This window comes from Peromyscus eremicus, chromosome 19 (genome assembly GCF_949786415.1).
Source record: "Peromyscus eremicus chromosome 19, PerEre_H2_v1, whole genome shotgun sequence".
Classification (NCBI taxonomy): domain Eukaryota; kingdom Metazoa; phylum Chordata; class Mammalia; order Rodentia; family Cricetidae; genus Peromyscus; species Peromyscus eremicus.
The window spans coordinates 47923220-47985120 of record NC_081435.1 but is presented as its reverse complement, the minus strand read 5'-3'; the positions used below and the strand labels follow the sequence as shown (position 1 = coordinate 47985120).

Genomic DNA, 61901 nt, shown 5'->3' with positions numbered 1-61901 from the left:
GCACAGTGATCACACTTCACATGCATGGCATTTGTGGGTGTGACAATCCAAAGTGAGGTCCTCATGCTTTACACTGAGTCATCAAGTGCTTTACCACTGAGCCGACACTCCAACCCTCAATATTTCACTTTTAGAGATAATTAGTCCTTCAAAGTAGCACATGCCTGTATAACCACCATATCTAAATAAATAAATAAATAAATAAATAAATAAACATAATTTAAAAAATTTTTTGAAAAGAAGCAAAGGGTAAGACTAGGGATGTAGTTCAGTTGGTAGAGTTCAGAAAGTCCTGGATTTATCCCTCATTACCAAATCATACCAGTGATGCCAGCCCTGGGGAGTTGGAGATGAAACAAACAGAAATTCAAGCTCATCAACTGTTCCACTGAAATACAAGGGCAGCCTGGCTGCATAAGAACATGTTGAAAAATACAAAACGTGGGGGTGAATGTAGTGTGGTGGGGCTGAAGGACGGTGTGCTGGTGAGAAAGGGACAGACAGGGAGAAGGAAGAGTGAAGGGTCTCCATGGAGCAGGGAGGCTCAACCACAGCTTCCCCTCTCTTGCTTCCACTTCTTCCCACATTCCCTGTGTGCACCGTTTCTGACGAGCAAGCAGCATAGAGAAGTATTTTCAGTTTCACATTCCTGGCAATGACTGGAAATGCAGCTATCCTTGTTATTTTGGCAGAGTCCACTGGGAGTCCTGCATTCCTTCTACTGTCAGAACAGCTCTCACTTTTCCCTAAGAACTGTGAGCAGACAATGCTCCAGGTTCTGACCCAGCCCGAGGGAAAGGGACATCATCATCAACACCTAACCAAATTACAACTCTGGAAATGAGCTCTAGTGGCTCAGATGACAAAATTAACCATGGCAGGTGTCTTCATTGGTGTTGGCTGATCTCTGCCACTCGTGACCAGATTCTACTCAATGTTCACCCAGAAGAGATGCTTAGAATGAACTGGAGTTCCTAATAACAGCTGCTATACGTGAGCTCTGTATGATTTCTCATGGGAACTCAAAGAAATTGAAATGAGTTAGACTAGACACTTTACACCCTCTCAATTTCCACCCACAGGGGACTGTTTAATGTACACACAATGCCAATAAGCTGTAGATTTGCTCACAAGATCAAAAAGTATGTTTCTGAGTCAGTCAAGGCATGGTGATTCACAACTGTAATCTCAACAGTCAGGAGGCTGAGGCAGGAGAATCACTCGGAGCTCAAGGCCAGTGTGGACTACATAGTACTACAGGGATACTGGACCTACATGAGATACAAAGGAAGATGCTGTCTCATAATATTTTTAAAAGTCACTATCACTTGAGTGAGGAGGAAATCTTATAGAATGGGAAAAATGTTTACCAGCTATGTTCTGGATGAGGGCTTAGTATTTGGAATCTGTAAATAAATACTAAACATCAAGAAAACAAACAACACAATCTAAAAATGGAGCATAATCTAAACAGAAAGTTCTCAAAAGATGACATGCAAATGCCTGAAAAATAAACATTCTTTTTTTTTGAGACAGGGTTTCTCTCTGTAACAGTTTTAGTTCTCCTGGAACTTGCTTTGTAGATCAGGCTGGCCTCGAACTCACAGAGATCTACCTGCATCTGTCTGGCAAGTGCTGGGATTAAAGGGAGTTCCATCATTGCCCCGCAATGTTCAACATTTTTATCCATCAAGGACACACAAGTCAAAACTACTTTGAGATTTCGCCTCACCCCAGTCAGAGTGGCTAGAAACAAAAATACAAGTAGCAGCAAATGCTGCTGTGGATGTGGGGAGAGGAGAACACTCAGTCCCTGATGGTGGGAGGGTCAACTGGGGCAGTTACTAAGATAAATTGTATGGAAGCTCCACAAAAAAGGGAACATAGATTTACTACATGATCCAGCAGTACTACTCCTGGGAATATTCCCAAATGCCTTTATTCCTACTTTTGAGCTACTTGCTCTTCAATCATTCCTGCTCTATTCACAATGGCCAAGAAATGGAAACAATCTAGATGCCCATCAACTGATGAATGGATAAGGAAAATGTGCAGCTTTACAGAATAGAATATTGTTCATCTGTTAAGCAAAATGGAAACTATGAAACTTATGGGGATTTGGCTGGAGATGAATACAATCATTCTGAGTGAGGTAAGAAAGACTCAGAAAGACAAACATCATTTAATCCCTCTCATGTGTAGACCTTAGCTTCAACCTTTCAGATATGTGTGTTTCATTTGGAATACCCACAGGGGTTTTGAAACACTATGGTGCCATGGAGTGAGACTTGCAAGAGAGGGAAAATGAGATTTAAAAGAGAAATATGGACAAAGACGGGTTAAATTGAGCTGGGAGGTGAGAATAGGGGAGGGGAGTGAAAGTAGAAGGGATAAATAACACTAAAGTGTAGCATGATTCTTAAAAGTTCTTATTAATAAAATCAAACCTGTGAGCCAGCTATTAGGGTGAAGCTGGAAGATCAGAGATACAGAACAAGCCACAGCTAACCTCACCTGGCCAACTTGTTGGCCTCAGCTGGTCTTGTTTGCTCAGACTGGAAGCTTCTGTGTCCTCATCCCAATGGGTCTCAGCTGAACTGCTGCTCGAAAGCCTGAAGCTTAACCAAGCCAAATGCTTAACCATCCAAATGCTTCTAGTTTCTGGTACTCACGCCTTATATACCTTTCTGCTTTCTACCACCACTCCCTGGGATTAAAGGCTTGCTTTCTGGGATTAAAGGCGTGATGAGTCACCATGCCTGTCTGTATCCTTGAACACATGGATTTCTGCCTCTGGAATGCTAGGATTAAAGGCGTGTGCTACCACTGCCTATCCTTTATGTTTAATATTGTGGCTGCTCTGTCTTTGACCCCAGATAAGTTTATTAGCATGCACAATATTTGGGGGAATACAATACCACACTAAAGGATTTTCAAAATATCATATGTAACCTCCAAATGTAGAGGCTTCCTAAATTATATCTATACACATATAAAAAAGAAGATGGAGTTGCCATCTACTGGGGCAACAGTGTCCCTGCTAGGCACCACAAGGTAACAAATCAAAAGCCCAGACTTGTGGGAGGCCTGTTCCCACCTTTTTAAAGAGTTCCTGTGAGGAAGAGATAGGAATAAGGAACTTGTAGATAGAATGATAGGCCTAGCAAAGAAGAAGAGAGACAGAAACACAGGATAGCTTTGGGAGGACCTTGGTCAATACACAATGGCCCAGAACTTTACTCAAAAGGGCTTTTTATAACAATGCCAAGGGATGAGGTGAAAAACCTTCCCTTTGCTAGATACAACCAAGTGTAGACCTTTCCAAACACCTGGTACCCAGTCCCATGGTCCAATCATCCTCTTATGCAGCTCTGTTGGTAAAGCAAGCTCAGATCTCACTAGGAAACCTCTGCAGGCTCCCAGACAGACACAAGAATTACTTAGATTTTTTGACTTGTTGGCCAGTGATGACCCTGGTAATTACAGGCCATTGTCAGTGCCCTTGGTTACCTTCCAGATATTGATAGTGGGATCCTGTTAGTGAAAACACCACATTCCTGAGTTATAGAACATGGAAAAATCAAACTAATACAGATGCAGAAGATCCATCCATAGTGGTTATCTTTCATAGTGCTAGAATGTTCTAGCCACACTAGCAGAGGAGAAAATGAAACATTTATCAAATCCAGGTGTGAACTCTGTGAGTTATAATAATGACTGACCAGATAAGATATATCCACCAATGTTACAGTGAGAAGAATGTCATGGTAGTAATGAACTACTTCCTGATTGGATTTAATATTACTCCACAATATGAAACCCATATTTGGTACCATATCTAGACAATAGCCTAAGGCTATATGGGTCATACACCCTAGTGAGAACCTACTACCATGGTTATGCTAAATGGACATAATATTTAATGATTTTCCATTACACCCATAGGTTAGGCTATTGCTTAACCCCTATCATTGAAGCTCATATTTGCAGTAGATGAAAATCAGTACGGATATCCACAACTGGCCAAGATGCATAGAATAAGACACTGATAAATATCCAGAACTAAATGGAATATACATATTTCTACTTCCAAAGGCACAGGGATGGCTGTGGAAGAAAGGGTGACAAGACTGTAGGGGCCAGAGCTGGTGGATGATCACAAGGAATCAGTGTCTTCTGGACACCGCAGGACAGCTCCACATAAACTCACAGTGGTTAGGACAGCATGTGTAAGACCTGTCAATCCCAAGCCAGACCAAATCCCTGCATTAAGAGGGGAGTTGAGAAGGACAAGAATTAAGGAACATGAATCCACAATTGTGAAGAAATAAGGTTGTAGTCAGAGGGGGTCAAATGGGTTGTGTCTTGGGTGAGACTAAAACTGGCATCTGCACAGGACCCCAGACGATGTGTTGTGTGACTTCAGTTCACGCTGCATTTGTGGAGTCAGGGACCAGGAAAATTGTCTTTCAAGGGTTGTATTCGAGTCTAGCCAGTAAGCTCCTTCTCTGTGTTCCCCTTCATTTTCCAAGCCCTGTTCCTAAAATAACATTGTTATTTTAGGACCGCCCAGCTTTTTATGCCAAGAAACGAAGTGTTGATAGAATGAAGAACAGCTGTTCATTCTATTTCACTTTCCTCTTCTTGGAAATGCAGGTGATTCTGAAAAGCAACTAGATGGTCCTCCATGATTGGCAAAAACACACTGAGAAGGGAGGGGGCAGAGCCCGGAAGAATGTGTTAAGTTTTGCTGAACTGACATGAACCTGCTCCTTTCCACAGAGGAAGCAGGGGTGGGTTCATGTGAAGAGCCTGGAGCGCAGTGGACAGTAGTTCCTACAGCTGAACTGCAGTGAGTGCATACACTGGACACAGAATTTTCTGGTAAGTAGACCAGAGCATTCATATTTAACTTTAACCCTCACCATCTCTTTTCTCTGAAGAGCTGATAGGTAACAAGTCACTTAGGAAGGTGCTCTGAGAGAGGGATCCTCAGCTTGGATGCTGGAGTGTTTTGGTGGGAGCTGGACTGCGCAGGCTTACCGATGGTCTTTGCCAGTCCTTCAAGCTGAGATAGACCTAAAGGAAATGATCTGAATATTGTTTTTGGTAAACGTATCCAATTGTTTTGGCTTGCCTCTTATTCCTCTTCCTAAAATGGCTGTCAATGGAGGCTTCAGGTAATGGAATATCTCTGCAGTGTGCATGAGGTTGCTGTATCTCACTCTCATCTTGCCGTCTAGTTCAGGGTCAGTTATTTAATTCCTGCATCCCAAGGCCTCTGGTCTGTGGAGAAGAGGTCTCTCTGCAGGCTGTTTCTGCTGTAGGTGGCTGTGGAAATCTGTGCCTGAAGAATCTTCTTCACTTTGGTTTTCTTTATTGTAAAGCAGGAGTGCTAAGAATCTTCTCTCCATCTGTGAGAACATGAGCTATGTCAGGATGTGGTGACAGCTGTCACTTAGGCAGGCTTCCTTTTGTAACAATGGCTGTGTTACACCCTACTCATTTCCTATGTTCACATTCAGTGAGCAGACCTTGCAAAGAACTATCACACTGGAGTCTGCGCCACAAATCCAGGAGCTAGAACTGAAAGAATGAGAGGGAACCGAAAAGACAGAAGAGCCTGTGTGCTGCAGGGATGTCTGTCTGTGCCCTGCGGGTGACTGTCCCTTCAATCTGACTATGGTGTTTATTTAAGCAGGTCTAGCTTCCCTTTTAGGACATTCTCTTTCCCCACCCCTTCCTGGCCTGTGTCTACAGTCAAGTTAAACAGTGTTCTGCAGCTCTGGTTTCCTGCACAGCTGTCCCCATTTGTCCTGTGGATTGGACAGGGGCTGCATGTTCAGTGCGTCTGTGCGTGCTTGTGCTCATCACAGTATGATTCTAGGATATTTCTGTTTTGTATTGGACTGTTATTGTGCTCTTGTCCGACTCTTAGCATCAACTATTAATTTAGTAGGATTTCAATTTCATACACACCAGTTAGAACTACAGAACAGGCTCAAATGTTCAGAAGAAACATCTAGTGTTTCCTCATAGCCTTCATTCATTGCCTGATGGTAACCCACCGTACACCCGTGTGCTGGTGATGAAGAACTGAGCAAGACAAAGGCACATTCTGCTGCCTGAGGTTCATTATACTGTGTGAGGCGGACAGCAAATGACCCTAGACAGATCACACATTATGTGGCAGCAAGTGCTGTGAAGAAACTGATGCATAATGAAAGAACGGTCAGTGGTAGAGGCAGAAACAAATTTACATCCCAATGGGAGTATAAATCCTGAATCCTGCCTACCTGAAGCAGAACCTAGAGAAAGGTGATTAAGTTAATTACCAATTGGCTGTTGGGGGAGAGTAACAAGGAAAGGAAGCAGTCACTAAGTACAAAGTCCTGAGATGAGAAGACAACCAGGGTGACTGGGATTCAGACACGAGAGAGCCCAGAAGTGAAAAAACTATATTCAAAGCTATGTTGTATGGAGCATGTACACTGTGTTTGTAATGAACTTTCTCTGGGGGAACTGGGGATCCTATTGGTGCCTCTCAGAGTTGACTTGACATGACATGGCTTCAGTGTCAATAGGACAACTCTGGCTGATCATTCATTGCAGTCGAAAGTTTTCTCCGGTCCCATCTGGCCCCACAGTCCTACAGCCACTTATAAAATAATTATTCAGAGGTTTAATACTATTTGCAAACTGTATGGCCTATGGCAGGCTTCTTGCTAGCTGGCTCTTATAACTTAAATTAACCCATAACTATTAATCTATGTATTGCCACATGCTCAGTGGCTTTATCTGTGTCCCATTACATGTTGCTCCTTTGGCAGCTGGCTGGCATCTCTCCAGACTCTGCCTTTCTCTTTCCTGTCTCTCTCCTTGGATTTCCTGCCTGCCTCTAAGCTGCTTTACCATAGGCCAAAGCAGCTTATTTATTAACTAATGGGAACAACACATATTCACAGTGTACAGAAAGATATCCCCCTTTTCTATCTAATCAAAAAGAAAGAAAAAAGAAAGGTTTTAGCTTTTTTTTTTTTTGGTTTTTCAAGACAGGGTTTCTCTGTGTAGCTTTGTGCCTTTCCTGGAGCTCACTCTGTAGCCCAGGTTGGCCTCGAACTCACAGAGATCCACCTGGCTCTGCCTCCCAAGTGCGGGGATTAAAGACATGTGCCACCACCGCCTGGCAGTTTTAGCTTTAATATAGTAAAATTATATATAACAAACACTTATCAAGCACGAATTATAGTTACAATATTTAGTCTATTTTTATTTGGCAAAATTAAAGAAAATATTCTATCATATATCCTATATTTGTGTGTCTAAAGTTTCATATCTATTTTTTTTTTATCATATAGCCCAAAGGAGGAGTTGCTTCCTGACATTGTGTGTGACCTCTTATAAGGAGTTGGAGAAGGGTCACATGCTCCTTCTCCCTGTTCCTGCCTGCCAGGTGGATTCACTCCTGGTCAGATCAGAGGACAACTTCAGCTGTTTACTCCATTCTGTTCTGTGAGTGTATTTCCTCAATTTATATCTTAATAAATTCTGTTACCCATTTTTTTTTTAAAAGGGAAAGGCAGGAAGTACCACCTCCTTTGGGCTGTATAGCCCAAGGTCATGGGCAGAGCAAATACCACTACAATTTATATTGTTGCAAGAACAATCATAGGAAATATAGTAATGTTGATGACATAATCTAAGTTGCAATTGAGGAGGTCTTGAGGAAGATAATATATGAAGAATGATAATTGTGATTGGATTTGGAAACAGAGATTAAGTCTGTCAATTGATTTGATATGGGTGAGACAGGAAGAGGAGGCTCCAGAGTTGACAGTGGGGATTTGCTGTTGATACTCTTTTTTTTTTTTTTTTGAAACAGGGTCTCAAGTAGCGTAGGCTAGCCTCTAACTCACTATGTGCCAAGGATGACCTGGAAGTAATTGTCCCTTTTACCTCTACTCCCTGAAAACCAGAACTACAGGGATCCACAAGCACCTGCATGTGGTGAGGTGCTGGGGATTGAACCCAAGACCTTGTTCATGATGGGAAAGCTCTCTCTACCAACTGACCTACATCTCTAGTGCACAGTTAGATTGCTTTCATAAAGTAAAAGATTTAAAAGAAAACAGTGAATCTAAATGATGGCTTGTGGACACAAAGATATTGTAGTGAATCAATGGATTTTTAACACAGACTTTAAGAGTAAAAAGTTTTGGATTATTGCAAGTTCATATTCCTATGGAGATTAGTTCCAAGTAATGAAAAAGACAGAAGGAAAGTAAACCTAAGCAAATTAAGAATTATTTCAACAAAATACAATAGCTGGACTTACTGACATCTTTTGGAAACAAAAATAAAACAGACAAAGGGTAGTGGTTGTCACACGCCTTTATTCCCAGCATTTGGCCTGGTCTACAAAATAAGTTCCAGGAGAGCTAGGACTGTTACACAGAGCAACTATGTCTTGAAGAACAAAAAAACTAACTAACTAAGTAAGTAAGTAAACAGACAAAAAAGATTTGTATAATCATTAGAGATTTGGTATTGATTAAACACTGATGTCAATTATCATTCATTATTATTTATTTTTCAGCTTGAGAAACTAGATATCTTGGATTTAACATAGAATACTCCAGTCAGGCTAGAAGCAACACAGTTGCTCATATTTTTATAGTTGTTAATGCTGGCTAAAGGACTCAGGCAGATTTTTATATTATTTTCCCTTACTTACATTTTAATTTTTCCATAATTAAAGCTTTAATTGAGAGCTAGTAGAAATTTGTTCTAGTTTGCTTTCTATTGCTTTTATAAACACCATGACCAAAGGCTTTTTGAAAAGAAAACAAGTGTTTTTTTTTTTTTTTTTTTTTTGACTTACACATTGTGCTCAGAGTCCATCACTGAGGGAAGTCAGGGCAGAAACTCTACAGGAGTAGAGGCAGGAACAATGGGAGAATGCTGCTCACTGGCTTGCTCCCCATAGTTTGAGCATGCTTTCTTAACTACCCAGAACCAACTCCTACATCAATCCTCAATCAAGAAAATGTCCCATAAGCATTCCCCAGTATAATCTGATGGGGGCAATTCCTCAACTGAGATTTTCTTCTCCAAAAGGACTCTAGTTCATCTCTTGTTGACCAAATGTAATCAGCACAACACATATGGGAACTAGTTAACATCAAAACATAACTGAGGCTGCGGCACAGAGAACACAGTGCTAAGCACAGAGGCCTCTTCAGTCTCATGCAACTCACTCTCCCTTCCTTCTTTCAGGGCCCTTTCTTCAACACAGCCATGGGTCAGTTCTTCTCTAATACATCCAAGGATGAAGACAGTGGAGATTTGGAGTCCAGCTTCACTAAATATTTTAAGAAGATTAAGACAGAAAACAAAATTATTTCTCAGGAAACCATTCATTTAATAGAATTTCATCTGAAAAGAGGAAACATTCAGGGGGCACACTCTGTAGTCAGTGATGCATTAAAAAATATTGATAACACCCCAATAAACATTGCTGTGACAGGAGAGTCTGGAGCAGGGAAGTCCAGCTTCATCAATGCCCTGAGGGGGGTTAGAGATGATGAGAAAGGTTCAGCTAAAGTTGGGGTAGTAGAGACAACTATGAAGAGAATGCCATACAAACACCCCAAAATTAAAAATATGACTTTATGGGACCTGCCTGGCATTGGAACTATGAAATTTCCACCAAAAGATTATCTGGAGAAAGTGAAATTCCAAGAATATGACTTCTTTGTTATTGTTTCTGCCACACGTTTTACAAAACTTGAACTAGACCTTGCCAAAGCAATCAGATTTATGGGAAAGAATTACTACTTTGTGAGAACCAAGGTGGACATGGATTTACAAAATGAAAAGAAATGTAAACCATGTGCCTTTGACAGAGACAATATCCTGCAGCAGATCCGAAGCTCCTATGTGAATTCTTTTTGTGACAATAACAGGGATGCACCACAGATTTTCTTGATTTCCAACCACAATTTATCTGACTATGATTTTCCAGTTCTGATGGGTACCCTGATTCAGGATCTTCCTAATCAAAAGCGTCACAATTTTATACTTTCCTTGCCTAATATCACGGAGGCAGCCATTGACAGAAAGCACAAGTCTATGCAGCAGATTATCTATTTACAAACCTCCTTACTTGAATTGTTCACTGTTCTTCATATACCAGGCAAGGAGTGTAACAAGGAGAAGCTGGCAGCAAGTTTAAACAACTATCGAGTCCTCTTTGGAGTGGATGATACATCCTTGGAATCCATTGCTAAGGATTCCCAAGTGCCTGTTGAACAACTGAAAAAAATCATTAAATCTCCTTATTTGTTTGAAACTAAGAATAGGGAAACACTAGAAGAAAAGTTTGTCCAATATTTAGAGAAACTGTATAATGATAAGCTCCTTGTTATAGATCCTGACATTGAGAAAATCTTTTACTTTCAACGGGTTTTCCTTGACACAGTGACTGAAGATGCCAAAGTTCTCCTTAGAGAGACATTGAAAAAACTAGTTCAAACTCAACCTATCCACAGCCACTGACTGTGGCAATATGATATGGTTATTACCAGGTAGTCATCAGATAAATTCCTCCTCTAATATATTTTCTTTACACTGGCCAATCCATTACCACCATGAGAAAACCTAAGCATAAGGGTCATGTATATTAATATGTCAGAACATGACAATCATCAGTACCTCTTCAACTCTCTACTTTCTCTCATTCTTTCCTCTCTGTTTTTCAACTTCACATGCACACTTGAATACACACACACACAAACAGACACACATGTACAAGCACACACACACACACACACACACACACACACACACACACAAGATATGAATAGATGTTTTGTAGCTACTTCCTCCTAATCAAAACATCCTAACAAAGACTCTGGAAGCTGGGCACTTTATACTCAGTGCACAAAGCACTTGGTATGTACATTTGAGGACCAGAGCTCAATTTCCAGAACCCACATAAGTGTTGAGTGGGTGTGGCAGCTATCTTGTAATTCTACACTCAGAAGGCAGAGACAGTGGAACCATGGACCAAGCTGGCTAGCTAGAGTGTGTATACCTGCAAGTTTTAGGTTCAGTTGAGAGACCCCGCCTTAATGACAAAGGTAGAAAGCTAATGAGAAGGAGGCCCAACATTAGTCTGAAATACCCACACATGTAAACATGCACACCACAAACAAGATGCATTTTAAATATAAACTAAAATAAGACTCAGAAAGAAAATCACAGATCTCAGAAATTCAAAGGGTTTATGAAGCTATTCTCAAGGTTATATAAGTAGTATGCATTTTTGAGGGTGGGTGGGAATGCAGTTCATACCAGCTGAGGTGCTTGCACATCCTGCAGGGGCCTGCATGGCTGCAGCTGTGGTGAATCATTGCCACGCTGGGGTGGGCTTTTCAGTGATGCAGCTGTCATTGGATCAATGCTCCTGTAAGTAACCTTCACCCTGATAACCTCACTTATTCATGAGCTAGACATGGAAGACATTGTTTCTTTGGTCTGTCATGGTTGTTCAGATGGGGTGAGTAGACATTTGTTTTTATCTCCCCTCAAAATCATGTAACACAATAGATGCTTTGAATAGGGATCTGAAGAACCAAAAATGAGTTGACGAAGACTGGTCTTATCCTTACAATGGGTGCTGACATATGGAAGTGAGGCTGACCACATGATCAGTCTCCTCAATCTTACACCCAGACATATCTAAGTAGAAACTGGACATAAAAGGTTAGATAATGGTGGGTTGTTGGTACAGAGAATCCTGTCCATTGTCTGTAGTAGGTGTACATTCAGCACAACTAGGGGTAGGTAATGTCCTAGGATGGTAGGTGCAGTCTTAAAATGGGGATTTACATGCATAATACCTGCAGTTGAAGGTCCTAGATTGCCCAGTGCACCATCAGAAGAGGAGTGTATGTAAAACTCAAACCAAGAAGAGCCCAGGTTGCTAAGCTATCCTCATGTGCTTGTCTACTTAAGGGGAGGACAGAGGGCAATAAAAAGTTCTAATAAAACCCTAATAAACTCACTGACTCATTAAACCAGACATGGGTGGAATCTCTTCTTTAATTTGTCATTGGCTTCCTCTCTGGGGTAAATAGACTTTTCTTCATCTCTTCCCAGGAAAAGTTATACAATAGCAGAGGTGTTTTAGCATAAGTAGCCATTGTCAAGATACTTAGGCCCTAAGGAGTAATTTGTACATTGTCTTAGTCTGTTTCTGTTTATGTGATTAAATGCTAACCAAATCAACTCGAGAGAGGAAAGGATTTAATTGGCTGGCAGGTTACAGTCCACCATCAAGGGAAGTGAAGGTAGGAACTGAAGTAGAGACTGCTTACTGACTTGCTCTCCAGGACTTTTTCCAATCTGCTTTCTCACACAACCCAGGACCACATTCCTAGGGATGGCACTCACCACAGTGGGCTGGGTCCTCCTACACATTTATCAATAAAATGCCCCATGCACATTTGAATAGGCCAATATGATGGACGCAATTCTTCAGCTGAGAGTTCCTCTTCCACATGAGGCAATGTGGTTCATGCCTCTCATTACAGCGCTCTGGTGATTCCTTATTCCCAAATAACGTAACCTGAGAGAACAGCTCTCGAGGTTATATCCATGGTTGGAGGAAGAAGTCCACAGCATAGTGAAACTGAGCTTAAGGGTTTTCTATCTGAGGGGTACAGAATAAACTTACACATGTGCTGTTCTGGTCATGCTCTTTATTATTTTGCTCTAGTTTCAAATGTCTACCAATTATATACATATACTACAGCAGCTCTCTGGCAATAGAAAGGTTACAAGGTTATTTATTTCTCAGGGTTACAAAACCGTCTTTGTACATACCATAAGAGACACATGTAGCAAGATCTTGTTAGTTTTTTTTTTATGGTCAGGGATGCAGCTCTGGTTGTAAAGTTTTGGCTTATCTCTTAAAGAGAGAGAGGTCACAAAGAGGAGAAACTAAACCAAAGAGAAATCTTAGGAGGAAGCAAAGAATTCATGTACTATTCTATATTTCTTAAGTGTAACTAAATTTATAAGCTAAAAGTTTGTGATCAGTAAAAATGGAAAGGCAAAACACCATTTTCTTGTTTTCTTCTGACTCAGATAGTGCGGTACCACTTCGGAAGTGGCATCAGTCAGTAACCATGGCAACCTGTGTAAGGCGACGGGGAAGTCTACAGTGTTGATTCACATCAGCATATTCGCCAAATGTTAGCTGACATAAAAAATCAAGAAATATGTCTTCTACCCTATCTGTGGTTTCAGAACAAAGAGGGGGCCTAGTAACTATTTTTTTCAAGGCTGAGGCCGGGCACTTCCCTGCTGCTCTGGCCATCTGCAGGGTCTGCTTCCCACGGTAACTGGGTGAGAAAGCTTTTTCTTTCCAGACATGGTTAGTCAGCTAACAGCTTGTTCCTGTTACTCACACAAATCTTAGGGCTTAAACATAAACAGTTAGTAACTGAGTCTAAAACTTTGCATCAATAAACTGAGGTGAAAGTATATACAAAATATTAATAGGTTTTGGGGTCAAAGCAGGGATGCATGGCCTGTTATTGGCTGGCAGGATGAGCTCAGGGCAATTTTGTTCTCTTTAACCTCTGAAGAGCTTTAATTCAACAAACCCAGATGTAGTGTAATTCCACCTTTGAGTATTATCTGTGGAAGTCCCACTTGTGATTTAAATACATTGATACCTTGTCTGGCCAAATTGTCCTGTCAGTAAGTAATTATAGAACAGGCTTCTAAGTTTTTTATTGTAATATGGAACAAAGACTTGACTATGAGACCTATTTTATTCATGAAAATTACCCAGCATAGGGAGAAGCAATCCTTCTATCAGTACATAGGAGTAATGGTGCCTGATAAATGAGGAATACACTGCTAAGGTTGTAGGACAAGTCCCATAGGTGTTTTAGAGGGGACCATGGCATCACACAAGAGAATTACAGGTAGAAGCAGCCAGCTATTCAAAAGGCAGTATTTCTCATAGACCCTACCTCGTGAATTTCTCCTCCCTCAGAGATATATATCTCTGGTGGGTTGGCCTTCTAAATATCAGCTGTAATCTACTGCATAATCTTGCGGACTCTGTTACCCAGGTCTAATTATGGTCATGTCAAACCTCCCTGGCCAAAGCTACCATCGTATTGACTAGATTATTCCAATTACCCATATATCTACCACATTTTGCTCTTCCCATTTTCATTTTTTTTTTCAAGACAGGGTTTCTCTGTGTAGCTTTGCGCCTTTCCTGGAACTCACTTGGTAGCCCAGGCTGGCCTCGAACTCACAGAGATCCGCCTGGCTCTGCCTCCCGAGTGCTGGGATTAAAGGCGTGTGCCACCACCGCCTGGCCCATTTTCATTTTCAATTGTTCATCTAGTATTATAAATCCCAGATCAATTAGGAAGGCTTTGCCCTTCATTTGGGATTGTTGGTTTCTTCAGTCTTGCTTTTAATAAAGAACATGGATAGTACATTTCAGACAAAGAGGAAAAGGATTTTAAGTACAACGTAATTGAGCCTTTGAAGACTCAGTTCAAGTCAGGGCTATTTGGAAAGCATCCAGGTATATAGTCCTCAGGAAACCACAGCATCACTCCAGCTAGGGAAGATGTGGTTGGAGTTTCTGTGAAGTGAGGAAGTCTTGGGCTCAGGGTCCATGGCCTCTAATACTTAGGCTCATATTCACTCTTAAGGCTCAGGATAGCACATATCACACATACATACACACACACACACACACACACACACACACACACACACACACGTTTGTGATACTTCAGAGACCCACAGTTGGTAAAACAGGACTCTATTATAACATCAGTCTTAGTTGCCGACAAGATAAGGTTTCAGACCCACAGTGATGAGGGAATAAAGGGACAAGGCAGTAACTAAGCTCTTTAAAGCTCATTGATAAGGTAGAAGAAAATAAGCTGGAAATGGTAGGGTATAGCTAGGCCTTGGGTCTTGAAATCTTGTGGCAGTGGCCAACTTAGATGCCAAGATTTCTGCAGCAGAGGAAGGTAAGTGTGGAAAGACTCAGCCCTAACAGGCCTGAGGGCCAGCTGGCTGAAACCTGGTAATAAGATACTTCCTGAAAGCCAACCTGGGTCTACCTAAGAGCCTTAGCAACAGCAACTGAGACATGATTGGAAATGACCTGGACCAATGAGAGGCAGCCATGTCACAACCAGCAGATGCATGTTCATCAAACCTTCCCCTGGCATGGGGTGCAGGGTATATAAGTCTTGGCTCTTCCTGAATAAACTGAGTTTGTTGTTTCAACATCCTCCCAGAGTCTGCATCATTGACTCTGTGCATACTTGCTCCCTCTCCCAACAGCACAGGACCCTGCCACTTCTGGTTGTCTTCCTTTCCTCATGTGTGGCACTAGTTGAGTGCCCCCCTTGAGTGTTGTATTTTGGTAACTAGGCCTCTTTACATTGTGTGCTTTTGGTCCCTTTGGCAGGTAAGTACTGGGACCCCCCTTTCTTCTTGTTTGTCTTGTTTGTGAGTCTGTCTGTACAGTAGGGTGGCACATACTTTTGTTCAGGCTTGCCTGGTGTTTCCATATAAGGGCTGGACCCTCAGGAAACAGAGCCATGGTCTCTGTTGTCTATCACATCTTCTACCACTATGGAAAACTTCCTTCCTCACCATAAAGAAGACCGTATTGGAGCCCTCAAGTCCCTCCTAACCAGCCAGGGGCTCTGGGCTACAACGTCAGAACCAGAAAGGTTTTGGTTGGAGGCTGTGGAGCTTGCTCCATGGATCTCTTCAGAGAACATGTGGGAACCTGATCTTTGGATGAGACTTTTGTTCCTGGACAGAAAAAGGGAAGTGGCCTCAGGAATAACCCTCCAATTGTTTTTCATGCCCGTTTTATTAACTATGATTGCTGGCTTAAAGTCCTCCTCTACTGAGAAGGTAATTAAGGCCTACAATAAGCACTGCCAGGAACAATGTAACACCAACTTATCTATCACCTTCATTCCATCCATGACTTATATTTCCTCTACCTCTGCTGACAAGGAGACAAATGAGAATAGGTGCAAAGTAAAGGAAAAGGATGGAAAGACAGAGGAAATGATTGTGGCAATGCCAAAGCCTATATTGGCAGCCCGTCTCTCTGCTCCCTCCATGTCTCAAGTGGCTACCCTCATCACTGTAGCATCCATGGAGTGATTTGCCTCAATTTTTACCTGCTGAGCCAGCTGATACCTCCCAGCCTATTCCACCTATGGTGCCATATATGCCCACCATGGTGTTTCCAGTTAATGTTGGCCACAATGTAGCCAACCAGCCATGGATACCTACCCCTCTTACAGACTTGTCCTTGGTCCATAAGGCCACTTATGAATCAGGTTCTGACTCACCATATTTTGAACAAATCCTATGGCAATGAGCAATGCACTTACGGACTTACTATGACTGGCACCATTTGATGAAGGCTGTGTTGGAGCCTTCAGTTTTCCTTAACTGGTGCGCTGCCTGTGATGACCAGGCTGAGGCTCAGGCTTGTCTTAATATACAGTACAACATTGCTGTTTCTCTTGAGGTTCTCATGAGCCAAAAACCATATGTTAACACTGTCACACAAGCCTAAATTGGACAACATGCTTATTTCCAATAGGTCTTGTAACTGGCCTTCCAGGCACTTAAGTCTTACACTCCTTGTGACCCATCTGCATACTTTCACAACCTCTTCCAGCAGCCAGGGGAGTTGTTTACTGATTTCCTCATGCAGGATAATAAAATGGTGGAGTGGAACATGGATCTTGGTGTGGGGCATACAGGATGACATGGGCCGAAAAGATGGTGCTGAGAGGAAGTTAAACAGATGCAACCCAAGTTGTTTATGCTGAGATTAGATACAAAAATCAGACAGGATGATGTCAGTACATAAACAGCTCATAGACAAAGGAATGAATATTGGGTGAACTTTGAAATGATTGGTTGGTTCCTTCCACCCCTCCTAGGGTTCTGAGGCTTTCTGCTATAAAAGATGCTTACTGCCTAATAATAAATGAGTTCCTGCTTGACATGACTCCCTGCTGTGTTTGATTGTCTCCAGGTAAGAGGAAGGCTGGGGAATGGGTGAGTGGCACACTTACCTTTCCTTGGTTCCAGATCACCTCAGAGGTGATCTAAGTTCCCAGTGGGGAAAGACCCCACATCTTGGCCCTACTCAGGAGATGATGACTAAACAATTGACATAGGAAGGGCTTAATGCCCCTACCCTCAATGCAGTAGCTGCCATCCTCAATGAGGATATTCACAGATGGGTAATAGCTACTACAGATCTTGATCCCAACAGTGGCCCAATTGCTGCCCTCACAGGCTCCCTTAATAGCCCTTTTGCTGGTAAACAGAATAGGGAAGAGACCCAAGCTGCCTCCACTGATAGAACATGCTGAGGATGTGGCAGACCTCGTCATCTTAAGAGGGACTGCCCCCAGGCCAGCCCTAAGACTAGATGCCCTGTAGAGAGCTGTGTACGGCCGTGCCACAAAGATGGCGCCGGCGTCCGGCTTCCGCCTTCCCGATGGCAGGTGCTCCTTATTTGGCTAAGGCTAGGATCTGGCTTGCTTCCACACACCTGGACCTAATCTGGCTTGCTTGCGTATGTCTGACCCTATCGGCATTGTCCACGTGGCACTACGGGGTTGATTGCCCAGTGGCTATAAAGGGCATGGGCTGGCTTTCCCATGAGAGTGAGGGTGAGAGAGAGAGTGAGAGGATAGGAGGAGAAGATGGCTTTCCCCGGGATCAGAAGATTGTCTCAAGGTTCCTGAATAAACTGCTTGGAGAAGAGCCTGGGGTTGCGTCTTCCTTGCTGGTCGAGGCGGATGCGACAATGCCCAAAATGTAACAAAGGGTTGGGCCAAGAACTGCCACTCCCAACTGGAGGGGGCCAAGGTTTCTTTAAACTCCAGGCAGGGCATTCTCAACCCTGAAAGTAAGAGGAGGCTCTACAAACCTGAAGATCTTTTGGACACTTCCCATCTTTCCTTGCTCTTCTATGCTGACCATCATCCTAGATGGGTAGCCTGTTAAAGGGCTGGTGGATATGGGTATGGATGCCACCATTTTAACTGAGGCAGAAGCACTTCATTTCCCACAGTGGACATTTAAGCTTGTCCCCCCAATTAGTGGAGTTGGAAGTCAACAAAATTCCAAGATAACCACCTGCCTGGTCCATTGGAAGGACCTTGATGGCACTGAGGAGCCATTTATCATATCATCTCTATTGTGCCTAGAAACTTGTAGGGCAGAGATATCTTGGAGGATATGGGGGCTGTCCTTACAACAGATTATAGAGCCTTATTTGATGATATTGTTGTCCATGAAAAAATGGGCCTTACTGGCTGATACCTGAAGCAGCACCTCCAATTCTAAGGGCCACTGTCCCCAAAGTCCAGTGCTACTAAACAGCCAGATCCTGTTCCAATCAATTGGCTTTCTAACCAAAATGGAGCCTAAATTATCAATATTAAAACACCTGGTGGAAGAACAGTTGTATGCTGAACATATAGAACCATCCACCAGCAGGCATAATGCTCCAATATTTGTTATTCCAAAAAAGTCAAGAAAGCATTGTCTATTGCAAGACCTTTGTGTAGTCAATGACCAGATAGAATAAATGGGTTCAGTGCAGCCAGGCCTCCTGCACCCTAGTGCAATTCCTCATTCCCATTGTATCACAATATTAGACATCAAAGACTGCTTTTTCCAGATTCCCCTAGCACAACAAGATAGGGGCCACTTTGCCTTTACAGTCTGTGAGCCAAACAAAAATACAAGGCAGCAAAAAGATATCAATGGGCAATTCTCCCTCAGGGAATGAAAAACAGCCCCTCGACATGTCAATTATATGTTTCTTAGGTTCTAGTTAATGTTCCTAAGGATATTGTCCTAGTATATTATATGGATGATTTGCTATTGACCCATCCTGATTTGGCTTATTTACAACAAATTGTTAAATAATTTTACAACAGCTTCACCTGTGACCCTACAGGTTTTATTGGCTCTCAGACACCTAGATCAAAATCCTCCTAGAGAGGTAATGCATGCATGCATGGCTCACTGAGATACAGAAGGCTCCTGCCTAAAGCCCACCACCCAGACAGTTCTCCAGGATTGATGCTCTTTGAGGGCTGGTAGTCAATGACAGGTAAGAACTTGTTTGGCAAGTCAACCTAAAACAGACACAGTCCATCTAAGTTCTCTAGAAGAAGAGAATCAATGGGACAAATATATTTGTAATATATGCATAATATATAGAATAATATATTAAACCAGCTTACATTGAAATAGTATCAACAGCTGTATCTCAGCTGAGAGGCTAAGAACCTGCTGGTTGCTTCATACTTGAGGGGTCATGCCTCAGCAGTTAGGGTCATCCCACAATGGTTGTCTCTCACTAGGCAGGACAACAACCCTATAGTTGCTCAGGCCACAAGGCTGGTACCTCAGAAGTCCCAACTGTCACAGAAAACCTGGAAGTTTCTTGGAGGGTCACTGATCCAGAGTCCAGGATGGATTCCTGGAAACACTTGTTCTGATATTGGTGAAGGAATCAGCAGCAGAGACAGGGTAAATCAGCCCACAGTAAGAGGGAAGGCCAAGCCAACACAAGGCAAGTCACCATCCCCCTCCTTACCCTTGACATCTGGGTGGATCCTCCACCATCAACCAAGGCAATCAGGACACTTCTTCAGGTGAGGCTCCCTATCAAGTGATTTTAATTTGTGGCCAATTGACATCAAAATCAACTATAATACCCTCCCTTAAGATCTTTCTTCCCTCCCTGCAGTGACCCCTTTCCAGTTTCCTGGCTTTTATGGTCTAATAGTGGCTGTCTACCAACAGAAAGTCCAAGAATCCAATAGTTGTTCAGTCCCTGAGACTGGATGTCTCAGCTGGTCTTCAGTATATGTGAAATCACAAAGAAGTAGGCTCGAATGCCAGTGAAGACACAAACTTGCCAGAGTGAGGGCGAGAAGGCAAAGGCAAAAGCCTCCTTCTTCCCTGTCCTCTCTAGGCTATCACCAAAAGGTGCCCACAGCTGGTAATCTACTCTAATAATCATATATTTATATTTATATATCTCTATATAGTTCTATCTATCTCTATGCTATATCTGTACATCTACCTATATATATCTATATCTGTATCTATATATCTATAACTATATCTGTATCCTCGTTTTATCACTTCTGTTTCTCTATGACTAATATAGGGGTTGACATGAGGGAATGATGAAAGGCTAGAAGTGGGGAGGGCTGAGATGGTCCACAGGAGGGAAGAAAGCTGGTCCTTCTAAGAGGATCTACAGAGTTCCCAGAGAGTTGAGTCAGATAGGAAGGATAGGCCTTTATGTAGTCTACAACAGGGTGGGAGAGGAGACTAGGGAGTTAGAAATGGAGGACAGGAACAAAAGTGAAGGTCACCTAATTGATTCCCAGGCTCATGTGGCCAGTGGGTTCTCAGGTAGAGAGTGCATCTGCATATTGGTGGCTGAAACAAAAGAGATGGGTGAGAAAGGAAGGCTAGATTCCCTCAATCATCTGCAGAGTCCCTAGGGAATATAGGCTGTGAAGGAAGAAAGGGTCCTGTAGGTGTCAGTTGCAGGGCTGGGGATGAGACTGGAGAACTGTAAATGGAGGATGTGAAGAGAGTGAAGATCACCTATCTGATTCACTGACGAGTTGGTATGGCCAGTGGGTTCCAAGGTAGAGAACCTATTTTTTTTTTTAAATTTTATGTGTATGAGTTTCTTGCCTGCATGCATGTATGTCTGCCAGATTTGTGCAGTACTCGTGGAAGCCAGAAGAGGTCTTTGGAACTCCTAGAATGGGAGTTACACACAATTGTGAGCTGCCATATGGGTGATGAGAACAGAACTTGGCTCCTCTGCAAGAGACAAAAGAACTCTTTAACTCCTGAGCCACCCCTCCAGCTCCTAAAATTCATTTCTTAAGAGGATGAAAAATTTTATGCAAAATACATAGAGAACATTTTAATAAAAATCATATAAGAAAATTTCCCAAATCTAGGGAAAGAGAATCCCATCCAGATACAAGAGACATACAGAACACCAAACAGAAAGGACCAAGTAAAGAAAATTCCCACATTATGTCATAATTAAAATGCTAACTGTACAGAACAAAGAAATATTGAAAGCTGTGAAAGAGAAGGGCCAAATCACATACAAATGCAGGTCGATCAGAATAATTCCTAACTTTTCAAACTTTGGAAACTAGAAGGGCTTGCACTTCAAAGTTTGAAAGACTATATTTTCCAACATTTACATTTATAATGATTAATACTAATTATGCTTTATGCACATTAAAATATAGCTATTTCTATCATAATTTTTGTGTCATTCTTTACAACAATGTATATGTTTGAACACTATAGAAATCATACCTTTATTTGTTGTCCTTCCTGAAGACATTTAATAATCCTGAGTCTTTCCTAGGTATGTGAGAGAATATTTTTAAAAAATATCAATTTCAGAGGGTATGACATTGTGTTTCTTATCAGATGTCACTGATTTGTAACATGGGCCTTAGATTACCCTTCTGGCCTTCACAATGAACACATGTCATATCATTGTATTTTCTTGTAGACAACAATGTTTTGATGTGATGGCTAATCTTGGTTGTCAACTTGGCTACACCTAGAATCAACTAAAATTCAAACTGCTGGACACATCTATGAGGGCTTTTCTTGATTAGACCATTTGAGTTGGAAAGAAACACTCTAAATCTGAGCTACACCTTCCAATGGCAGCCCACATAAAAAGACAAGGAAGGAGGAAACTTTCGCTTTTTGCCTGCCTGTCCCCATTCTTACTGGCAAGTTCATCTATCCTGTTCCTGAGTTATTCCTTTGCTAGTATTAGAATCTACTTCTTTGGGATTACAACATAGACTGAAGGCCAGTAGTTCTCTAGAAATTACCCTGGACTACAGCACCAGATTGGGACTGCTAAGAGAGACCTCCAGTCTTGTGGACTGAACAACTCCCAGATTCTGGGCATTTCTGAAGGGAGACAGCTATTGTTGGACTAGTCAGACCACAGACTGTAAGCTGCTCTACTATACAACTTTATATGAACACACACACACACACACACACACACACACACACACACACACACACACACACACACTCTATTAGTTCTCTTCTTTTAGAGAATCCCAACTAATACAATGGGGATCTCTTTAATGAACTGTTTGTAGTGCTTTCTTTCATGTTGGAAAGAATATGATTTTTTTCTCTGTTATCAGCATCAAGCCTGTTGAGACAGTCTATGACCTATGTAGGCCTGGGGCATACTGCCATGCATGATAATGAAGAGTGACCTTTGCTTTTGTGAATGCTCTGCGAAGTCACCGTGACAAACCAGAGAATGACCTACTTTCCTTCTTTATGCTAACTAGTTCGATCCTGTCTTACCTTAAAGGGATGACCAAAAACTGAAAATAATTTCCCACTTAGTGATATATTAGTACTATTCACCTTGAAAGGAGAAGTTTTCTTTTGTGAGAGTCACTTATTTAAAAAAATCATTGAAAGAGAAACTTCACTAAAATCCTTGCAGTGAGAATAAATTGGACCATGGAATAGCTTTGCTCTATTAAAGGCCTTTCTTTGTAAATGTCCCTTATCAGAGAGCAATACCATTTGTTTTAAATATAGAAGCCAAAAAAAACCCCAACAGTCTTCACTTAGTGTAAAAACAATACCAACAAGAGGCCACAGAATCAAAGAGATTTTGTCAAATCCTTCTAATTTCTCAATTATTCCTCCTCTGGAAGCCTTCAGAAGTAAATGAATTCAGTTTGGTCATTAACTATGGGAATTATTGTCTCAGATACCAACAAAGGAGAGCATAGCCTTTGGTTATTTGCTGTCTCTTAGAACCAGCATCCTCACCTTCTCTAAATAAGAAGCAAAGTAGAATGTTTTGTTAAGTCACAAGGATGCTATAGGATAAATATTTATGAAGAGCTTTTATGGAGAACAACAAAAGATGTCATGAAGTGCCAACTGCTGACATTTTTAAATCACACTATGCATCTAAAACAAGAAAGATTAGGTAATGTTGGCAAGCCGACTGTTCTCATCACAGTAAGTGGCTTTTGTGACGTGTTGATTGGCATGCTCTTAATATATATGCACTTAGCTATTAGTGACTACGTTGGTTTGAAGAGAAAACAAAGCTTGTTACATAGAGATCTAAAGAAGACCCAGCTTGAAAGGATTGTTACGAGGCTTTTTGAATTCTGTAACCCCAAACATTCTAAGTTCAATTTCATGATATATTTATTCAGACCTTTATATTACTCTCTGTCTTAGTTAGGGTTACTATTGCTGTGGTGAAACATCATGAATGAAAGCAGCTTGGAGAGGAAAGTGTTTATTTGTCTTACTTATCCAGAGTCACAGTCCAATGAGGAAAGCCAAGTCAGGAACTCAAACTAGGCAGGGACCTGGAGGCAGGAACTGGTGCAGCGGCCATGGAGGATTGCTACTTACTGGCTTGCTCCTTGTGGCTTACTCAGCCTGCTTTCTTATGAAACCCAGGACCACCAGCCCGGGAGTGGCACCACCCACAATGGATTGGGCCCTCCCACATGAATCATTAATTAAGAAAATGCCCAACAGGCTTGCCTACAGCCAAATCTTATGGAGGCATCTTTTCAACTGAGACTTCCTCCTCTCTAGTGACTCTATCTTGTGTCAAATTGTCATAAAAGCTGGCTGACACACTCTTTTAGGAACAAAGATGGTTTCATGCTAATACAATTTTTGTTTTTTATAATTTCAAATTAAGTTTGGAGACTAAACTTAAGGTAGTTTAACATGCTAAAACTTAGTTTTATTTATTTTTATTTTATTAAGAGATAGATAGATAGATAGATAGATAGATAGATAGATAGATAGAGTACATGCCATGTATGGTATGTGTATGAATGTTGGAAGGCAACTTGTGGGAGTCCATTTTCTCTGTCTACCATGTGGGCTTCTGGAATTGAATTCAGGTCATCAGGTAAGTTTCCTTATCCCCTGGGTCATCACAGTGGCCCTAAATTAAATTTAGAAGCAAATCATTAAGAATATATATATATACGTGCTTTAAATACTGGAAATAAGTTACCCTCCTTATGAAGCCATTGCTAATGCTTTGCTCCTGTTCAACACACCCTGGAACCTGGGAACTATGGACAGTGAACCAATTCAGATTAGGCTGGTTTTGGGTGTATGCACACTAAGGTGAAACCGTGTCCTCAAGTGAACTTTTAAGGAGGATTCTCTATTTACAGCCTTATACAGAAGTAGGTGTGCATATGATTAAGTCAGGTGCATTATGGAAAGGGACATGTATAGTGAACAAGGGTTTATGTAACTAAGCTTGCCCATCAAAATAGAGACTCATTCAAATTGTGCCCTCCTTAACTGTACTGACTGGTTTTATGTCAACCTGACACAAGCTAGAGAAAGGAGCCTCAAATGAGAAAATGCCTCCATAAGATCCAGCTGCAAGGCATTCTCTTAATTAGAGATCAGTGCGGGAGGGTCCAGCCCATTGTAGGTGGTACCATCCCTGGGCTGGTGGTCCTGTGTTCTAGAAGGAAGCAGGCAGATCAAGCCAGGGGAAACAAGCCAATATGCAGCACCCCTCCATGGTCTCTGTATCAGTTCCTGCTTCCAGGTTCCTGCCCTGTTAGAGTTTCAGTCCTGACTTCCTTTGATGATGAACAGTGATAAGGAAGTGTAAGCCAAATAAACCCTTCCCTCTCTAACTTGCTTTTTGGTCACCGTGTTTCATCACAGCAACAGAAACCCTGACTAAGATATTAACCAAACTTCTCTGTCTTTTGAGCACCATAAGAGGAAGTAATTAATCTCCTGAAAACATCTTCTCATGTGTCGTGTTGTGAATTTGTCCTGCTTGTTGTGAACACTGTCCTGCTTTCTAATCTTCACTATTACTTTGAATAGTTTTTGAGTAGTTTTCTTGCTCCCTTGAACATCAGTGTAAGCTTTTATTTATTTTTTTCATTCTTATATAAGAGACCAATGTAGCTGAAGTTTTCCTGGTCCTGCTCAGCTCCCACAGCCCTGCAGCTGCTTGGACCCAAGTAAACACACAGAGGCTTATATTAATTAAAACTGCTCAGCCATTAGCCCAGGCTAACTATTGACTAGCTCTTACACTTAAATTAACCCATAATTCTTAATTATGTTTAGCCACATGGCTTGGTACCTTTTCTCAGTTCTGCCTTGTCATCTTGCTTCCTCTGTGTCTGGCTGGCGACTCCTGACTCAGCTTTCCTGTTCCCAGAATTCTCCTCTCTGCTTATCCCACCTACACTTCCTGACTGGCTACTGGCCAATCAGCATTTTATTTATCAACCAAATCAGAGCAGCACACATTCACAGCATATAGAAAGACATCCCCAGCAGGCCAAGAACCAGAAAAGCACCTGCCCTGGTCCAAACCACTGGTAACAGTTGCCCAAAATAAAAATCTCATTTCCCGACCTTCTTTGCATCTTGATATGGCTATATGAGCAGATGAAGGACATCAGGTTGTAACCTTGGGGAACTTTCAAAGACATATGAATGGCTGATACTCTCTTCATCCTTTTTCTTTATACACATGTTCTTGCAACATGAGAAGCTCCTATCAACCCTTATCTTATAATAGTTGGATATCTGGGATATCCTGGGGCAGAGCCGCTATGGTAGCCTGGACCAATGCATGAGAAAGAAACTTTCGGATCATTTGAATCATAGGGTCTGTAGGTGATTCTAAAATATCTGGAAGTCTTTGGTCTAGTGAATGAGTGGAGCTTCCACATCTTCTGTCAGTGATTGTTTGTTTATACATTCCCAAATGGTCTGTGCACATGCTTCTCTCCACCATCTGCTATTAGTATTTTAAATGTTTTCTGCTGTAACAGATGTTTAATCATTCTCTTTTCAGCCCCTGCCTCCTTTACCCTTGCCTTATCTTCCCTCCATTTCTATTTCTGTTTTCTTTTGAAAGCCTCTGAAGTTGTTTCTGCCTCTGCTCTGATGTTTTGTATTCTGATTATTTTTCCAAAGGGTAGATTTGAATATTATTTTTCTTCTTTTGTGGGTACCAGGTCATGGATTCTCTTCACCCAAGCTGATTCTGGGAGCCTTAAAATTTAAAAGAGACATAAGTACTTTTTCCAAAAAAAAAATTATTTTTATTTGTATGAATGTTTAGCCTGAAGGCATTTATGTGTACCACATACATTCCTGGAACCCATGGAGGCCAGAAGAGGGCATCAGATCTCCTGGAACTGGAGTTATAAGTGGTTGTGAGCCACTATTGGGAACTGAACCTGGGACTTTTGGAAAAGCAGCAAATGTTCTTAACCATTGAGCAGCCTCTCTGTCTCCAAGGACAAGCATTCTTGGTAGCTGTGTTCTTGCTGAAGGTATGAACCACAATCACTGTAATATATTTTTATTCTCTTTCCAATTTCCCAAACTAAGATTGTTTATGAAAAACACATAGAGGTGTAACAAAAATTGCTAAACAGTCTTATTAATAAAAAACCCAGAGCCAGATATTGGGGTGAAAGCTGAAAGACCAGAGAAACAGAACAAGCCTGCCACAAGTTCTTACCTCTATGAAATCCTCAGCCTCAAGAGTGTGATTCCTGTTTCCTCATGCCTTATATAACTTTCTCTGCCCAGACATCACTTCTTGGGATTAAAGGCATGTGTGCTTCCCAGTACTGGGATTAAAGGTGTGTGCCACCACTGCCTGGCTCTGTTTCCAGTATGGCCTTGAACTCACAGAGATCTGGATGGATCTCTGCCTTCCAAATGCTAGGATTAAAGGAATGTGCTACCACTGCCTGACCTCTATGTTTAATATAGTGGCTGGCTTTGTCCTCTGATCCCCAGGCAAGCTTTATTGGGATATACAATATATCACCACATAGAGGAAGAAAGACAAAGTAAATAATTATCGACAGCTTACTTCAACTAGTTAGAATGTAATGAGCATGTGTGACACAAAGGAAATGTTGCTTTTTAAATTTTAAATTTTTTATATTTTTGAGAATTTCATACATGAGCACTATAGCTACACCATTTCCATCCCTACCTCTCCCCCTCCAACTCCTTCCAAGTCCCCTTCATTCTCTCTCAAATTTATGAACACTTACTCTTTTAATTACTATTGTTTTATACATGCACACACATGCACAAGGCTGCTGAGTCTATTTAATGTTACCCATGTGTGCAGGTGTTTAGGGCTGACCACTTGGGAATGGACAACCTGTCAGGGAGCTGTCATTCATAGAAAACTGATTCTCCTGCAGCAGCCATTGGTTGACTGTAGCTCTTCATTCAGAAACAGAGTCTTGTGAAATTTTCCCCATCCATGTTGGCATGCTAACTGCTATTGACATTATTCTTGTTTTGGCTGATGATACTGTTGAGAGGAAATGCTAGTTTTGAAAGAGAAAACCAGGCAACTATTCTGCAACTGTAATTGCAGTGGCTAATCTTGATTGTTGATTTGATTGGATCTAGACTTAACTACGAGACACACCTCTGGGTAGATCTGGGAAGGTGTTTCCATGAAGGATTAACTGAAGTGGAGGGAGCGTGGTGGGAGGAACCTTTCCCAGAGTGAGTGGCACCTTCTGGTGGTGACCAGATGTAAAAAGGCCTGCAGAAGAGCAGCTTGCTTGGCTTGCCTTTGCTTCTTGCTGTGTGTCTGTCCCACTGCTGCTGCTGCCACTTCTGTCACCACCATTCCCCGCATCAGAACTCATCTTGTTTGGCTTTCCAGTGTGAACTGAAGACCAATGGTTTTCCAGGAATCTTCTAGGCCTTCTGGCCGGGTGGACTGAACAGCTACAGGTTCTCAGGCTCTCCAATATGAAACAGCCATTGCTAGATAAATCCATGTTATGTAAGCAAATTTAATAAATCCTCTCTCATAATCTATATGATTGTATCTGTTCTGTTCCTCTCAAGGACTCTAACACAGCAGCTGCTGGTAATTGTGTCTCCCACAGCCTGTTACAGTGAAGGAAACTGCAGGCTGTGTCCTTTATCCTGCTCTTCCTAATAGCAAGTCTCCAGATGTTGTTAGTATCTAACCTTCTAAATCCCAATCTGTCAGAACCAGATTCTTTTCTTAAGAAACCATCTGTACGCACCCTCTTTACCCATAGGTTACCTCTCTTTGTCTATCTGACTGTTGGGGGATAGTTGATCACACTGTGAACCCTGAGTTTGCATTTGTGTTGATGAAATAAAATTAACCTTGGGTCAGGAGGCTGAGTTAGCAACTAGTTGACAGGAAGTAATCATAGAGGATCGGAGGGCATCTGGGAGAGACAGAAAGACATAGGAAGTAGTAGGGAGGGATTTGGAGTGGCACAGCCTTTTCTGGTTTGACAGAGTGGAAGCATGGGTCTTTTTGGAGACACTGGCAAGGAGAGGAGATTAACTAGTTACCACCCAGCCTCTCTGAGCTAGCAGGTTTTCACCCCAGCCTTCGAATTTGGAGTCTTATCCATAAGGAGAATGATAGAGATTTAGTTAAAACTACCTTTAGCAGTAGTGACAGAGCCAGTGCCCGTGGGAACAGAATTCCCACCAGACTGTGGCCTGAGCAACTGGGCCACTGCAGGAGAAGCAGGCAGGTAATTGTGGAGTCGCAATTGCTAGCTGAAATAGCAGTAGATTGAGGTGCAGCCACTGTGCTGAAGTCAAAACAACACTTGACCTCAGTACCCTGGTCATAGCTCTCTCTTTCTCTCTCTCTTTTGGTTTTTACTTAGCCCTAACACGGCCGTCAATATATTTGGTATGGTCTCTACAGTGAGCAGGTTTATGCTTTCTGAAGGTGACCATGAAAAGATTACTCAACTGCATTTCCTTTTTAAAGTCTGAATCACAGGTGCTGTACACACATAGGGAGGGGCAAGACAGAGAAAGGGTATCAAGTGAGCATGTAAAAGCAACCCACAGGAGGAAACACAGAAGAAATGGATGGAGATTGCCTAACACGATAGAAGAAGGAGTGAGATATTGGACCATCAAAGGAGAGAGATGGAGAGAAGCTGCCACAGGTGTATCATAGTGCAAATAATAAACAAGATGGCCATGAATCTGGATAAGCCATCAGACCTTGTATGGCATGAAAAGACTGCAGCCCTTTAAGGGTCCAGTTGTGCCTTTCCAAAGTACTTGCTGTCTACCTCATCTTCTCCTTTTGTAGTTACAATAAGTTTTACTATGTGAGGTAAATTGTCATGTGTGTCTTTCTTGTAATTTAAGAATGCCTAAAAATACTGTGTTGGTGGCTTTTCTCATTGCTGTAACAAAATACCGGACAAAATTAACTTAAGGAAGGACTTGAGGATGTAGTCCATTGTGGCAGGGCAAGTGCAGCTACAGGAGCATGGGGGCCACTGATCACATTGTGTTCACTGTAAGGAATCAGAGACAGATGAATGGTGGTCCTCCATTAACTTTCTCCTGTTTTGTTCAGTCTGGGACTCCAGCCCATGGGATGGTCTATCAACATTCGTGGTGAGTCTTCCCATTTCAGCTAAGCCTCTCTGGAGACATCTTCATAGATATGCCCAGAGACTGTCTCTTGGATGATTCTATACCCTCTCAACCTGACAAGACCATCACACAGTCCTTTCAAATCTCTGTTTGAATTGTTGCCATACCTTATAGAATATATTTCTAGACTCCTCTACTTTACTAGTTCTGCTGGCACGTCAACAAAGAGTTTTCATACTCCTGAGATCCTGGGTAATGATCCTATATCCCTCAAATTTGTTTTTTTTTTAAAGGACTGCTGCTAAATGAACAGACAAATCGATCACACTAAATTGCAGTAAGGCTCGTGGTTGCTTATAGAACTTGTCTGACTTATGTATTTGTCCTAAATTCCTAAATGATTTTTGTTTTCATGGATCGTTCTGGTCAGCTTATAAATGCGATTCCTCCTATTTGGACAAAACTCTTCCTCTTGAGCCTGTTATTCCTGCTATTACCACCTCCTTCTGTTTCTCTCGGCAAATTGAAAAGGGTTGTCTGTTTTCATTGTTTCAATTCTCTTTTCTTTCTTCTACAAACCCATTCTAATCCACGTTTTCAGGTCCCCATTACTGTGCTGTGTATAAGGGCATCAGCAACTCCACATTGCTGACTGCAGTGATTAATTTTCAGTCTGTAACATAGTTGACTCCGCAGCAGCCCTTGCCAGAATTGATCACAACTCGCCAGTCTGACACACAATGCTCACTTGGCTTTGGCAAACACAAAATTTCTCCCCTTTCTTTTCTGCTTTGTCGGATAAACTGAAAGTGCAGTTTTTAGTTCTCCTCTTTGGCGAAGAAAGGATGGCGTTTTAGTGTGGTGAAGATGCCATGTGCATAAATTCAGTTTTCCTCAAGCAGTATGTAAGAATGAACAGTAGAATGTGAGCGCTCCTTATTCTTTTTTTTTTTTTTTAAATTTTTATTTTGCAATACAATTCAGTTCTACATATCAGCCACGGATTCCCTTGTTCTTAAACTGTGTCTGTGAACTTGGCTGTCCTCTCAGACATTCACCACAGCTCTATAAGCAAAACATAAAAGTTCCTTTAATGCATGCTGAGTAGGACTACACAGTTCTCCATCCCTTTGTGTGAGTTTATCATAATTCATGGAGAGAACTGATCTTCAGACTGTTTCCATTTTTATTGCAGCATAGTGTTGTTATGACTGACCTTATAAAGGCAGCTTATGAATATATACATAAAAGCATGTCTGTATGATATGAATTAACAGTCATAGTTGAGGGCTTAAAAACACATATATAACCTTTTCTACTCTCATATTTGTGAGTTTATCTACTTTTAAAATTGAGGGTTTTGCTGAACACTGTGCAACAACACCACAGTCAGGATTTGCCCAGATCTCACTCTCGTTTGCCCACATGCAAACATTTCATTTGCTTGATGTGCTTATTCTCAGCTGAGATTAAGTAAGGCAACCTTCTCCTTTCTCATGTCAGGTCCAATAGTGCAAGCAGGCATCCTGCTCATAGCTTATCTAGTGGCACATCTTCCTCAGCTTTGTAGGTGAGGAAGTTTTGCTCATTAAAATGGCTTTGAAGCCTCATTCTAAAGTGCTGCAGAGAATCTTTCCCACAGGAGGCCTGGTGACTCCGATGGAGAAGATACTTAAGTTAGATGAGCCCCGCTCAGGCCCAAGATACCTGTTGGTGTTGAGTTCATGTTAACAAAGGAATACTCTGTGTTAAAATACACCACACACTGCATCTTGAAATAGAAACACAGTTTTACAAAGGTTATGTGCGTATTCACCAGCTAATGCAAGCACCATGCCGAAAAGCTTGCAGAAATTTAGTTTTGCACTTTTGCTAGAAGCTATGATTCATCATCCACCAACACAGTGTTTTTGGTGCTGTCACAGACTAGTAACTACTACAAGAACCACTGTATTTGTGATTTAGATAGGAACACTTTATTTCTGAGGAGTCTGTGATAATTAATAATGCAGCCAATACTACATGAGTGGTTACTTATTTATATTTATATTATATACATTTGTCCACACACATCTATATTATATGTGTATTTTTTAAGTAAATATAATGTCTCCATAAGTTTATTTTCAAACATGCTTAGTGATATTTATCCATCCTTCTCCCCCCACCACGTCTGCACTGGCCTCCCATCTACCCAGTTACAGTCTCCCCGTTTTTCCCATCTCCCCATTTATAGCACCTGTGTCTGACTATTTCTCTTTCTAGAGCTCCTGCTTCTCTGTCCTCCATCCATGGTCCTTTTTCATTTTCCTGATTTCTGCAATTACTGCTGGGCATATACTCACATAGCAGGATTAGGAGCTATGATTCACAAATAAGAGAGAAAATAAGGGGTTTGTCTTTCTGGGTCTAGGTTACCTCATTACTTCATTGTAATATTTTCCACTTTTAATGCATCCTAGATTTTGTCGTGTTTTCATTTTGATGTCATTCCAAATATTTTTTTCAGGTTTTTTTTTTATTTCTTCTTTGACCTGTTCATCATTAAGTGATATGTTTGTTGTCTAATTTCTATGTTCGTGCACTTGTTACAGATTTGTCTGCTTTAAAATTGGTCTTATTGCAGTATGCTCAAATAGGATACACAGTTGTTTCAGTTTTTTTGAACTTGTTAAGGTATGCTTTGATGGAACTGGAGAGATGGCTTAAGAGCCCAGGCTGCTCTTCTAGATGTCCTGAGTTCAATTTCCAGTAACTACATGGTGGCTCATGACCATTTATAGTGGGATCTGATGCCCTCTTCTGGCATAAAGTCGCTAGAGCACTCATATACATAAAATAACTAAGTAAATCTTAAAAAAAGATATGTTTTGTGTTTCAGTATGTTATCTATTTTAGAGAAATTTCCATAAGCTGCTAAGTAGAATGTATATTCTTTAGTGTTTGGGTAGAGTATTCTGTAGATATCTTCTAGGTTGTTTGATCTATAATCTCATTTAATTCTGGTGTTTGTTGATTTTTTTTTTGTTTTGGTCCAGATGTACTGTCTACTGGAACACATGGGTATTGAATTAACCTATTGTTGTTTAATTGGATGTAATCTGTATTTAAGTGCATTAGTACACTCTTTATGAAGTTGGGTGCACCAGAGTTTGGTGTATATATGTTTAGAATTGTAAAGTCTTCTTGGTTAATTTTTAGTTCCTTTGATTAGAAATAAGTGTCCTTTTTATTTATTCTGATTTGTTTTAATTTGAAGCCTATTTTGCCAGATAATAGGCTAGTAAGGCCTGATTACTTCATGATTCCATTTGCTTGACAGATTCTTTTTATTCTTTCTCTATAAAATGGCTCCCATTTATGAAGGTACAGTGAGTTTCTGGCTGACAACAGAGAGGTGAATCTTGTTTCTTAATACATTTACCTTATCTGTGTCTTCGAATTGGAGAGTTGGGGCCACTAGTATTTAAAAGTATTGGTTACTGTCTTTTTTAAAAATTTTTTTCTCTTTGTCTTCTAATGCCTGTTTTGTGTTTCAGTAATTATAGCTTCATCTGTTCTCTCTACAGTCTTTTGATTATATTTATTTCTCTCTTCAGTCTGGAGTATTGTTTTTGGTATTTTCTGTAGGACTTGTTTGGTGGAACACAGATCATTCTACCTTGTTTATATCATGGATTTTTTTCCCTCTTCCAATGATGACAGATTGTTTTGCTGAGTACTAGATTGGCATCTGTGGTCGTTAAGAGCTCGAAGTACAGTGCTATAAGTTCTTCTGGCCTTTAAAGTTTTCATTGAGAAATCAAATATTATTCTGATGGGTTTTTCCTTCATACATGATTTGTAATTTTTCTCTTGCTACTTCACTATCCTCTTTTTGTTCTGTTTATTTAATATTTTAACTATAATTTGTGGAGCATTTCTTTTCTGTTCTCAGCTGTTTGTTGTCCTGCATGCTTCTTGCATCTCTATGGTTACGTTCTTCCTTAATTTGAGTAACTTTTCTTCTGTTATCTTGTTGAAGATCTGGTCTAGGCCATTGACCTGGTATTTTTTCTCCTTTTTCTACACATATATTTGAATTTTATCTCTTATGGCATCCCATAGTTCTTGCATGTTCCTTTTATGTATTTTTTTCTCATATTCTTTGCTTGTGTGGTCCATTCTTCTATTTTGTCTTAAAGTCCTGATGTTCTATCTTCTACTTATTTTATTTATATTGTGAGGCTTTCCTCTGAATAATCTAATGAGTTATGGAGTTTTAAAATTCTTTTTCAATTTTAGCTTGAGTTTTCTTCAATTTTTCCATTGTATTACTGAATTCAGCTTTCAAATCCTGAACTGTTTTCTATCATTTCAATCAACCGTATATTTCTATTTTCTTGGACATAACTTAGACATTTATTATTTGTCTCTTTAATTAATTGAAGTGTTTTTTTCAAGTTTTCATTAAACACCTTGAATTTTTTGATAAAGTTTAGATTGCTCTTTAAAATTCTGATTTCTGGAGTTCGATTAGGCAATTCTTATTAGAGAGCATTTTTATAGGACTACTGGGTCTGGAGAGGACATATTGTCCTGGTATTTCATATTGTTTGTGTTTTTTTGTGATATGACCTAGGCATCCTGACCTCTTTCCTTGGTTATGTATCTAATATGAGATTATAGCCTGCCTCAGGATAGGATAGTGCAGGAGCTGGGTGACCAAAACTATGCCTGTGAGAATGGGAATAGCATTATAACTTGAGGTTTTATGGACACACCAGGAAAATCTGGTTACTTAATCTGCATATCCTGAGGTAGGCCTGGGGATGTGTAGATGGTGGTGTGGGCAGGACTGGCTCTGAGGGGAATGGTCATGTGTGGTGGCTTGACTAATTGGACTGGCCTATACTGTTTTCCAAATGTTTTGATGTGTCATTTCTGTGGCAGATTCTGAAACCAATATGAAATTTTGAACTGATGATGATTCATTCACTTCTTAGGGTTCATAGTTGAAAAGAAAACCAGAAATTTCTTAAATTTGCTGATGGGGATTTTGCAAGTTCCTGGCAGACTGTCACTTCTATCAGGTCAGCAGGTGGTGAAATGATTGAGCGTGACACTCTTATTGGGATGTGCAGGGTGACTGAGTGAAATGGATTCACTTTCCCAGTTAAACCTCACACTATGTGGAAATGCTTAGTTAATTCTTAAAAAAAAAGGACATGTTAACCTACAAAGCAAATAATAACCCACTAAATATAACAAACCACACACATCCCTATAATTCTACAAATTAATGGTTGTATACATAGTGAACCCCTACCATGGTCAAGAAATCCACATTAGTTATTTCTGCAAGCCTTTCTAAAACCAAGCACTCACAGAGGTGCCACAGATTGGAGATGGTAAGCACTAATAGTACTTATCTTGCTGACAACCTTCCAATTTTAGAAATAATTGGGTCCTTTTTATTCAGTTTTCTGTGTGGCATTAAAGGCTCACAGTTCCTTAAATTGCAATGTGACACTATTCTTGAAGAACCTTCAACAGTTACCCACCCCCACTCCTCAAATCTCAGCAGCAAACCACAAAGGAAACAGTAAAAGAAGTGAGGTCAGGATTTTACTGAGTGGCTTCGTTAGAACTGAGGATAGGTAATATGGTAATATTCTAATTCTCTCCTTTTTTTCTTTTCTTTTTTTTCTGAGTACCTATAGTTTTTGAGGCAACTTGAGGTTTCCATATGCTTAGTGATCTCTCTTTTTACCAGCAAATACAGCAGGACCAAGAGTAGACCACCAGCTTCTGTGGTCTCCTGTGATGAGTTAGCTAGTGCTTGAGTCATTGACCAGATTTATTTTTACACACAAAACAACTCCTATTTTGGAAACGTGAATTTATGCAGTAGATCTTGGTGGGTTTTAAAAATGATTTTTTTGTGGGGCTGAAAAGATGGCTCGTGGGTTAAGAGCACTTACTGCTCTTCCACAGGAATTGAGTTCAGTTCCCAGTACCCACATTGAGCTCCTAACTCTAGCTCCAGGGGATCTGGTGCCCTCTCCAGGTCTCTGAGGACACTGCACTCATGTGCATGCCACTTGCCCCAAGTATATACATAATTAAAAATAAAATAAATCTATATTAATGAGTTATTTATTTACTTGTGTGTGTGAGTGTATGCTTATGTGTCTATGCCATGGAGGGTGTCAGATGTCATCCTCTATTGTTTTGACCTATTTTTTTGAGGCAGCTTCTCTATTTAAACCTGAGATTTGGATATTAGCCATGTTGGCGGTCAGCAGATCTCAGGAATCCTCCTGTCTCTGCCTCAATTGGAGCTGAGGTTATAGGTATGAGTGGGATGACTGACTTGTTACATGGATATTGGTATCCTAACCCCTATCTTCTGTGCAGCAGAGACCTCATTGGTTGCTATTTGTACCAGAGTTGATGGTGCCAATCTTTGAGGACACTAGCAGTTTTCAGTGGGAAATCTGATGGTTCTTTGTAATTTCGCCATCATGGCATGTTCAATTAACATGACTATCATAAATACTGAGAGAAATGGCCTTACTGAGTTTTCATCCCACCAAATTCATTCTGGTCTCCTACAGGGAGGGCCAGCTGATGGTGACAGCCACCAGTCAGTGACTGGTGACGAGGGCATTCATGGAATCTATTTAATGGCCAAGGGACTAGCTTTCAAATTCTCTAAATTTCGGATGGGGGAATGTCATGTTTTGTGCAAATCTTTCTAAATCCCTTCGGCCAAACTGAACTTTCCATGCCTTTGTTTTTGTTTTTGGTAAAGTATAATTGGATGCAGTTGCAGGCTGTGTTCTCTGTCCTTAAAAGCTATACATACTGTTTCAGCTATATGCTACTACCCAGCACACTACTCCAAAATATGGCGGCTCAAAACAACAAATTTCTATCTCATAGTTCCACGGATGGATTGTGCTTTGTGGAAATTTTTCATGTAATCTTTCTTGTAGTTGTAAGGAGGAGGTGAGTAGGCTGGCATCATGAGAGGTTCAACTGGGATGTGCATTTGAGAGATGACTTCTTCCCTCGTGAGTGAGTCCTCATGGGGGTGGAGTGGGGGGCGGGAGCTGGAACTGTTGGTCATTGGCCAGGCAAACCTCTCACCATGCATATCTATGAAATTAGAAGACACGTCTCAATCAATTTTAGGACATCTCTTTTTGTCTTTCTGAATTTCAACTCTCCTCCTAGTTTTGTTTACTGATAACCAATACTTCTTGGAGTCTGGGGTATCTTTAAGCATTCTGAAAGATAAGCATCCTGCAAATGTCATCTCATGTTATCTAGAGTGGCATGTGCAAGGGGCAACCAGCAGTGCAAACCCAGGGTTTTGGCATAATGCTCTCCAGCGTTTGCAAGTTTATGTTTCTGCTTTGTAAGAAAGGAACAAAACAACGTCTGTGCTGCAGATGAGCACTGTTTAAGAGCCTCACTCCCAAACTCCATGTTCTAAGTGTTCCTTTTGTATACTGTTGTAGCTGTGTAGAACTTAAACTTTATATTAATCTTTTGTTCCATTATTCTTTGTTATTTTTTTGTTTCATATGTGCACACATGACATCTTTTCCCCAGCTGTTTGTGCTTTGAGGCATATTTGATGTGTTCCCACAGTATTAGCCTATGTTTTTACCGTAATTTTTTTTCTTCATGAAGCAGACACTTGTTGCCCATGGGAACTAAACAGTTAATTATACACATGCTGCATTATAACATGGTGTGGATTTGGCATCAGGCTGGCTTTGAATGATCTAGACGAAAGGATTTTTGTGTGAACTATGCTGCATGGTTCATCATGGGCTAATCATGTCATCTTTTGTGTCGTTTATTTTGATATGATATTTAGCACATCCAACTTCTTCAGCACTTGGAGGGTTTAAAGCCCTCGCTGAGAGAAAAGTAAAACTGCATCTGCATTTCCAAACATTGCCAGGTGGGGGAGCTCTGTGGTAAGAAATGGCTGTGAAAGATTAGAAAAATTTGAAGAACTTATTCCTAAATCAGACGCTTAATGGCTGTTTTCTTGTTTTGTTTTGTTTTGTTTTGTTTTTTCATCTTTCCTTTTCGGTTCACCTGTAAAATTCTTCCCAGATTGGAGAATTTTTTTTAAAATTGAAAATTAAAACAAATTTAAAAACATAGCCTGCATTGTGCCAAAGACCTGCTAGTTTTTTTCTGTTCTGTGACCAACATTTTATTAGCCATTATATCAGTAAATTGTTGCAGTGAAATAGCAATATTTTGTTTTTTTTTAGAGACAAAGTCTCACTGTGTGACTGTTCTGGAACTCACTAGGTAGACCAGGCTAGCCTTGACCTCACAGAGATCCGCTTGCTACAGGCTCCTGAGTGCTGGGATTAAAGTCATGCCCCATCACATCCAGCTTTTGAAATAGGAATATTTTTAAAGACTCTTACTGATAAGGCATCCATACCACACCAGTATTTTTTCTTTTATTGAAAATAGATTTTTTTCTCACACAATATATCTTGATAACGGTTTCCCCTCCCTCTACTCCTCCCAGTTCCTCCCTATTTCCCCTCCCATCCAGACTCACTCCCTTTCTGTTTCTTATTAGAAAACAAGCAAGCTTCTAAGGGGTAATAATAAAATAAAATAACATAAAATAAAAATAAAACAAAAACAAACACATAGGAATAGGACAAAACAAACAGAAGAAAAAGAGACCAAGGAAAGGCACAGGAAACAGATACAGACACAGAGACCCACTTGCTCACACACTTAGAAATCCCATAAAAACGCTAGATTGGAAGACTTAATATATGTGCAAAAGACCTGTAGAGTAAAAAGAAAGGTAAAAATATGTAAATAAAATAAAAATAGAAAATAAGATTTTAAAAGCAAGTCCCTGACAAGACATTATGAGGCAAGGAAACTCCAAGGATGTCCCTAAGTTTGTTTACTGTTGACCATCTCCTGCTGGGTGTGCAGTCTACCCTTCAGAGAAGTTTGTTTCCCCAGTGAGACTCCCTTGGAAAAAACTAAATTTCTCTCTCTCTCTCTCTCTCTCTCTCTCTCTCTCTCTCTCTCTCTCTCTCTCTCTCTCTTAGTTGAAAATAGATTCTTTTCTCAACCAATATATCCTGAATATAGTTTTCTTTACCTCTATTCCTCCCAGTTCCTCCCCACCTCCCCTCATCTCTGGATTCACTCCCTTTCTGTCTCTTATTAGAAAAGAATAGACTCCTAAGAGACAACAACCAAACAGGATAAAATAAAAATATGATAAGATGAAGCAAAGTTATCATATTAAAGTTGGACATGGCAACCCAATAGGAGGAAAAGAGTCCCAAGAGCAGACACAAGAGTCAGAGACCAACTCGTTCTCTTGGTCAGGAGTCCCATAAAAACACTAAGCTAATAGCTATAACATATACGCAGAGGACCTGGTGCAGACCCATGCAGACCCTGTGCTTGCTGCTTCAGTCTTTGTGAGCTCATATGCTTTGCTTACTTGATTCAGAGGGACTTTTCTCCTGGTGTCCCCTATCCACTCTGGCTCTTACAATCTTTCCACTTCCTCTTCCATGGGCTTCCCTGAGCTCTGAGGGGAGAGATTTGATAGAGACCTTCCATTTAGACTTTCTCCTAATAATTTCAGACTTTGGGTTTCTGCATCTCTTCCAATCTGCTGCCTGAGGAAGCCTCTCTGATGATGACAGGGTAAGGCACTGCTCTATGAGTATAGTAGAATATCATTAGGAACCATTTTTTTTTAAAGACCAATTATGTTTGGTTTTACCCTAGGTCCTGAGCTATCTAGGGCTCTGGTTCTTGGTTACCCAAGCAGTATTGGGTATGGGTTCTTTCTCTAGGAGTGGGCCTTAAGTCAAATCAGACATTGATTGGCTATTCCCACAAGTTCTATGCCATCATTCTTCTAGCATATTTTGCAGGCAGGAAAGAATGTAAGTCAAATGTTTTATAGTTGGGTTGGTGTCCATGTTTATCTGTTGGTAGCCTGCAGAGTGTCTTCCCACACCAAAGAAACTAGATCATGGGGGTGAAGGCTCTACACAGGCACCAACTCAACCCCTACATGTTCAATGAGCTGTGTGGATGTTGTCCTTGGGAATGGGACTTCACTCTCCATTTGTGGAGACCAAGCCCCTCTCCTAGCATCAGCCTGGGTTATTTGGGGATCTTCATGGGACTCCTACCACTTGGACAATAACTCAGTGGAATGCAACTCAGTCCCTCCACTGGAAACTTTGCCTAGCTAGAAGAGATGGTCAGTTGAGATTCCATATAAGGAGTCCTCACTAGGATCATGCTTATAGATTCAAAGGAGTTTCCACTGTACTAGGTTTCCACACCACCTCCCAAATGCCCCCTAATTCCAGCTCCCTCTCTTCATACTCTCTCCATCCCATCTCCCTCCCCCATGATCCCTCCTGCTCCCATCCCTGCTTGTCTCATTCTACCTTTAAAATATATTCTACTTTCCCTTCCCATGGAGATTCATGTGTTCCCTGCTGGACCCCTCCTCTTCGCCTAACCTTTCTAGGTCTATGGATTGTAGCATGGTTATCATTTACTTAATGGATAATATCCATTTATAAGGGAATGCAGATAATATTTGTCTTTCTGGTATGCATTACATCACTCAGGTAATTTTTTCTAGTTCCACATAGTTGTCTGCAAATTTCACGTTGTCATTTTTTTTTAACAGCCTAGGAATACTCCATTGTGTAAATACACCACATTTTCTTTATGTATTCTTCTGTTGAGGGACATGTAGGTTGTTTCCAATTTCTGGCTATTATGAATAAAGCAGCAGCGAACATGGTTGAGCAAATGTCCCTGTGGTAAGATGGAACAACCTTTGAGTAAATGCTCAAGAGTAGTATAGCTGGGTCTTGAAGTAGATTGATTCCCAGTTTTCTGAAGAACCACCATATTGATTTCTAAGGTGGCTGTACAAGTTTGCACTCCCACCAGCAATGAAGGAATGTTCCCCTTGTTCCACATCCTCACCAGCATGAGCTGTCACTTGTGTTATTGATCTTAACCATGATGACAGGTGTAAGTTAGAATCTCAAAATAATGTTGATTTTCATTTTCTTGATGGCTAAGGATGTTGAATGTTTCTTTAAGTATTTCTCAGCCATTTGAGATTCCTCTATTGAGAGTTCTTTGTTTAGCTCTGTACCCCATTTTAATTAGATTATTTGGTTTTTTTATATCTAATTTCTCGAGTTCTTTATATATTTTGGATATTAGTCCTCTATCAGAAGTGGATTTGGTATATATAAAAAAAAGCCCCCAAGCAACAGCAACAAAAATCTTTTTCCATTCTGTAGGCTACAGCTTTGACCCATTGTCCTTTGCCTTACAGGAGCTTTTCAGTATCATGAGGTCCCATTCAGTAATTGTTGATCTTAGTGCCTGCACTATCAGTGCTGTATTCAGAAAGTCACCTACTGTGTTCAAGGCTATTCCCCACTTTTTCTTCTATCAGGTTCAGTGTATCTGGATTCATGTGGAGGTCTTTGATCCACTTGGATTGAGTTTTGTGCAGGGTGACAGTTATGGATCTATTTGCATTTTTCTACATGCATCTGTCCAGTTGACTAGGAACATTTGATGAAGATGTCTTTTTGATTCAGTATGTATTTTTGGCTTCTTTATATTAAAATATTAGGTGTTTATATGTGTGTGGAGTTATGTCTAGGTCTTAATTGGATTCCATTAATCAATGTGTCTGGTTTTATGCCAATATCATGCTTTTTTATTTCTATTGCACTGTAGTGCAACTTGAAATTATGGATACCTCCAGCAGTTTTTTAATTGTTCAAGATTGTTTTAGCTATCCTGGTTTTTTGTTTTTCCCATATGAAGTTGAAGATTATCCTTTCAAGATCTGTAAAGAATTGTGTTGGGGTTTTGATGGGGATTGCCATGAATTTGTACATTGCTTTGGTAGGATGACAATTTTTACTCTGTTAGTCCTACCAATCCATGAGCATGGGAGATCTTTCCATCTTATGATGTCTTTTTCAATTTGTTCTTCAGAGACAAAGTTTTTGTCATATACGTCTTTCACTTGCTTGGTTAGAGTTACTTCAAGATATTTTATATTATTTGAAGCTATTGTGAAGGGTGTTGTTTCTCTGATTTCTTCCTTAATCAGTTTGCCATTTTTATATAGGAGGGTATGGTGGTTTGAATAGTTATGGCTCCTATAGACTCACATGTTTAAATGCTTGGCCTATAGGGACTGGTATGTTGTGCATTTATTTTCATTGAATTCTAGGAAGTCTTTAATTTCTTTCTTTAATTCTTCCTTGGCCAGTGGTGATTCAGTTGAGCACTATTCAGTTTCCATGAGTTTGTAGGCTTTCTGTAATTTATGTTGTTGAATTCTAACTTTAAGCCATGGTAGTCCAATAGAATACAGGAGGTTATTCCAATTTTTTTTTCCGTATCTGTTGAGATTTGCTTTGTGACTGAGTAAGTAGTCAGTTTTAGAGAAGGTTCCATGAGGTACTTGGTATATCTTATTTCAACGCTTTACCCTGAGGTAATATCTATCCTTTGTGTGGGGTGTGTTTCTTGCATGCAGCAGAAGGGTGGATCCTCTTTTTGCATCTATTCTATTAGTCTGTGTCTTTTTATTGGGGAATTAAGACCATTGATACTGACAGATATCAATGACCAATGACTATTGACTCCTGTTAGTTTGTTGTTGTTGATGGTGGTGGTGGTGGTAGTGTGTGTTTGTGCATATGTGTGTGTGTCTTTCCCTTCTTTTGGTTTTGTTCATGTGAGATAATTTATCTCTTGTGGAAAAAGATAGATTTTCATTTGCAAGTGGTTATTATTTGGAGAGAGTATCTGTGTTAAGAATGAGGGCATGTGCCCACTTCCTTTTTCAGCTTTAGGACTCCATCTGGCACAGACCTGTACATACCCTGTGATGCTGCCTTAGTCATTGTAAGTTCATATCTTCATCTATCTTGTTGACTTAGAATTCCTTGTTTCCTTGTCCTCTATCCGCTCTGGCTCTTACACTCTTACTGCCTCTTCTTTCTCAGGACTCTCTGAGTCCTGAGGGGAGAGATTTGATGGGGGCACCCTGTTTAGGGCTGAGTGTTCCAAGGTCTCTCACTCTCTAAATAATTGTTTACCTGTGGGTCTCTGTATTTGTTCCCATCTATTGCAGGGGTAATCTTTGATGATGGCTGAGGAAGGCACTGATCTATGACTATAGCAGAATGTCATTAGGAGTCATTTTATTGCCATGTTATTTTAGTAGAACAGTTGTTTTTATTTCCCCCTAGTTCCCTAAGCTATGTAGTCTCAGGTTCTTGGCCACCCAAACATTGTTGAGTATGAATTCCATCACATGAAGTGGGCCTTAAATCAAACCAGATCATGGTTGATTATTCCCACAAGCTATGTACCATCATTTAACTAGCATACCCTGCAGGCAGGACACCATTGTAGATCAAAGGGTTTGTGGTTGTGTTGTGTTTACACTTCTCCTTTGGTAGCATGCAGAGTACCTTCCTGTACCAAAGACATTAGGAGGTAGCCATGAACATTCTATGTCGGCACCAGCTTGACTTCTTTATGTTCAATGAGTTATGTAGATGTTGTCATCAGCAGTAGGGCCTTGTTGTCAGTTTGTGGAGGGCAAACTATAGTCTTGGCAATAGCCTGGGTTGATTGGGGTTCCCATGGGGCCCCTTTGGCCAACAGCTCATTTAGATGTAATCCATTCCCAGTACTGGAAGCTTCATCTGGAGACAAGAGAAGGCTGGATGGGGCTCTGTCTCCCCCATTATTTGGTGATTTCATTTAGATCGCCTTCATATATGTATTATTAGGTTTCCATACTAACCTTCAAATGGTCCTTAATTTTAGCGGTCTCTCCCAGTATTCCTGTTCCAGCTTGCCCCATCCATCCATACTTATCTATTCTATTTTTCTTTCCCAGGGAGAGCTACCTGTCCCTCCTAGTCTCTTACTTTATACCCAAACTCTGTGCTTGGTTATAATTGATTTCAGAGCTAATATTGATATATAAGTGAATACATACCATATTTATCTTTCTGGGTCTGGATTACTTCACTCAGGATAGTTCTGTCTAGTTTCATCCATTTATTTGCAAATTTCTTCACCAGTAGTTTTGAACATATGTGTGGGCAGAGCTGGCTTGATTCCTTTATTTACTCATTTTGATTTGACTTAACTCAATTACATAATCTCTGTAGCTGGAATTTTCTCCAGTCCTGCCTGGCCCATGGTCAGGACAAATCTCTCTCACCCACCAGCCCTGCAGCCGTTCAGACCCAACTGAGTAAACACACAGAGACTTATATTCCTTACAAACTATATGGCCACAGTAGGCTTCTTGTTATCTAGTTCTTATATCTTAAATTAACCCATTTCTATAAATCTATACCTTGCCACATGGCTCGTGGCCAACCAGTATCTTACATGTTGGCATTCATGGCGGCGGCTGGCAGTGTCTCCCCGACTCAGCCTTCATGTTCCCAGAATTCTCTTCTCTGCTTGTCCCACCTATACTTCCTGCCTGGCTACTGGCCAATCAGCATTTTATTTATACAGAACAATATCCATAGCAAGTCTCTCTAAATCTCAATCTTCTGATCTTTAGGTTTGAATAAAAATTCTTTTGTAAATTAAGTGGGATTGTCCCATATGTCAGACATCTTCACTTGACTCTCACCTTCTCAGGAGCATTAGGGAGCATAAGGGCTGCTTTGTTCTTTGTCCAATTTTGTTTGGACACTGGGAAGTCCAGAAAGACTCTCCAATCCTCCCTTACAGGCTTTCTATGCTTCTCGTCTGTGTTCTGGGAACTGCTCCCATATCCATTCCTTTTCTAAAGACAGGTTAGTGGCAGGCTGCTGCCACCAGCTTCAGGGTACAACATCATCTTTCCCTCCCACATTTGGTCAAACAATTCCTTTATTAAACTTGCCCAGCAGAATGCTAATTTGACAGCATTTTCTATTTTTTCCCCCTGGAATGCTGATGCTGGGTTTATTTGTTACCACTGGGCTTTGCATACAGTCAGTCCAGCTCAGCGGTATTTATCAATAAAAAAGAACTCGAAGCATGTTATCAGACTTATACATACAACTGCTCCATTGACTAAGCCCAGGGCTTGAATTATGGTTTGACAAATCCAACACTGTTTAAATAAAATACTTTTAATATTGTGAGCTTAAATGGCATTTAGTGGAGAAAGGTCTAGTCTCTGAGGAAAACTCCATCAATCCCATGATTTCTCTGCTTACTTTCTTCTTGCCAAAAGTTTTTAAAATCACATTTATCTATCATCTATCTATCTAACTATCTGTCTATTTTTGTGTGTATGTGTGTATATGTGTATGGAACAGAAATGGACCATTTAGTTCATTATGGCTTAGGTTACCATTTTATTTTTAATGATTGTGATATAATCACTTAGGTAAACTTTCTTTTGATATTCAATTTGAAGTCACATTGTCATTGATAAATTTATTAGTTAACTTTTTTTCTTCACTTTATATACTAAAATCTTTGAAACACAGGGAATTAACTGTATCACTCTACAATGGTGTGTATGTGTGTATGTGTGTGTGTGTGTGTGTGTGTGTGTGGTGTTAATTGCCTCTACTGGACAAATAAGTACAATGGCCAGATTTCCCACTTTATCAGTGTATAATAACCATTCTAAATGATTCAGTAGTTTCTTATGTATATGCCTTCAGTCTTTTTTTTTTTTTTTACCTCTTGAGTTTCAATCTTGATTCATGCAAAACTTTGCCCCAATGAAGAATTTAATTTAGGAGCAACCTGCCACTCACTGTACCACGTCTGAAGAAATAGAAGGAGTATTGATTAGATCTCCAAAGACATCAACCTACAGCAGGTTTGTCTCTTGCCTAAAGTGGGAATTTGGAGTTGCCCATTAGAATTTAGACATGTCAGATAGTACAATCCACAATTCAATATTAGGAAGCAACACAGAAGCCTGGAGTACAATGGCACTGGGATTCTCAGAGTCCATCCTCGTGATGAAGGCACCTGGTAGACAGACGGAGAATAGAAAGGCAAGCAGCCCTGCCTGCCCACCTCTTCCAGGGAAGGAGCTGGAGGGTCAGGCAGGAAGCCTGAGGTGGATCTATGGGGCATCTGTATCAGCTCTGTAGCTGAGAGAGCATGCTGGTAGACTAAGGCTTCAAACTGGACAGCAGCTCTACCCCCAGCTCATTATTTCACAGTGCTCTGAGTTGGTGGATTGAGGTTTTCTCTTCCTAATTTCTGAGAGGGTAGGCAAGTTTAAATGCAATTTTATGCTGCCTGGTAAAATGCTGCCCAAATAAGACAGGGCTTTCTGATTGTCTCCAAATGTGATGGGACATGTTTTACACAGCTTCAGGAACTTTGTCTGCACTGTGTTGATGAGGTGAGAAGCATCTCTATACAAAAAAGCATAAAACTTGCATGGCACCTTACCGTAGTGCCGACAATGAGATCCAGGGTGTTTTCAAAATCCTATAGGTACTTGAAAAGCAGTCTATTGCTGGCACAGTCATTCAACTGTTAATAGTAAGACTGTGTTTGGATTTGGGTGGAACAACCTGGGACGATGTCAGACAAATCCTCATTGCAAAATTGAAACCTGAATGAGAAGAGGAAAGAGCTGCCATGGTGTTAGGTACATTGAGTGTTTAAAAAGTTTCCCTCCCTCCCTTTCTCTTTCCCTTTCTCCCTTTCTCTCTCCCTCCAGAGAAAAAAAAGGGAGGAGGGAAGAAAGGAGGGGGCCAGGGCTTGATGGTGGTTGGAATCTTCTGACCTGAGCTCAGGAACCCTCGTATTTGTGGACAATTTTGCCATAGGACCCAGAAAAAGCTTCTCACCACTGGGTGGCTCCCATAGACTGTCAGGGTCTCATTTCCCCCAAGTGGCGATGAAAGCAGACAGGAGCTGTGGCATTCTGGGGGAGATGGTCTCTCTTCTGGTTGCTGGAAGTGAATATGAGAGTTGGCTGGCAGGAATCACCTACCTTTTGTAAGCATGTCTTCATTTTTTGATTCCTAGAAAAGAACAGTGTAGAGCCTCCAATGTGAAGCCCTGTTTTGTTTGCTGGGGCTGACTGCTCAAGTGGTGTCTTCACAGGAGACTTGGGATTTGGGATCTCTTTCTTCTTTTTGAAGTTCAATTACTTGAATTAAAAGTACTTTTCAGATCTGAGAAAACCCCAAACCAAAGCAACACTAACTCAAACCCAGCAAGTTCTCTTTTTTTTTTTTTTCATTATATTTTATAAACGAGGGCTTGGGAAAGAGAAAAAAAAAAAAGGCATGGGAGGAAAATCACGCAATTGTTTACCACATGTCATTGTTTCCAGAGACAGGCTCTGCCCTTGGAGACAGTCTCTTGTTTCAATGATCCCTAGAAGAACTTGGAATGTGGTGGGCTGTCAAGCACACTTCTTCCCTTCCCTACCTCCATACATTTCTTCTTGTTTGTTTCTCCCTTCTTCCTTTGCTTCTTGAGATGTAGCCCAGGCTGGCCTCAAACCTGAAATCCCCCTGCCTCATCATCCTTCGGGGTTCTGGGATCACAGGTTTGTGATGTCTCTTATGCCACTCTTTATGTTCATATCCTGTTGCAGACCACATCCAGCATTTCTGGGATAGCGGGATATGTCTGGACAGGTATGCCAAGCTCGAGATGTATGCCGTGATCAAAGCTGGTATGGCAGCTTTCCATTCCAGGGTTCCTTTGTCTCCTGGTAGGAGGAGGCCAGTGGTACAGCTAATTCATCAGGTGGTTTTACAGCAGAAAGGATCAAAGTGCCAGGGATGGGAAGTGGGTTCTGACAGCAGGATATTACAGGATCTTGGATCTCAAAAATTGCTTTCTCCCACCCTCTGGCCTCTTAGCTCATTCTCACCACTACTGTGTTCTCCAGGCAGCCACCTAGCTGCAGGGTAGTCTCTGAAGCTGCTTTCTCAGAGTCTGGGCTCAGATTTGGGAAGGGTCAGGGGCACCATTGTGTCTCAAGGCTTGAAATTTATTGTTCCTCAGAGTGAACAGCTGAGTCCCTTCTCCCACATGCTAGGACTATTAGCACTACCCTGACTAGTAACACAGTTGACAGTGATTCCTGTTTGGCCATCTGGAGTTTATAGAACTTGTCCGTCAGCTAGAGCTTGTGTGGGGACAAGAGGAAACAGTGAGCTATGATGGCTATTTTTGTTTGTCAACTTGACTACATCTGGAATTAACTAAAACTCAAGTGGCTGGGGACACCTGTGAGGGATTTTTTTCTTAATTAAATCAGTTGATGTGGGAAGATCTGTTTTAATCTGGATGTTTTGAGATGGGAATACACACATTTAACCCAGATCTTTTGAGGTGGGGAGATCCACCTTTAATCTGGACCAAACGTTCTGGTGGCAGCCTGTATAAAGATCATGGAAGAAGGGTGCTTGCTCTCATTGGCGAGTTCGTTCCTTCTACTTCTTTGGATTCTGGCATATACTGAAGACCACCTGAGACATCCAGCATCATGGACTGAAGAAGTACTAGATTCTTGGACTTTCTATTGGTAGGGAGCCATTGTTAGACTAGCTGGACCTTAGCCTATTAGCCATCCAAATAAATCCATCCTCATAATGGCTGGTTTTGTGGGTCAACTTGACACAAGCTAGAGTCATCACAGAAGAAGGAGCCTCAGTTGAGGAAATACCTCCATGAGATCCAGCTGTAAGGCATTTTCTCAATTAGTGATCAACAGGGGAGGTGCAGGGGAGGCGGGGGGAGCCTAGCCCATACAGGTGGTGCCATCCCTGGGCTGATGGTCCTGGATTCTATAAGAAAACAGGCTGAGCAAGCCAGAAGAAGCAAGCCAGTAAGCAGCTCTCCTCCATGGCCTCTGTGTCAGCTCCTGTCTCCAGGTTCTAGCCCTGCTTGGTTCCTGTCCTGACTTCCTCCAATGATGGACTATGATCTGGAAGTGTAAGGCAAATAAACCCTTTCCTCCACTACTTGCTTTTTGGTTATGGTGTTTTGACACAGCAATAGAAACACTACACTAAGACAAATTGGTACCAGCGTAGTGGGGTATTGCTGTGACAGACCTGACTATGTTTTGAGGAGGACCGTGGAAAGACTGGAACTTTGGGCTAGAAGAACTATTGAGTGTCAAGAGCCTCATGGGATGTTCAGTGGGAACATGGAAAATAAGAATGTTGTGAGCAGTGCAGAGGATGGAGGCTTGGCTTGTGAAGTTTCAGAGGGGAGTTAAAGACTCTATCAGATCCATTTGTTATTTAGAATTAAGATTCTGTGGTTCTGGATAGCTGGAGCTGAAGAACCAGCTGTGATTAACAAGATATCAGAAGTACTAAAGCAAAACTTTGCTTTGCTGGGATACTTGATGTTGGTCAGCTGGAGCTAAGAAATTGGTGGTGATTAAGAAGAAACCAGCATCACTGAGGTGAAATCTTCTGGGAAGTGTTTCCTGAGGGCACAGAGAAGCTGTGTTCCAGAAGTGGCCAAGGTTGTACCTTCTGCTGGCAGCTGGACTTGGTAATGTGTAAGAGTCACCCAGGTGGTACTGGTTTTGAAGGCATGACAGTGTCTTGGACAGCAGCTGAGGCTTGGAACTGTGAGAGGCCAGGAGAGGCCATTGGAGAAGGTGCAGCCTCAGTGGCAGTTGAAGGCCCAAGACTGAAGGGGTCATGCAGAGAAGTTGAGGCTTGGCACCATGAAGAGAGCCTTTGAGAGGCTATTGGTGAAATGCAGCAGAAGACCCCAGCATCTTGGAGATGGAAGTACCATGGCATGACCACCAGGAGCAGCAGCAGTGGAGTGGAGCCAGCTGGAGCCTAGAAGACAAGGTGTTGTGTGCTGCATTGAGCAGAACCAAAGAAGTGACCCAAGCCCTTTGCAGGAGTCCAAAAGATTGTGAGTGAATCCCAAATAATTGGACATTGAGTTATTTATACTATTAGAGTTTGGTTTTGCTTGGTTCAGATTGTGATGGTTCCTTGGTTCTTCCCTCTTGAATGTATTTAATTTTGATTTTAAAGGAGCCCACAGATGAAAGACTTGAACTTTTAAAAGAGATTGAATATTTTAAAGAGACTGAAATGTTAATGTTTTTGAATTTGTAAAGACTGTGGGACTTTTAAAATTACTTATGATTTTAATGTGAGATCTTGGGAATGAATGAGAAAGAGAGAGTCGTAGCTTAATAGTGATGTGTTTGTGTGTCAGGTTGACAAGGGGTCAGTTGTACTGGTTGGTTTTGTGTATCAACTTGACACAAGTTAGAGTCATCAGAGGTCAAGGAGCCTCCATAAGACTAGCCTGTAGGGCATTTTCTCAACTAGTGATCAATGTGGGAGGGCCCAGCCCATGATGGGTGGTGCTGTAGATGTAACAGTCTTATTAAATAAGAAACACAGAGCCAAATGCAGAGTTAAAAGCCCAAGAGGTCAGAGCAGTAGCTAAGAGCTGATACTAAAAACCCTTTCTTACCCTTCACTGCCGCTGCTGACCTTCCCCTCAGAAAGAGACCTACTTCCTGTATATCTGTCTTTTTATTGACTCTGTTTTGCCTTCTCATTGGTTGTAAACCCAACCACATGACCTCCTCATCACTGCCTGTCTATACAGACCTCCAGGTCTTCTATGGTTGGTATTGAGATTAAAAGCGCGTGTCTCCATGCTGGCTGATCCTTGAACACACAGAGATCTGTCTGTCATGTGATCGGAATTAAAGGTGTGTGCCACCACCGCCTGGCTTCTGCTATGGCTTGCTATTAGCTCTGACCCCCAGGCAACTTTATTTATTAACATACAAATAAAATCACATTCCAGTACAAATAAAATATCACTATATGGTGCCATCCCTAGGCTGTTGGTCCTGGGTTCTATAAGAAAGCACGTTGATCAAGCCAGGGGAAGCAAGCCAGTAAGCAGCCCCCTGCCTTCAGGATTCTTTCCTGTTTAAGTTACTGTCCTGACTTCCTTCAGTGATAAACAGTGATGTGGAAGTATAAGCCAATTTAACCCTTTCCTTTGCAACTTGCTTTTTGGTTAGGGTGTTTGATAAGCAATAGAAACCCTAAAAAAAAAAAAGACAATCATATTCATTCATTTTTTAAAATCAGATTTGTTCTTCTAGAGAACCCTGATTAATACATCAGTAAGGGTCAGACACTGGAAATTTTGGTGTTGTTCCCCTGATTTATCCATGTTATTAGAGGATGAACTTCCTGTCTACTGGAAGATTTTTGGTCTGTCTTTAGTTTTAGATTCTCTGTTTAATTCATACTACACTTAATGGAAACTACATTTTGGAAAAAATGCTTTTCTGTGGGGGAAGAAAATGCATTTACTCAATACCTTTCTACTGAACAGCATACTAGTTATTTATGTTATTACCTGTAACCATGTTGCTATGAGTTTATGTTATTACCAGTAACAATGTAGCTATGTGGATATTAATACACAAAACTCAGGCACAGTGGGGGAGGCTCAGGAGGTCGTTTGGATATTTCCCATTTGAGTGGTATTTATTGAGTGTCAGGCATGGACCATAAATGGTTTACAGCCGGTGTTTCATTTAATATGCACCTTAATACTGTCAGAGGGATGTTGTTATAGTCTTTGAAAAATTAACAAGTGATGCAGATCGAAGGCAAGAAGGAGGCAGACGTTGAAACTATTTTTGTGATTGTCAACCAGCCTATTGTTTTAACTCTGCTTTCCTCCATAAATGCTCATTATTCAAATAGACTTTTGTATCATTAGAAGAACAAGGTTTATGATTTCTGCACTGCACAGACATGATGATAGCAGTCCGAGTTCAGGTTTTTCATATTCCCCTGAACTTTTTTCTCATTAGTGGGAAGGGTGATAGAGAATTCAGAATACTGATAGGTATGCAATGTGACTTTGCTTGGGAAATTGTTGTGAAAACTGGAAACTCCTTAGAGAAAAGTGGGAACCTTCATAGCTTAAATTTCTGCCTAATGACTCTGTGGCTGCTGGTGCTCTTGCTTTACAGTGTGTGCTAACCAGCAAGTCACCAGCACATGTTAGTTCCTTGCTTGGTACTTCCCTTGTCTCTGGCCCCATTTGCTGGCTTCTCTCTTTCATGCTTACACACATCCTAGCAAGAGACCTGGCCATGGGCAGCTTAAAAAATGATTTGATTAGCAAATATTTCTGAACACTTTGCTTCATACATTTTGAAAAATTCAGATTAGCAGCACACAGTCTTTGCTCCTTGTTTTTGTGCTATTGCTGTGTGTCCGACTGTATCATGCTTTAAGGAGATTAAATGATGAGGGACACCGTTTCCACTTGAAGAACTACATCTGAAAATCTTATATAACCAGATGAATTTGAAGGTCAGGGTGTCTCACTAAGGAGGTGAAAATTCAAGCGGGGGATGGGGAGAGGAAGTTGGTATCGACCGGGGAGGGAACAAACATGTTCCAGGTTGAGGGGTTTTGGTTACTCCTGAAGATACATGTGGGATACCTGATGATGAATTTGGGGTCCCAGGAGAATGTTTGAGAGGCCAGGAGGAGGAGCTTGAGTTGGAATGTGGTGGTTCCACAGTGAAGTGACAGGTCATTTTGACTTCTAAAAAGTAAAGCTGGAGATAATGATAGGTTAGGTTGAGGGCTGCTTATTTGCTTATTTATTACATTCTATTTCAAACCTTGCGCCTGTGGGACAAATACTAAAAAGAAATGTTCTGGATGGGGAATCATGCAGTGATAATGGCACTGTTCTCATTTCCTTGACTAAATGGCTATTTCTTCCTAGACTTTTTCAGCTAGTTTATTGAGTGGTCTGAACTGGATGTGTACGGGTCAAGTACTTTTATTTTTTTGTTTTTTCCTTATTCTTGTCTTGATTCATACTCATTCTAGTCTTTTTGAATGTTTTATAACATCTTGGGCAGATTCAAAGTGTTCTAATTACTTTCAAGTTTTTGGACAAAAACATCTAATACATGCCAATTTATGCCTCATGAAATAACCTTGTCCTATGTGACTCTTCCCTGGACCCAAATTCTTACACAAGGAGGCCATCAGTGCTCTGAAGAAACATCTCTGTTTCCTCCCCCTTCTCCTTCTCCACTCAGATTTTTGCATTGAATGGGAGTCAGATAGGAAAGAGGAAGACAACTGGGCCATAATTCCTTTCTCACAGTTGGTGTTACTCTGGCCCTCTTGGGATGGCTGGCAGGAAGGAAGTGGTATGCTGAGGAATTCGTAACAACCAACACTTTGAAAACGTGTGCGTCTATCACAGTTCTAGCAGTATTAAAAGCTAAAGGATGGAGATATGGCTCAGTGATACGATGCTTGCTTACCATGTATGAAGTCTTAGGTTCAATACCCACTACTATAAAAACAGAACAAACACAACCCAAATCGTATTATTACTTTCTTTCATTTCCTTTCTGTTGCTGTGACTAGCATCATGACCAAAACAACTCAGGGGAGGGAAGGCTTTTTTCCAGCTTATGGGTTATAGTCTGTCTATGAGGGAAGTCAGGGCTGGAACTCAGGCATGAATTTAGAGCGGAAACCGTGGAGAAATGCTATCTGCTGGCTTACAGGTTCACGTGAGCTTTCTTACACAGCCCATGACTACCTGCCCAGGGAATGGTGTCAGCCACACTGGGCAGGGCTCTCCTACCTCAATTAGCAAGCAGGATAATCCTCCATCGACATGCCCACGGGCCAATCTAGTCTGAGAAATCCCTCAACTAAAACTCCTTTCTTTGATGATGACCGAGGCTGTGTCAAGTTGACAGTTAAAGCTAACTAGAATGTTATTGAATAATACATTTATTAGAAATTTTACCACAAGAAGATTTTACTGATTTAAATAAGCAATAAAATCCACAATACACTTTACCATAAACAAAAATAATGGCCTGTTACCTCTCAGAATGCTCCAAATTCATGTGTGTAGTCTGCTTATATTTGCAATTAGGGTAAAAGTAGGTTTGGAAAGTACGAGGTTACTAATGTAACTATGTAAACCATGTAGCCTGAAGTTTGCGGATACCTGATATAGATAGTCAGTAAAGCTGTAAGTGGAGATTTTATCTGTTGTTTGTATGTGCAGGCTCCATGGTGTAAGTACTCTCACCCTGGTTGGTTGCAAGGTGCTAATATGGTGTCACTGAAGACAGAGTTGGGGCAGTAGTGTGCCTAATGCTCTTTGTGTCAAAAATAATACTTAAAGAACTGCTGTGGTTTGAATCTAAAAATGTTCCATGAAGGCCCAGGTGATAAAGGATTGGTTGCCAGCTCATGACCTTGAGATTAGGTCATAAGGGTTTTAACTTTATCATTCATTCATGAGTTCATGGCTGAATGGACTATGGTACCTGGATGGAGAAAGTAGAAATCAAGAGAAGAGTAGTCCCAGTCAGCTTTACCTGTTAATATGACACAGTCTAGAGTCACCTGAGAAGGGAGTCTCAAGAGATCACTCATGTCCGATTGTCCTGTGGGAATGTCTATGGGGGATTATATTGATAATTGATATAAGAGCGCCATTGTGGGTGGCATCATTCCCTAGGCAGGTGGCTTTGAACTGTATAAAAATTTCCAGATAAGCATGAGGCCGTGAGCAAGGCAGTAAGCTGTATTCTTGCATGGTTCCTGCCGCTTCTTTGACTTGAGTTCCTTGGTCAGAGATGAGGCTGTATGGTGTAGTAAGCAGATCTTCCTTCAAGTTCTTGCCTTGACTTCTGTCAATGATGAACTATAGCCTGTACACTGAAATAAATACTTTCCTCCCCAAGTTGCTTTTGGTCAGAGATTTTAAATTATTTATTTAATCCCAGCAACAGAAATCAAATGAGATCAGAGATATGTCTTGTCCATTCTGACTGACTCTCTACTTCCTGGTTACCAGTGGCTGTACTTGGAGGTACTTCTGAGATAATAAAATCCCAGTCATCTTTATGCTGTCACTACAGCATTATATATTCTGTAAGACACTACTAAAATTATTGAATTTTAAAATGTCAATTTTGTTTGAGCAAATGAAAAGTAATTTGCAAGAACTATTTTCTAGGTGAAGGGAGAGTGGGATGATTGTTTTATTCTAATTCACGGGCATAGGAAACTCCCTCCAGCCTTGAAGATGTTTGCTACTTATCTTAAGTAGAACCAGGATAAGCATGATTTCAAATGAGACACCAAAAGCCAAAACCCAAACAAAGCTGTCTATAAAACAGCCTTTGTTGGAAAATGTTAGTAGTGTTTATCACATCATTTTATTAAACTAATTTTTGTATCTCCCATCAGAGTTTTATAAAATACTGCATGGAATATCTTAGCTATACTCTGTTGTTAAAAACATACTGCAGTCACAGCCTCCATGAGTAGCAGGGTTACACACTGTATAGCTCCATCCAGTCCACTTCCGTAGAGACAGCTGATGAAGCCGAGGTGAATCTGACCCAAGCCTTGAGAATTACCACATGCTGACAGTACATCACAGCACAGATGAATATAAGTCAGTCACGAAAGGACTAGATTTGTGTATATTCCAGGGAGTTTGAAAGCTGGACACAGACAGATGTTGGCTGGGAAATGACAGGTATAGACTCAGAAGCTGGCGATTCACATTTTGCTACATGTAAAATGAAGCAAGCTAGTCTTCAGAAATAAATATTTCTTTTTATATTACTCCCTAAGAAACTGCTTGTTGACACATTGACTGTGTGGACCAAAACCAAAAACCAAACCAAACCAAAGACCCTTGTGCTGCATCAATGGCTTATGCTGAGGGAGCCTGAGTCACTAGAATTTTTGTCACTGTGCTTCATGTTGTGACTTAAGAATTTAACACTATGCATTTATATACTTAAAAATCAATGTCGCCCCTTCTAAGAAAAAGCTCTTTTTTAGTGGAAGAATGTAGTCACCCAAGAGCTGACCATGTAGACATATTCATTGTTGCTATGCTTTTTCCTTGAATCACATCACTTCATGGTTTAAATATGTCAGTGCACTCTTGAGTCTGTATGATCTCTATGTGGCATAGAGGGAAACAGTTCGTAACCAAGGACTGACCCCTGATCCTAAAACTACCACCATCATCTATAAACACTAAAGCCGACAGACCCAAAGCAAGGGGTGCTCATCCTAGGTGTTGCCCAGATGTTTGTTTACTTCTCTTCTTTAAAGTTTTCTCTACAAATATTTCATACTGATCATAGGGTTTATGGAGTGTTATTTACCATTGCATCCACTTTCTTTTAGGGAATAATCCTTATTTTGAGGGTCAACATTGGTATCTTCAACTAACTACCTCAGCATGCCAGTAGCTCACAGTGTCCTTCCCTCCAGCCAAGCTCATGATTGACTTGGGGAAAATATTTACAAAGCAGCAGCTGTTTGAGAAATGATGATACCAATTTTTATTTTAATCAATACAAGGAGTAAATATAGAATAAGTTACGTGAATAACAACTTAGAAGGTGTGGGGTTTACAGACTACAAACAGGGTTTGACAGATGAACTGGCTGTTCAAAATGATTGCATTAAATTGATAACGAGGAAGATTCTGTTGGCTACCTTAGGTGTCAGAAAAGCCTGTTATAAATATTTAAGTTATTTCAATGAAATTAATTTTAAAATCAAGGAATACTAATAACTGGACGACTCACTATCATTATTATGGGGGAAGGAATAGGACATCAGAAGAATGACACATTCCTCTTGGCTGGACCAGGTCATGTGGATACATGTACTTACGCAGTGAGCAAGGGAGGAATGCTGGTTGTGAACACAATGTGGACAAGGAAATCGATTACACTTAAGGAAACTAAATACAATGAAAAAATTTGCAAAGACTAGTAATGCTAAAACATATGAAAACACTCTGATCCTTCTAGCCCAAGAAAAGTTGACTTTCAAATATAATTGTCTAATTAGGTTGTGTTGTTTTGTTTTGTTTTGTTTTGTTTTGTTTGTTTGTTTGTTGTGAGACAGTATTTTCCACTATGTAGCTCTGGCTGGCCTGGAACTCACAGACCAGGCTGGCCTCTAACACACAGAGATCTGCCAGCCTCTGCCTCCTAAGTACTATAACTATTTTTTATAATTTGCATTTTTTTCATTATATGTATTATTTTTAGGTGGCCACAAAACTACTGCTTAATAAAGGCACATATACATTTCTTTGCCAGGTAGAACTTTCTTTCTGTGGGATGACCCTGTGCTCATGAGGGAAGTCAGGTTCTACCCATGGTACCTGTTCAGCAGGAACCAGTCAGGACACCCCCACCCCCAGATCTTTGCTCCTCTACACCTCTGTGAAAGCACGTGACTTATTTTTTCCAAAGTGTAACTTTGATAAAAGCAATTATGGGTATTTCTCCCCCTTCTCTCTTCTGGCATCTGGAGAAGCCAAGACAAGATAGTAAGCTTGAGTTGAAAAAGGAAGCCATCTTACCTGAGTCTGTGATATGAGTTATTGAGAGATCAAGATTTATTATTATTCTAGCATGATCTTCCATTATTTGAATAATATGCAGGCTCACTATTACATTGCCAAGGAAAATGGAATTTCAAGTTGGAAAGTAAGTTATCTCTTGACACTTGACTTTATTTTTTTACCTTTTCATTCTTCATTGATCTTGAAAGTTTACTCCTGGCACCATATTTTAGGGAGATAAATAAGGTAATGGGTGTAGAATGCTATCTCATCAAAATGATTTTTTTCAATATGGATCCAATTTTATTTAAAAACATATACTTATGCAAATATACATTCTACAAGTTGGGAAGAAATACAACAAATTATTCATTATGGTTTTATTACCACAACAGATGCTAACAGTCTTATAGGATATTTCTTTTTATTAAAATGTTTTAAAAATTCCATTTAACATATTAGTATTATAAGCAGAAAATAAATAATAGATGTCACAAGAAAAAAATTTAAAAGATAAATTATTCCCCAAAGAGGATGTCTAATTGGGAATAAAGTACATACAAAGTGTTTAAAATCATTAGACATTTGGAAAATGCAAATACAAAACATGAAATTACATTGCTATAAAACTGTTAACATGTCTGAAATAAGATTGACAATATGGAGTATTAACTTTGCAGAAGAAATGGAGTTTCCATGCATTGTTGTTTGGAATGCAAAATGGTGTGGCTGCTCTGGAAAACCATCAGTTTTTAAAAAACAATAAGGCTTAATAGCAAACTCATCATATGACTTAGTATTTCCACTTCTAGATATTTTCTCTAGACCTGGACACAGATGTTAATAGTAACTCTATTCAAAATGTCCACACCTGAGTATTACTCCATGTAGGTCAACAGGTGAGCTAATAAACCTTGTCTTAGTCACAGTGAGATTCTTCTCAGCAGCATACATGATTGATATCATGGTAGCTGCAGTAACCTGGAGGAGTCAAGGGAATTATGGTGAATAAAAGAGACCAGTCTCAGAAACTGACCACACTGTGTAATTCCATTTTTATGGTAGTCATGGAAGGACAGACAGTAGTGGCAAGAGAGTGAAGGGTTAGGGATCAGGAGGGTGGGACTGCTAAGGGATAGCATGACAGGGTGCTTTCAAGCAATGAAACTATTCAGTATCCTGATTGTAGTAGTGGCTATACAAATCTACATCCAAGTTCAAATATTTACATTTAGATATCAAAAATGTTACTTTCATTGCGTGCTTTTAAAAATTAAATGAAAACTCAGGAATAAAACAAATAATGCCCATTCTTAGAGCACCATTGTTTACCCCAAACCTACTTTCAAGTCCAGTCAAGTTCTCTCTGAATGCCCCTTCTTCTTCTGAAAGGTTGCTACTGAGTGTACCATTTATCACAGGGTTCTTATCAGCAACAGAACTCACTTCCCAGATCAATAATTGCACATAGAATAACAGTATGTGCTGCCTACATCATTCATCACAGGCACTTATCAGTAATTGTTTTGTATTGTTGCTTCTCTTTCAGGTGGTCACGTCTTGTTTCTCTAAGAAGGACTAGAAACAGCTTTTATTTTATGTGCAACACCATTTTTGTCTGTATGGCTGACTGTTTAACTTTTTTATTCAAAATTTCTGTCTTAGATGAGGCAACAAAATTTGTACATTTACAACAGGTATTCAGAATTACATAAAAAAAAATAGGCATGGTGGCACACACTTGTAATTCCATTCGGGAGGCTGAAGCAGAATGATTGCAAGTTTGAGGCCAGCCTAGTCTACACAGTGAGAACCATCTTAAAAATCCAAGGTCTCACCAGGAGTTGTCATGACAGAGGGTTACATTGTGCCTCCCTGTGAAATGGTGAATGAGAAGAGTCAGAATCATAAAGGATGGGCTGGCTGTTCCAAAGAGAGTAATGTAGAAGCGCAGAGAAAACCACAGAGGGATCCCGGACACCTGAAAGTGCATAGGGACAGAAGGGAAACGGGGACCTTATACAGAATGCAAGCGAAAGGCCCCATGGAAAGAGGTGGGAAGCACTGATCACACGCCAGCCCACAGTTCTTGTAAGCTGCAAATTCAACCACAGTTCCAGTGAGACAATTATCTCTTTCAGTACAGCAGGTTACCCGTTGAGAGGAAGTCCATTGTGTTACTCCCTCAGAGGGAAGCGGCTGGGTGCTATCTTGAGGAAGAATCTATTGTTGAAACTGAGACACCCCAGGGATCTGACAACGAATAAGTCTGGAGACAAGTCTACCTGGGCAGTCCTTACTTCTATGTTTTCTGTCTCCATTCCCAGTCCATGTGGGAGACAACCAAGGCTAGACGTCGGTCACTGCGGGGTATGCAGACTTGTAGCACTGGGTGCGTGGGAGAACCTGCCTGGCTCACAGACTGAACAGCTAACTAGTCATGACCAGCAGAGGCTCAAGCGATGCAAGGAAGGAAGCTACCGAAGTGAAGACTGTCCGGTACAGGATCTGCACCTCCTTAACCTTAGGAAGACAGGAGTTTCTGAGCTCAGTGGACACCCCTTCCTCACACCAGTGAGAGGTTGCTCCCACACGTCCTCACACCAGTGAGAGGCTGCTCCAACACATCCTCTTTGAGTTTTACTATCTTTTTCTTCATTAATTTTTTGCTTTTTACTAGTTTTTAATCATTTCAGCTTTATTTTATATTTACAAAGAGCATTTGTGTTTTTTTTTATTCCCTTTATTTAATTTTCTCTATACATTTTAATTTTGGGGCAATCTTTTTATTTAAAATTTGGTGCTCTACTTTTCTACTTTATAACTTTCTTCTCCATTCTTTTTTCAAATCTTTTTTATATGTATTTATTTATCATGTGTGTGTGTGTTCTGTGTGTGTGTTCTATGTGTGTGTATGTGTGTATGTGTGTGTATGTGTGTAGAGGCCAGAGGATAAGTCATGGGAGTCAGTTCTATTACCATGTGGAGTCTGGGGCTCAAACTCCATGATCAGGTTGGTGGCAAGTGTCCTTAGCCACTGAGGCATCTTGCTGACCCGCTTTTCTTTTCTTTACCCTTGCTTCTTGCACATTCTCCTCCATACTTGCCACCTTCCCTCACTTATTTAATTCACTTATTAAATAATTTTGAACTTCAGAGCACATGTTCTATTTTACCATTTACTGTTGAATGGCTACTGGAAGTTACTAGTAGGCTTTAATAAAATTCTAGTGTATTCCTACATAGTGTTTGATTTAGGGTTATTTATGTTATTACAGTAGCTCATTTTCTGTTCTCTATGTGATTCCAAGGGTTGAGTTTTCAAGAGTATATTGATCACTAACAAGATCCTCAAATAGAACAGGAGCACATATTCAAACCAACAGATGTGCAAGCCAACACAGAAAGATAAGGATTGTGAAACAGCAAGGTAACACATCTCCCCTAAGTCTTAAGTCTTCAATTTGTTGGATGCAAAGGTACTGAAATGGAAAAAAATGACAGGTAAAGAATGCAAGAGTTTGTGGTGATGTTTTGTGTTCTAACAATTTATCTGGGGATCAGAGGACAGAGCCAGCTACTAGATTAGACATAGAGGCCAGACAGTAGTGGCACACACGCCTTTAATCCTATCACTCAGGAAGCAGAGATCTGCCTGGATTTCTGTGAGTTCAAGGCCACACTGGAAATGAAGCCAGATGTGGTGGCACACACCTTTAATCTCAGTACTTGAGCTCTCATTTCTTTGCTTGGGAAGGACACATGCCTTTAATCCCAGGAACTGATGTCAGGAAGCTGAAAGGTATGTAAGGTGTGAGGACCAGGAACTAGAGGCTTTTAACAGCAGTTCAACTGAGAACCTCAGGGGTGAGGACTCAGAGGCTTTCAGTCTGAGAATTCATGGAAACAGGATTCGCTGAGGAGTTGGCGAGGTGAGGTTGGCTGTGGCTTGTTCTGTTTCTCTGATCTTTCAGCTTTCACCCCAATATCTGGCTCCAGGTTTTTTATTAATAAGACAGTTTAGCAATTCATGTTACAAGAGTTTACTTGTGATAATTGTAAATGAAGGAAGGTAATAAATTCAGAATATGGGGAAGAATGTCAGCAACCCAGATGGGAAGTATAGCAGATGCAATAAAATCCAAAGGATTGTTAGATTAAAAAAAACTCTGGATAAGTTAGAGGGAACCAACTGATTTCCAGACACATATAGTATATCAAGATTAAATCAAGAGGATATAAACAACACAGATACATAACAAGCAATGAGATTGAAGCATAGTAGTATGTGAACAAAGAAAAGGCTAGGATCAGAAAGATTCAAGTACCAGATTCTAGCAGACCTTTAAAAGAGAGCTAATACCAGATCTCCTAAAAATATTCCATAGTCTAGAAAGAGAAGAGCATCAAATTCATTCATTGAAGCCAGTATTCTGTTGATGCTGACTGAATAAGGGTGCAACAAAAAGAAAACTACAAATTAATTTTCCCACTGAAAAAGATGTAAAAATTCTCATAAACCAAGTTCATCAACAGCTAAAGTTCATACACTGCCATCAAGCCAATATGCACATAAATCAATGACTGTAATTATAACACACCAAGGCAAAGACAGAGCACATGATCTGCTCAAGTAATTTATAAGAGGCTACTGACAAGATCACCATCCTCTCATGACAAACCCCTGAAGAGGTTAGGGATAGAAGGGGAAATTGCTTAACAAAACTAAGAATGTATGTAAC

At 40.7% G+C, this 61901-nt stretch overlaps 1 protein-coding gene across 1 annotated transcript; it reads left to right on the top strand.

The window, feature by feature from the left end:
* The first annotated feature begins 9291 nt into the window (after nt 1-9291).
* On the top strand, nt 9292-12036 carry LOC131895876 (interferon-inducible GTPase 1-like). The gene has a single exon (XM_059246433.1). The coding sequence runs from the start codon at nt 9298-9300 to the stop codon at nt 10555-10557; it is 1260 nt and encodes a 419-aa protein (XP_059102416.1). The 5' UTR covers nt 9292-9297; the 3' UTR covers nt 10558-12036.
* The last annotated feature ends 49865 nt before the right edge of the window (nt 12037-61901 follow it).

Coding starts and splice junctions, on each gene's coding strand:
- LOC131895876 (XM_059246433.1), top strand. CDS start 9,298: ATGGGTCAGTTCTTCTCTAATACATCCAAGGATGAAGACAGTGGAGAT.